Genomic DNA, 72,089 nt, shown 5'->3' with positions numbered 1-72,089 from the left:
TAAATGTGGGCCATAGAGTACAAATCCCCCAAAAAGAGAAAATCATTGATGTTCTTTTTTCCTTACAAAAAAGTGAAAACAAAAAAATAGTATGAAAGGTTGTTAAATTCGATCTGTTTTCCACTGAGCTGCTGCTCAGACCTTGCAGGTTGGCACAGAGCCGAAAAAGTTAGACTTGGAGAGCAAGAGGATAGAATAACTTAACCACAACAACAGTTGCCGTTTATTGTGATAGTTTGTGATCCAGAGCCTTGTATGTGTATAATGGAAAAGGCTTGTTTGACTTGTTTGGAGCGATAGAGAAATCAAAGAGAGAACATATGCACTGCATTAGACGCACAGCAACATTGCTGCTTGGGTTAGTCTTGTAAAAATACAGCTGCTCCCGGCATTCATCTTACCCTCCCCGTAACATTGTGAACACCTTCTCAAGACCAAGAAGGGTCTCATGTATTTTCAATATGACACTGATTTCCTTTTTTTAAACATTTTCTCCAAGGAAATCAGTCATTGCTTGCAAGTGGCCAAGTTCAAGAAAAGGGAAGAAATATTTTCTGGAAATTTCTTTTGATATGATTGTTTCCTGGAAAAGTCATTGAGAATATGGACAATCACTTAAAGGCTGCCTAATATTTTCAGGACCTGTTGTTAAATTCCTATCTCTCCCCATCCATGAAATGATTCGGAGGGTTACTTATTAGATATGAGTACTACCAAAGAGATGGTTTTAGTAACCTAAAATTAAATTTTTTTAGGGCTGATTTTACTTCCAATTTTAATTATTGGGAATGTAATTGCTTTGTTCAAATCAAATGTGAGAATTATATGAACTATTTATTGTATATCACATATTTTATTGGCAGTATAATCTGTTATTACTGTATGCTTGCTATACAGGCAGTCCCCAGGTTACGTAGAAGATAGGTTCCATAGGTTTGTTCTTAAGTTGAATTTGCATGTAAGTTGAAACTTTATTTTTTATAATTGTAGTTTCACCCAATTTTTTTTGCCTCAGTGACAATTGGAGTTTCAAAATTTTTGTCTGCAATGGGCTTCATTACAGGCACCTTACAGATGAACATTGGAGTCTGGGACTATAGTAAAGCATCCAGAGAGCTTCATAAGAGGTTTCAGTGGGCAGAGAGCTTGCGGTGGCAGCTGAGGTTCCTTAGCAGGAGACAGTCTTGTGGTCAGGTTCAGGCACAAGGTCAGGGCGAATGGCAGAGATGCAACGTCAAGTCCAATCTGAGGTCAGCAATGGGAGGTCCAGGCAGATGGGAACGGGAACACAGGCACACGGGACACAGGACAGGGGAGCTCAGGAGCAGGAACACAGGAACGCAGGAGACACAGGAACACAGGAGACACAGGAATGCAGGATAATTACTAGGGAGATTTTTCTATGGCTGTGAGGTACAAAGATCTGGCAGGGGACACAGGAAGGGGCTGGAATTGAAGCAGTATGGTGGGCCGGCCAGCGCCAATTATCGGCTGGAGTCATCGCTGGATCCTGGGGAGCCGGAGGAGGCACTTGCCATGAGAAGTGGTTCAGGATGACTGGTTTCAAGTGAAAGAAGTGGAAGGAATTCGGGATGCACATGGAGGGAGGAAGGTGCAGCTTGTACGCCACAGGATTGAGGCGCTTGAGTACCTCAATTGGACCCAGCAAACAAGGACCAAGCTTATAGCTGGGTATCTTCAAATGGACATACCTGGAAGCCCGCCATACTTTGTCCCCTGGAGAGAAGACTGGAGGACATCCTTGACCAGATCCAGCCACCAGTAGAAATGGGAAATGAGGGCGACAGAGCGTTGCACCCCAGGGTGCCCAACCACACGAGAACAATGCCCCCAAGTCAGTATCCTTTTCAGAAGGGCAGGTCGGACATAAGTCTTACCAGGAGGAGGCTGCCAAATGTCCACTGGAGCAGGAAAAACTAGCTGTTCAGGAGGAACGATATGTCTAGGAGCAGGATCCTCCTCAACAACATCCGAGGCACGAGAGAGAGAGCATGGGCCTTAATATTATTCTCTGCAGGACAGAAATATATTAGGAAATCGAATCGAGAGAAGAAGAGAGACCAACAAGCCTGTCTTGGATTGAGACACTGGGCAGTCTGAAGTTACAGGAGGTTTTTGTGATCAGTATAGATACTGACTGGATGACGAGCTCCCTCCAGAAGATAACGCCATTCCTACAAAGCAAGCTTAATAGCCAGAAGCTCCTGATCACAAATAGAGTAGTTTCTTTCTGCGGCAGAAAAGGTCTTGGAGAAGAATCCTCAAGTGAAAGTTCGGCCTTTGGGCCCCTTCTGGGTGAGAATGGCTCCCGCACCAATGGATGATGCATCAACCTCTAGCAGGAACGGTTTCTCAGTATCAGGCCGGGTGAGAACGGGAGCAGACGAAAAAGCCGCCGGAGGCCATAGTTTAGGATTGGCGTTCTTATTGGTCAGAGCCTCAATGGGAGACACCTGAGAGGAGAAATGCCGGTACTAATTTTGCGAAGCCCAGGAATCTCCGGATAGCTTGAAGCCCCACTGGACGTGGCCACTGAAGCACTGCAGACAACTTTGCAGGATCCATCTGTAGTCCCTTGTCCGAGATAATATAGCCTAGGAATGGGAAACTCCTCTGATGGAACTGGCACTTCTGCGGCTTGGCATACAAACGATTGGCCCTTAAGCAATATAAAATTGTAAAGCTGTAAAAAAAAAAAAAATTAAGGGGTTAACTTTAAATATAAAGTTGGGAACATCCTGTACATTTTAGGCAAATATCAGAAGTTCTACAATCTGTACAGTGAAGATGTAAGAGGTTGAAATAGAATAAGGCCTCTCTGGGCTTCATTCAGAGAGGTGAATATGGGCTGTAAACTGTAATAAATGACATATCAGGGAAACTGAAGAACCCTAAAACTGTAGGTAAGCCTTAACATATGCAAAAAGTTTACATAGTCTCACTAGTCTCACTTCCAGCCACAGGTCTCCAGCTAACACTATCTACTTTCCAAACTGCTCTTAAACACAGCATCTGGTGGTGTCCCAGTGCTGCACTGGGTGACATCCCCACCCTTTTAGATTTCACCATACAAACAAATGACTTGTCAATGATACTAGTGTTTTCATTTTAGCAATGCCCTTCCCCTCACAAAAATGTGCAAGGCAAGTTCAAGGACTAAGGTTTATACTCTGCTGGGGACATATAAAAAGAATTATATATTAATTTTATCTCAACAATGTGTTGTTCTGGGTTCCATTAGAAATAGCTCACATGCTCCATTTCCCAGTCTTCATATTCTGGAGGATTTATAGTATATATGTGCACATGGAGATTTCTTAAGAGTGCAGTTACCTTGTGAAATCTACGGACACACATTACAGTATAACATCTACGTGGTTATAGTAGAAATCTTAAAGGACCATTCACTTGTATCTGATTTATGTTTTTTTGCAGAACTATTGCCAATATCTTTTAGGCAATACTGTAGTCAGAAGAATAATGGAAGAATAATGTTAGTTGGAAATCAACATTTCTGTCTTAATGAAATCATAAATTTACAAATTGTTTAGCAGGAACAAGTACAAAATGCTGATCGACAACATTTTGATCAATGCTTATAATGATGATAACATAATAAAGATAGCTTTTAACCTTTAACACTACAATTTTACTCAGTTTTATAGCTGTTTAGCTACTATCACTCCCTAGGCTGGTCAAATTCCAGAGTGTGGGCGGGGACTCTCTAAGCAGACACAGAATGATCCATCTAGTTCTGTGAGCTGACAATACAGTTAGATTATCAGGGTACAAGGTATATACATTTTCATTTACTTTCTGAACACTCTTCTAGTATCTGACATATTTAAAAAGAGAGATGAGACAGATCAGAGATGATGAGATCCATGAGATGCCTATTACACACAATGACACAGGCAGCTCTCCTACATCTGATGTGTCAAGCATAAGAATATTTTTAACACTCTAGAAAGAGAAAAGGTTCTCACTTACCTCTTATATGGCTAAGTTCACATTATGACTGTCCATGGTCACTCGAAACATCTGCCGATTATCAGATTTTCATAGGAGCAAAGAAAACAAAAAAGTTTTTGTCCTGAAAATCTTCATATTTTATTGGTTACCAAATATTCTTAAAATCCACATTCATAAAATTCATTGACATAACTATTCTTGACAAAAGACTATTGATTTGAAAATTCCAAACATGTCACGAGTACGCTTCTGTTCCCATATGAAATATCGCCATGTCTTTATGCCCATACAATGAATTTTATGGATTTTAAGAATATTTTGTAACCAATAAAATATGTATATTTTCCGGCGCTGGTACTTTTTTTTATCTTCTTTGCTATACAATATGTCAAACAGTAATGTGGGGAAGTCATCCAAGCACTCCTTTAGGTATGTTGCCAAGTGATGTTTTTATTTATAAGAAAATCGATTGAGATCAGTGATGTTTTGGCCTATCACAGGCCTTTGTCAAACACTACAAAGAAATGATATTTACAAACGTGAGACACATTCAGAGCCTATATTGATGTATAGTATCTCAGATTGTAAGTAGCCAAATAATAGCTATCCATTCTGACAGAACGGTTGTAAAGAGTAAATATAATACAATGCAAGGTGCACACATGTCTGGAATAGATAAGCAGTGACATAACATCTTAAGTGAAATAACAGTCTAGTGAAAATCATAATATGATAAACAATGTATTAGGGATATACCCTTCACAGACAGCCATCAGGAGCCACTGTCCTCTGTCTAAGGTTGTTGGGACAGGTCGCTCAGCAACAAAAGCAAGAGCCTGCATAAACCTGGTAATAAAAAGTAAAAGGGAGATAATTACCAATCATATCCGGAAGAAATGTGTGGTTGGGAGGTAAGGCGAGCATCAGGTATGGACAGCGTGTCTCAGGAAAGCATGCTGCTGTCTGAGGAAGTTCCGGCAAGAGAGAGAGAGACTTTTTTATTCATTTCTTTTTTACATTTTATTTACCCATAAGTAGGGTTGAGTGGACCTGAACTGCAATGTCCATGCTGAACATTCAGGTATCCTGAAACCAAACTCAGACTTGTGACAAACTTTCAGGTTCAGCATTAGCACTCACTTCCACTGGTAACAACCAGCACCAGAACAGATTGCAGATGTTAACCCTTTAAATGCTTGCAAATTAATACCTTTAATCAGTGCCAGCACCGGGTGGGTGTTCACATTCCGGTTTGTGTACCCGCAACAAACTTTAAATAAAAGCTTGGCTGAACTTGGCCACCCCAAACCCGAACTTGTCCACTCATCACTTCCCATAAGATCTGCAATTTTTGAAAAAATATTGCTAATTCTCCTTTACTGTGTCAATGGGGCACATTTACTTACCCGTCCCGTCACGATCCCCGCCGTGTTTTCTGAGGTCCACCGGAGTTTAACTTCTTCTTCTTCCCGGTGCATGTGAGTGCTGATCTTGTGACACAATTTGCTTTTTAAATTCCTTGATTTGTCCTAATCAAATCAAGGAATCAAGCAATCTAATTGCAAAACCTGACGAAAATGCGGCGTTCGGACCCTTAGTAAATGTGCCCCTATGTGTTTTATGACATTTACAAACATGTCCGCAGAGCTCATGCATACATAGCACAACTAGATGTTTTAAGATAGGCGATCAACAAGTTGTTAGCAATAATTATGTTTGGTAATAATCCTATAAACAATTTTTTTTACTATATAGAAGGAACATAATAATGCATAATCAGGTATACAATTAGATAACTTGTTTAATATACAAACTTGCTCTACTCAACTTAACTATTTTTGTTATTTTTGAAAATCCACCATAGGATCTGATAACCAAAGTTACATAAAGCCTTTTAAGATTCTTTAATTCATTTATGTTTTTCTATATTTTATTCTTTTTTTACAGCGCATATATTACATTTACATGTTATTGTACCAAATCTATTAATATTAATTATAGGCAGTCTCCTACTGAAGAACACCCGACTTATAGACGACCAATAGTTACAAATAGACCTCTGGATGTTGGTAATTTACTGTACTTTAGCCTTAGGCTACAATAAACAACTGTAACAGTTACCAAATGTGTCTGCAATTAAGCTTTATTGTTAATCCTGGTTCTTATGACAACCCAAAATTTTTAAAATCTAAAACAATTTTGACTGGGGTTAAAATTATAAAATATACAGCTCTGACTTGCATACAAATTCAAGAACAAACCTACAGAATCGATCTTGTACGTTATCTGGCGTCTGCCTGTATCAATGCGCTTGTTGAAAAAAAAAATAAAGATTAAATCAAATTTTATTTAATCTTCTATCTGAATTAGTCTTCAAATCCAGAAAGTCATAACATCAACACGTTACTGTTGACCTTGTATTAATTTTAATATGGCCTTTTGATTTCAGCTCTCACCGGCGCCTGATCGGATGAATTTGATATGATACCTTCCATCTTCATAATACAGAACATTTATACTGATGGTGGCGCCTAAGCTAAATATCTATATACCCACATGTAATGGACTGCACTTCTAATTTACCCTCATCTTAGAGAAAGTGTCAGAGTGTGTACTAGTGTCTTCCATTGAAGTCAATGGCAGGATTCAGCAGAAGGAGCTCTAACCTTTGCTGTGCCTTTACTCCATTACTAAACAAACTTCAAGCACATTAACAGTGTCTGCAAATCACTCAACATTAAGTCAAATACGGATATTTCCTGAATCAGATAGGAGTCTACTGGTTGTGACAGAGAGATGGTTTGTGTTCACTTCCTAAGAGAAATAACTTCAAACACGCAAAATAAAATTGACACTGGAAATAGGAAATGTAACAAATATGAATAAACTGTAGAGAAACGAGTGTAGCAAATGGCGCATAAGACTACAATACAGAAGAGCCTCATTGGTTATCATGTATAAGTTACAGCTGTGAATTTTACTCCAAAAAGAAAACAAATCTTCCAGGACAGAGAAGTGACATAATTGTTCTTTTTCTCCAGCTAATTAGAAATACATTGTGTGGGTATAAATTTTATTACTTGTCCTTATAAGGCGACTGAACATTCACCAAGGTCTCATAAATATTCAACCGGATCTGACTCTCTCATCGTATTTTCATTCTCAAAGGAGAAATAGATCAGCAGAAATACTTTAATAAATCGCTCTGCTTCATTTGAGCAATAAACCACAAGAATCTTTAACCCCATAAGGATGAATTGCAGGGTATGAGAACTGTGCCTATGCAATCGGCTGATAAGGTGCCGAATGGTCCTGTCTGTGACTGTTTTGGAAGGTTTTGATTTTTTTGTAAAGGAAATTTTATAAAAAGAACTAAAGCGAGCTTTTTCAGATTATGATATAGAGATAAATAGGGGATCATGTCCATTTGCATGGCCATTGGCAAATGTGATTTCTGAGACTTATAAGGCAAATTTTAGGATTTTTAAAATAGTTTGATATTAGATTGGTCGCTGTTGGACTCTTGACACCTGCAGCTATCAGCTATAAGAGCCTTTTAAACAACTGCTGTGGCCTCTTTGCAAGCTACCTAGCAAAGAAGCATTCACTAATTGAAATGTATTATTAGTGAGATATAATATAATTGTGTCCGGTTTACATTCTTATTGCTCCAGTTCCGAGGCATAAAAGCCATGCCATGCCATGTGCCATGTCACATGACCTTATCACGAGATCATGTGACCATGCCGTATCACATGGCAGCGTGATCACGTGAGCGGAATCCAAGGAAACGGATCAACAACTCAGCAAGAAGGTCCTGCAATGGAGGAGATCAGTCGGCGTCGCAGAGGAGATCCAAAGTGAGGAATCATTGTAGCATTGGGCGATCACATAGAACCTCCAGATAACATACCCTCCTCATAGAAACGTGGGGATCTGCAAAACGTAGCCAAAATGACTCTCCCGGGTTGCATGGAGGAATTGTATATGTAATACAGAGTAGAAAGTATGGAAGTAAAAACAGCATTGCAAATATAAAATAAAAAATTAACATGATAGCAATATATCAGTAAGCCAATAAGTCATGGGAAAGAAAAATTAGTATTCATAATAAATTGTAAGATACAAAATAATTTGAAAAAGGAAGAAGGAAGGAAATTCGCCCTAATAATGGTACATTAATTCCTTCTTCAAATTCAGTCCCCGGGGAAAGCAAGTTTCCAAAGTGAAATTCTAATAAGCTTCCCTGTTGGCCAGTTGGACTCCAGTGTTACCATCTCTGATATTTTTGCAAATTTTTTTCTATGGCATACGTGCTTAAAGAGCTAACATCGCCTCTATGGATCTGTACAAAATGCTTAGATCCACCAGAAGGATTACGTCACAATGGATTAGAAATGTCATACAAATGCTCAGTGAATCTGACTTTAAACTTACGGATAGTTTATGATGTGCAATGTATAACATATAAGACATTGTTGGAATGACAGTTTTGATTGGAAAATTCTTAAGGCCATTGCTACTTGAAAAGAAGTTTTTCTAGTTGCATGTCGTACATCTTGAAGCTCTGCATTTGTAAAATCCCTGAGTAAATAACCATGTCTGTTTTTGTTGTGTGGTATACAGAGAAGGAGATAATAAATTACCCAAACTCTGTCCTCTCATAGATACAATTCTACATCCCTTGGTGAGAATCTGTTCCAGAATGGGGTCAGATTTAAGCAAAGGGGTGTGTTGTTGCACAATGTCCGATATGGCTTTAAATTGTGAACTGTACTGTAATACCAATGTGGGGATAGGACTAGAATTAGAAACATTTGCTTATTACTGTTGTGGATGGACAAGTTTGTGTCTGTTTCTATTCTGAACCCTATTATAGGCCCTTTCCAAGGCCCATTCTGAAGAGCCTCTTTTTCTTGGTCTGGTACAAGCATTGAGGGCTTCTCAGCAGAAGATGTCATCCGTATTGCAGTTTCTTCTAATACGTGTTAATTCGCAACCAATTTACATCTCACTTCAAAGTTGATTTTCTGAAAGATGCCACCAAACTGGTCCATGAAAAAACAAGATCTGGAAAGAGTTAATCTACTAGACTGCATATGGGAAGTGGTTTCTTAGATAATTTCCATTTGACAGGTTTAATTTCGTAAAATAATTTCTTTTCTTTTCCTTTAGCATTCATCAGTCGTACAAATAAATCCTCTCATACTTTTCCTTTTATCTAGATGTATCTAGACAGAGTAAGAAAGTATAATAAGAGGGTATATATCCACAATTTGTACATGTATAATATTATAATATTAACTTCAGTGTAAGTTGAAACTACTGGTCCCTGTTGCAAAATTGGTAACATGTGTCTCTAACTACTGAATACTAGTAGTTGAAATGCAGGACCTGACAAAGAGAAAATCTCAAATCCAGATTTCTTTTTTCTAGAGTCCTTATCTTCTGGCCAAGGTGCAAGGTCTGTCCAATCAAATGACATGTCAAATACAAGTGGTGCAGCTTTACAACTGGATATTACAGAAACACTGCTTTCCTTCTCCTTCACCTTCTGTGATACTAAAGATTGTTGTTCCTGAGGTCAAACAAGGCCAAGGTTTGTGCTACTGTTCAATCTGCAATTGATGTTGTAAGAACACATGTTTCACATGTGGCAGAAGATAGAAGGAACTCCATACTGACAGAACAGAACAATTATCCAACAATCTTGGAATTTTGCTCACCTTGACTTCTTTCAGGGTCTGCACAACCAATAATGTATTTTGTGAGCAGAGCATGTCTGAATACCGAACAAGATAGCAAAAGAGGTGTGTCCCATTCTGGAAAGCTTATTTGCAGATTACACTTAATGATGGCTGTCACTCTTTAGCGTATGAATAATACCTATCCGGGAGGAAGTTCCAAGTATATGGTAGTGTAGTTGCTTAAAGGCCCTGCATTGGCGTAAGCTTATTACCACTGCTTGAAAGTTAGCTAATGAATGTTAGCAGAATTTGCACATCAAGGAATGGTAGACTTGGGTTTCTAGTTGTCCACCATGTGAGAGGACCTTCACATGTATCAGTTGTTTACATCTTTTTTCATCCTGATGCAACTAATCTGAACAAACACTTATTGGTAGTTATAGATAAGCAAATCATCCAAGATTCCATTCATACAGGTATATTCCCAGCCAATTTTTTCTAAAAATTTGACTCAGGACTGAACAAAATCAGTCTAACAAGATGTTGCTCCAATTTACTGGAAATTGGTTTTTATACCCCTCTTCTTCTTTAAAACAAAGATTTTTTTGTGTATGTTTTTTTTTCATTATCACTTGCCTGTCTACCTTCTCTAATCTCAGGGATAAATTACTTTATTTAGCTAGCTGCCACTTTGAAAGATTTTCTGAAGCAAATCAAACTCAAGATGCCTACTAAATCTAGATTCTAGAAGAGTAGACATTCGTAAAACTTTATCAACAAATTACATTAAAAGTTTGGCAGAGAGAGGTTTAGTCAGAAATGTTGGAGCTAGTTCCCCTGACTGAGGATTTAACTTGGGTGTAATCCTCTGCAAGAGGCTGGTTGATTGACAGGTAAACAGCCCCTTTAAGAAGGAATATGCTTGCACACAGTTTTATGTGAGTGCCAGAGTGCTGCACATATCACCTTCTGCGGCGGGATCTGGTCACTCAATATGCATGCCTGCTACAGAGTTTGTCTTTCAAGCTATTTTGAGTTATTTTGCAGTTTTTTTCTTTGATCCTGACTTTTTGCCTGAACCTTGACTATTCTTCTGCCTTAACTGCAATTTTGGTTTTGACCCAGTTTGTCTTGTGTCTGTCTGTTTCTCTTTCTGTACAGTATGTGCACTTATCTAGGATAGTGATGGCTGCCCAGTAGTCGCTTGTGATTAACTGCAGCCTTAGAAATGAACGCACTTCTGGCCGGTCTTGACAGTCCTCATGGAAGTGACGTCGATGGTTCCTTTCATAACAGCTTAATTGAAGACTAAGTAGGCTTCTCAAATCTTTTTGATTTTCTGCAACTTTTGGTTGCTAATTTTGCTGTCACTTTTATTTCATTGGATTATTTAATACATTTAGAGTTTTTAATCCAGCAACATCATTGAACAAACTTCTTTTCTCGAAAGCCATGATGGGTTCACACAAATATACTACCATAGATCAAGGGGAAAGCAACAGCAGATTACTTTTAGTTCCTCTTTTCCATCACCATTGTACTTTTTTCAACCTTGAAACAGTAGTTAAACAGTCAGGCTGCTAGAAAGGAAATAAAAGAAATGTAATGCTTAAGGCAACGATGGTAGAACATTTTGCGTCGTCTTAATCATTGCATTATATATCTGAACTCTTTTTATGTTCTCAAAGCTGATAGATGTGGAAAGATTGTACATTGAGAATATGTTTGTCCCTTTTCAGCAGACTGTATTTTCTTGAAAGACAAGGTGAATGTTGGCTTGAGAGAATAAAGGGAAGAAAAAAATAAATGCAAATTATAGACACGACTTTGATTTTAAAAGGGCGGCTAATGAACTGTTGACATGGGAGCTATGAAGCAAATCAAAGTGAATGTTTTATAACACCTAATGTAGTTACCTTTGTAGAAAGGACAACGATAGAGAAGTTTTTTTTTTCAATCTTTGTTAATATTTATTAAAAGGTAAATAAGAATACACCGTAATATATTCAGTCTTCTACTTTTATTGATGTTTTATTTCCAATGACAGTGTCTAATTTAAAGGGAAGGACATTAATATATCATCCTGTGGAGAATGTTTTTACAGGCTTATTTTGCATCGAAAAGAAAGACTGTCTACAGATAGGAATCTTTGCTATCTGATGAAGATATACTGGTTTGGCTCATATCTCAAATAATGTTATAAGGTTTCTTGAAAGTTGAGTTTTATTTTTACAGATATCCTCCAAAAGGTGGCACCAAAGACAAGGTTTTTCTTTCTTCATTCAGGTAAACTAAATTGCACATACTTTCCCAGATCTCCTGGCAAAGAGTCCGTGGCTTTTATACTACTCACATCTGCAAATGGAATATATTATACATCCTGACCCATGTTCATGGCCTGTAAAAACTTTACAAGACCCTGGCATACTGGCATTTCTGATGCACATTGCCAGGAAATTGCAACTTTTCCAACCCTTTACCACATGCCACATTTAGAAAAGTGGGTTTAGTTGGGGCATGGCACATGTTGGGTCTTGGGTGAGACTGCCTTGGCAACTAAATGTACTATAGCCTGCACCAGGATTTCATTTATATGTAAGCATTACAAAGAGGCAGAAAAGTCTTATGATTAGTTGTGCACCATTGTGGGGTCTTAAACATGTATCTAATAAGGTTTTAAATGTAAAAATAGCTAGTACCTTCAGTATTTTTTTAGAGCCATTTCACCGCCAGTCCCCCCTCATTGTTTCTTAAAGGAAAGCTACCATTTGTTTTCATACATTGTGAGCCACACATACCTTGAGAATGCTGTAGTGGTACTGATGCAGAAGCATATCTTGTTTCATCCCTGATTCGAGGGGTTTTGCTTCCAAAACAATTTTAAAATTATGAAAATGAGGCTCTGTCACTCCTTTGCCTTGCTCAGCGCTTCTCCTCACCCTATTTATGCACTGCTCCAGAGAATTATGTATTCACTGTGTTGTCCCTGTGTTGACTGTGTGAGCATTCACCTCATGGCCCCCAACTTTCAGTCTTGTTCACTTGAAAAGGGGGTACATGGCGACCCTGAAACGTGTTGTGCCCTTGAGACATTTCCAATTAATTAAAGTCTTAAAATCATCACGTTGTTGTTGGAAACCACCTCTACTTCCATTTCTACTAACACAATTCGTGTGGAAACTAAGATCTGAACACAATTGGAAATGCTGTACCATCTAGTGCTACAAAGAGGCTTTTGCTTAGAATTGTGCCTATTCAATAGCACGACTTTTTCTGGTGATCCTCTTTTCAGTTCTTCTTACAATATATATGTGATCTACAGAACCTTCTACTCTGAGTGCTTATGCCCCCTTTCTTCCCTTTCCCCTCTCCCTGCCTTTTAGAAAATGCGTTTCTTTGTAGTATGTGATTTCTTCTCTGACTATCTATCATATTTACACAGTGTGCTCTGACTAAATGTGTTTGTGCAGTTTTTAGCCCTTGATGTTATCTACAAGGAAGATGTATCATTTGGCTTGATGCAGAAAACTATACTTAAGAGCCAATGGCCAAAAACACAGGTGTGTAACTTTGCAGTGTAGGGATGATATCCAATAGACTCAAGTCCCAGTTCTCATCCTCCATTATTAATCACTTCATATTTTTTAAAGCAATGCTTACAGTCAGGGCCGATTCTAGCATATTTGCTGCCTGAGGCGAATATTAAAATGCTGCCCCCCCTCCGCTCCCTGTTCAGTAAATGCTGAAAACTGTGTGACTGGCTACAGGTTCTTGGAGTCATTAGTGGCATCTAGTACCTTATAGATGACAATCTCTTCTATCAGGAGGACTTTATTCCGGGTTCTTCCATTCATGACGTATCAGTGCTGAATTCACTAGCAGATATCTTCAGCTCCGTGCAGCATCTCCGCCCGGCGTCCCTAAAAATACCACAGTCACTTATAGCATGAAGTCTCCTGGATAACAACACTGTGCTCCTAAATAATATATACCCCTGACTGCACAACTGACCGCACTCTCCCCACATATAACACATCCCTTCATTATATATATATATATATATATATATATATTCTACTGGAATTATAGCCTGCACAGCACTCCAATACAGACCCCCCAACCCCAACATTTGGTCTACATGATGCAAAGTAATCTATTGTATCCTATAACTAATATATCCCACCCTGTTATGTTACATGTGATTTTATATTCAGTGCTACCCTGACCAATGTAAATATACAGCCCCCCACCCCCAGTATAAGAATAATGTGCCCCCATATAAATGTACACAGCCCCCCACCCCCAGTATAAGAATAATGTGCCCCATATAAATGTATAGAGCCCCCCCCGCCCCCAGTATAAGAATAATGTGCCCCCATATAAATGTATACAGCCCCCCCACCCCCAGTATAAGAATAATGTGCCCCCATATAAATGTATACAGCACCCCCACCCCCAGTATAAGAATAATGTGCCCCATATAAATGTATACAGCACCCCCCACCCCCAGTATAAGAATAATGTGCCCCCATATAAATGTATACAGCCCCCCACCCCCAGTATAAGAATAATGTGCCCCCATATAAATGTATACAGCCCCCCACCCCCAGTATAAGAATAATGTGCCCCATATAAATGTATACAGCCCCCCCACCCCCAGTATAAGAATAATGTGCCCCATATAAATGTATACAGCACCCCCCACCCCCAGTATAAGAATAATGTGCCCCCATATAAATGTATACAGCCCCCCACCCCCAGTATAAGAATAATGTGCCCCATATAAATGTATACAGCACCCCCCACCCCCAGTATAAGAATAATGTGCCCCCATATAAATGTATACAGCCCCCCCACCCCCAGTATAAGAATAATGTGCCCCCATATAAATGTATACAGCACCCCCCACCCCCAGTATAAGAATAATGTGCCCCATATAAATGTATACAGCCCCCCCACCCCCAGTATAAGAATAATGTGCCCCCATATAAATGTATACAGCCCCCCACCCCCAGTATAAGAATAATGTGCCCCATATAAATGTATACAGCACCCCCCACCCCCAGTATAAGAATAATGTGCCCCTGTATAAATGTATACATCCCCCCTCCCCCAGTATAAGAATAATGTGCCCCCATATAAATGTATACAGCCTCCCCCACCCCATTATATAAGTATTAGCCACTTATATCTATTTAATTAAAAAGTGTATATGAAAATAATAAAACTTATACTTACCTCGGCAGGCTGCTCCCACAGCGCGGGTCCCGTCTACACGCAGCTCCCGTCAGCTCAGAGACACAGGCGGCGTGACGTCATCATCCGCCGCCTGTGTCCCTGCATGGTACGGAGCGACGCCAGCAGCCTTAAAGGCGCTGCGTCGCTCCGAATGTAAATCGCACCTGTGTCTTAAAGAGACAGGTGCGATTTACCTGGTGGGCGATTCGGGCGCCAACAGGCGCCCGAATCGTCCACATTAGAGCGGCAAAATGCCGCTTTTGAAGGGATCCGCATTCTGCCGCCCGAGGCGAGATTTTCATCTCGCCTCATGGCAGATGCGGCCCTGCTTACAGTATATGATTAAGTCATTTGTGGTATAGTATTTTTGGTACGGCTTGATTACAACCAACAATGGATCATTGTAATAGACCATGAGGATTACAGTAAACAAAGGGGAATTATACATTTTTAGCTTCTCCTAGGCCAAAAGTCATGCACTTTATAATATCGTTGACAGAGCCCATAGATGTTGACAATAAATGGCAATTGGCCATTCGTGACTCTCTTCGCATATGTTGGGAATAAGTATTGGGGAGATTCAACCTCTGAAGAAACTTCTGTAATTAGTTAAAAAAAATGGCCTTCTAAACATATGACACTCATCTGAACAAGCAATTCAGCCTGTTATTAGGACTTACCCTGCAACTTTTTTATGTGAGCAGGTGCAGTTTGGTCAAATGTATATATAAGAAGTCCCACAAGAACCATAAATAAAAACTTTTTTTGTATGTATTCAATGGCAAAGCTATATGGAACCCATAACTGCCTCCCAAAACGTTAGCCTATGGATATGTTATCTCCAAGACAGATTTATAGATATTTTGAGGAGGAGAAAATTGGGCAAAAAAATCATATTGGGACCTGTGATCCTAATTTTTAACACCATTGAAACAAACCTGTGTTCTGGTGTTGCACTGATAAGGATAAGTGGTGCAAGAATTTGCACTGGAGTTTGATACCTATATTGTACTTTTCCACAGGGATCTTGCCATGCCCCACATATCTAATTGTTATACTTGCCTATAAGTGTCAATGGTGCTGCTTTTACTTAACGTTTGCTTTAAAGGTTTTATGAATCAAGTACAGTATTTAGAGCTTTAACCAACTACAAAGGGGTTCCAATACTTGGTAATAAGAGTTTCTGCCCAATGTACAGTACAGGGAGGAAGAAAAGGGTCCTGTAAAACTTATCTAAGGCTAGTTTTGTAATACCAGCAACATATAATACAGGACAATTTGTAAACCAAGTGCATCTATTGGTCAAAAGTCACAGGATGAGTTGGAGATGCAGCCAGGGAAAGGTTTTCGTTTGTCTCTTTGCTATGTGATTGTACTGGGACTGAGTACTGCTTTACTAAAAATAGGATTAAGGTTGACAGCTGATGGCAGCACAAAAGGAGATTCGTAACCAGGAATTTCAGCAGTTGACGGGCGGTGGATCAGTTTTACTTTGTAATGCACTGAATCACTGGTGAGCAGGAGAGTTTATAAACCATTGTAATAGAGTCCTTAGGAACTTACGTGAAACTAGACAAGTCACCAGGATGTGTACCACACCACAAATAGTGTATTATCACAGTAGGTTATAGAAAAGCTGTAAGAAGGTGTAATCATACAATCTGAAATTGGGGCATTGCTGCACATCAGCATGGTGCTTTATAACAGACCTGGTCTTGTTTAATGTAACAACTTCTGACTTGTTTGAAAGTACCACAATTGATAGTATAGGGTAGTGGATGAAACAGGGATTGATGGAACAAGTGTTCATATGTAATGCAGGGAAGATGTTTTGGTTACACCTTTGGTAGTCAAATGCATTTGAAGGTGTATTCCCATGAAGACAAGTTTCTTAACCCCTTATCACCGACACTAGTTTTCAGCTCAATGACCAGACTTGATTTTTCAAATCTGACATGTCTCACGATAATTGGTTATGACTTCGGAACGCTTTAACATATCCCGGTGATTTTGAGACTGTTTTCTCGTGACACATTGTACTTCATGTTAGTTACAAAATTTAAGTGATACGTTTTGCGTTTAGTTCTTAAAAAAAGTGAAAATTTGGCAAAAGTTTGAAATGTTCTGCTTTACAGACAGGAAGTAAAACTACCCCAAAAGCTTGAAAATTAACATTTATGGAATGTCTGCTTTATGCTGAGATGATATTTTATGCGTCCTCTCATGACCTCTGCATGAGGTGCAGAACTTTAGGTGCTATTTTTCTCAGTTTCATGAAAATTGCCAAAACTCACATTTTAAGGGACAACTCATCTTCCGAGTGACTTTGAAAGGACTAAATAATAGTAAAACCCCATAAATTACCCCACTATAATAACTTCACCCCTCAACGTGTGTAAAACAAATTCTATTAAGTCTATTAACCCTTTAAGTGTTTCAAATGGGTTAAAACAATATGGACCTGCGATTTAGAAACTTTCGGATTTTTTGGGAAAATACATTCATTTAGGCCAAAACTGACAGTTTCAGAATAAATTAAATGATGAAACGCACTGCGACGTTTGATGCCCAATTCCTTCCGAGTGTACTGATACCCCATATGTGGTGGTAAACTGCTGTAGGGAGGCGCCCTTCACAGCAGATTTGTATTGTCACATTGTACAATGTATAAATTTGCATTTTTTTGGGTAATGCGAACATATGAGGGCTTTTTTTTTTTTACGGGATGAGATACAATGTATAGATAATTCATTTTGGGAGTCTATAGCTTATTCATGAGATTTTATTAACTATTTCAAGGGGGACACAAACAAAATCATCAATTTTTATTTTGGATTTTTAGCATTCTTTTTTCCCCGCTCACCGTAATGTAAAAATAATATTTTATGTTTATTCTCTGGTTCACTACGATTGCGGTGATACCTCATTTATATAGTTTTTCTTATCTTTGCTCAATTTTCCTGAGCAAAACCAATATTGGAGAAAATCGCATTGTTTTTACTATTGACAACTTTTTAGGGCCATAACTTCTGTATTTTTCTGTTGTCAGACCTGGTTGAGGGCTTATTTTTTGCGAAAAGAGTTGTTCTTTTCAGTCGTATTGTATTAGGGAACGTAACTTTTTTTGATCACTTTTTAGAACATTTTTAATGTTTAGTGTTTGATGAAAAATTTTATATTACGGGAAGTTTTTCAAGTTTTTTTTACGTTGTTCACCGAGCGGGTTCAATATTGATTTAGATTTATTGTACAGATTAATACGGACGCGGTGATACCAAATATGTACGTGTTTTTGTGTTTTATATACTTTATTTGCATTTTATGTGTAACTGGGGAGATTATGGGAATATTATTTTATTTAATTATATTCTAAAATGACTAAATCTTTTTTTTTTTTTTTAACTTTTTTACATTTTCTACTTCTTGGCTTGATCAAGCGATCATCCGATCGCTTGTTCAAGCCTTTACACTGCAATACACATGTATTGCAGTGTATAGTGTTAGTAACTGAGCATGCTGAGCATGCTCAGTTACAAACAGCCGGGTCCTGTCAGAAGGCGGAACCCGGCACAGAGAGGAGCCGACAGCCTCGGGTCACTCGTCAGAACCCGGGGCTGAGGCAGGAGGGATCGGATCCCTCGGTAAGCACACGGGGGGGGGGGGGGTCCGATCCACGGGGACACACTTGCCTGACACCGGTACTTGCAGGAACCGATGTCCCAAAATCTTCTTCTGACGCGCCGCAGTAGACAATGAGCTGAGCTTCTCTCTGTTCTATGCTCTCTGCTCTCTCCTTCTAGCCCCTATCCTTGCATTCCAGGATCGGTGGATGGGGAGGGAGTTATATAGCAGAACTGTGTGTGTTATAGGTGAGTTAGCAGAGCTGAAAGTGACATTGTGTGTTATATCCATTTCATGGATCTCATCATCTCATCTCTGATCTCTTTTTCCAAGTGCCAGATACTAGTACAATGTTCTGAAGCTAAATGGAAGTGTATATAAACCATGTACCCCGATAATGCAACCACATTGCCAGCACACAGAACTAGAGGGATCATGAAGTGTCTGCTTAGAGAGTCTCGCTCACACTCTTTCACTCTTTTAAATTTTACTCAGCACATCACTGAGTGATAGGAACAGCAATAAAACTGAGTAAAAATGATCTTTATTTTGTAAACAACACTAGGGAATTGAAATTTGAGAATCTTTTTCATGGGAAACCCCTTTAAGCCTGGGTGAACCTAAACTCTCTACTGCCTGAGACGAGTTCTAGCACTCCCTCTACCCCAATTAGTAGTTTTATAACAGGTTATTTTTTAGCAAGTGGTTTCTCTACTGACGTCAGACATGAAGAGACACTATTTAAGTGTCAGGTCCTGCTTTGTAGCAAATGACTGCACCCCCTCAATTTTGCAGGTTATGCTGCCTGAGGCAAGACTGTAACTACAATTATAAAATATACAGTTTCGACTTACATACAAATTCAACTTAAGAACAAACCTGTGGAACCCATTTTGTACGTAATTGTTTGTATATGGGCACTTTTACATTGAAATGTTGGTAAATGTAGTAATAAACAATTGTTGACCAGAAGTCACTATATCCCTGCTATCCTGAAAGAAAATATTCCCAGGTTTCTATAATCATCCCGGACATATGTTCCCATACACTTTTGAGATCTGATATTTGCAATGAAACTTACTTTCTTACAGTAAAATCTGAACTTCATTACTTTGAAATAAACTTCATGACATAAACCTGCCCTGGAGATGTTCTCCATTCTTGACCCAGCAAATTAAGCAGACAAGAACACTTTACAGCAGAGCGCGGAAACAATCAGCCTGTCAGCCTCTATCTGTGCGATGGAGTCTGCGTGTCTTCAGTGCCACTTCTTTGTCCACTTGACAGGTTATGTTTTCTAACTGCATGAATGTGGAACTCCACATTACACCAGATATTAGGAAATTACATACAATAAATGAAGCCTGTATTCTTATCCTGTATTCTTCCGACAGCGTTAGTCGAAGGATATTTTCATCAGAGGCTAATTCTTTACCTACCTACAATACTGTATATTTTACTGCAATCTACTCACTGTTCTGTTTTCAAGGCTTTTGCAATCTGTATTCAATTTCTTACAGAATGAGCTTCATTTATGCTTAGTCAGCATATACATTTGTTTACATAGTTTTACTGCCATGTGATGTATACACTGATATAAATAATGGACAAAAGCAAAATAAATAGTTAAATGTACACTGCATGCTAAGAGACAGAACTGGAACATAACAAGAATATCACTACTACCAGGGTTGTGGACATACAATGGGCAGTCTGTTAGAATAATATACAGTCTATGTACAGTACATGACAAATTACATGGTGAAAGCTTATGTATAGGAAAGTGTAAAATAATATGTAATATGCAATAAATGTTATATGTGATTCGACCATTTAGCAAAGTGATATAAGACTCAACTGCCAGGGTCAAGTAAATATATGTTGACATAAATATAAACAAGAAAAAGTATGTACACCCTGTAAACGTTTCTAGGATTATTATACTGATAAATTAATGTGATCTTATAGTTATCTTGGTCACTTATGCAGAAACATGATTTACCGTATTTTTCGGACTATAAGGTGCACAAAAAATCCTCTGATTTTCTCAGAAATCAAAGGTGCGCCTTATAGTCCAGTGTGCCTTATATACGAACCTTACTTACAGACAACAGCTGCCTTGAACTGTGCACAGGTCTGCCACCTGCTGGTCATTCATCCTTATAATCAGGTGCGCCTTATAGTCCAGTGTGCCTTATATATGAACCTAGACATTTTAGCAGGCATTTATTGATGGTGCGCCTTATACTCCAGTGCGCCTTATAGTCCGAAAAATACTGTAACTCAAAACAAAGGGAGGGGGGAATTCATTAAGACTCCTGTTTGGGATGCCATTCTTAACATTTCCTCTGGCGGTCACCAAAAGGTTCCAGACTCTTAGTGAATATGAGTGCAAACTACACCAGTGTTCCACCGTTTTGCATTCCGCTCGCCCGCCCCACCTACTAACCAACCCCACCTTTTGCCCTGCCCCTGGAAAGTGTTCAGCTACTTTAAAAAATACCATTGTTGCTTTACTAATTCCCTCTGTAATTCTCTTCAGCGAGTCACACACAGCCAGCGTCTCTCATTTCTGAGGGATGGGGGAATGAAGCAGCAGAGTCTTAATAATAATAATTTATTATGCCCTAAAATTTGTTTGAAGGAATTAAACATTAAAACAAATATACACAATTACATAATTTACATTTATAAAAGAAACAAAAACATACTAAAAACACATAACATAAAAACAAGAGAAAAACAAGTGTTTCAGCAGTCCCTTGTTATCTTGTAAGTTCAAAGTTTGCAAATTTAACCACACTGGGCACATAGGACCTCAAAAATCAGTCCTATATGGTGGCTGGATGTACTGACTACTAAATGTACTCTGTATTCCTGAATAAACTGAATATAGAGGGTGTTCAAAATTGGCATAAATACCGTGTAATTTCCTCAACATTCGTTGATGCAAGATTTCCTCCCAACCCTTAGGGTGATGGCACACGTGGCGTTTTGAATGCGTTTTTGGACCGGTTTTAAGCAGTCCATCAAAAAACAGGTTTGACAGGTTTGAGGACTCAAAACAGTCCTTCATGTTGTAAGGTGACTTTCTAATTACCCTTTATAGCCAAAAATGGCTCCCCGGTACCGGGACAAGAGCACACACTAAGACACACCAGTCTCTTAGAAAATGCAGAATCTCATCATTATTAATGCGCATCCATACATATAAAAAACATAAAATCATCTGCATAGGGGTGTGAGAAGGTGATAGAATACTGCAATGCTATTGGCCGTAATGATTATATCAGGACATCCTCTAAGACATTCTTCCAAAGGTGGTTTAATTATGCTCTGTTTTCTCCGAGGCCTTGTTCTAATATAAACAGAATGTTTATACTAATTGTCCTTTTGTTAGCTCTGTATAAGTCACAACATGGCCTTCAAGCAAAGAAGCTGCAGAAAAGATAAGGTAAACAATAGGAAGCCACAGTAATTTCTTAACAGTTCACACAAAATGCAGTTCACTTTCCAAAATGGCTTCCGTTGAATCCAAAATGGCTTCTGTAGAGGAATATTTCTCTTACAACCATCAACAAGTGGTGCTTGGACCTGACCTTCTCCAAAAACTGATGATAACTTCATGGGTCTTTTTAAGGATAAGTCTCTGTCCGTTCTGCCCGCACCAAGTTGGACAGTCCTCTGAGGTACACCAACCTTACTCACCACTTCCCTGGACAGTATTTCTCCCATTCACACTCTGTGGTCTGTCAGTTTGGTATCTCCTGATCCAAATAACAAGAGCTTTATCCATTTGCATCTTTAAAATTTGTCACACAGTAATAAACAGATAATACTACTAAAATTCCAGAATGTAAGCCGCACAGCAGTACCTTGTGCAAAAGATGCATCAGTGCATCGCCCACACTGGAAATTGAAGTGCGACTTGACAAATGTTTTAGCATTATATGCTCAAATGCCTTCATACCAAGAGAAGTCAGAGTTATACGTCTGAAATCATTTAATTCCACAGGTCTCTGTTTTTTCTTAAAGGAAACAATAAGGTGGGTCTTCCACAACCTCAGAACTGTCTTGAGAGGAAAACTATGATTACAGAAATTAGCAAGCACATTGCACAACTGATCTCTGCATACGGATAGGATTCTTGAGCCCAATCTGTCTGGACCCAAAGCCTTTCTAGCTTTAATCCTCCTAAACTCCTTGGCGTTGTCCCAAGGACTCACATGCACAGTCGTTATCATCTACCGGTCTGGAGTAAAGGTGATTTCACATTGTCGTTTATTTCACATCAGTGACTTTTCATGGAACCCATTTTGGCTTATGGACACATACAGATTGAAGCGGGTAAGAGAGAAAATCAGTGAACTGATGTGCGAAAAAGCCCATTGAAAAGAATGGTTCAGTAAGGAATCAGCAAAAAAATCACTGAAGCCAGGAAGAGAAAACCAATCTGTATGAGTTCATAGGCCAAAACGGGTTCAGTAAAAAATCATTGATGTGAAACAAAACGCCAATGTGAAACCAGTCCTACAAATAAAATCCCCCTCTTGTTCAATTTCAAACGTATACCCAAACCGTTTAAATCATTTAACGGAACAGTCAGGAAGTTGGTGTTGTGGTTACAGTGGAAGAGCATGAAAAGACTCAGTTCAAAGGAAATATGATAATCAGACTCAATCGGTGACATTTGCATATATGGTGAGTTAGCATTACAAATGGATTTTGCAACTTAAAAGTCATGGGGAGGAACAATATAAGGATAGTTGTACTGCTGTATTATTTGCAGTTTTCAAAAATATGTTTAGTTGGTGTGGATTAGTTTAACTGACAGATGCCTTTAGTTTATGGCTTGACAAATTTTGTGCATACTATATGAAGAAGATTTAGTTCCGTCACTAGGCAATGGCATGTGAACATAACATGCAGTCCTGAAATAGGTGACAGTGAACTTAGCGGTCATCAAAAGATGAAGACCCTATCAACTTGTTTCTGTTTTCCACTAAAAGGACATTTCAGAAGATTTTCACAAGACCAATGCTAAGGGACATTGTAGTATGGATACATAAGACGAGAAATCTTTTAGAGCAAATGCCCAACATCAGAGGGAAATATAATACTACTTACCAATCATTTACTGGGAGGTCTGTGTCAATATTGGTTACATTTTTCATTTATTTTCTGCAGATATGAATTTAATAGCATTTATATCTACGCTTAAAGCTTGTTCGATGCAGTAATGGTGAGCGGTAATTAGTTTTCACCAGTGGCAAGGTCGGACAATGTGGTTTCTATATTTGCTTTACTGTGATTATCAAAATTGCAATGTAAACATGTCTTTTTCTGGCTGTGGGAAGTGCCAGTAATAACACCCTAATCCTAAAGGCTTAAACACATCCTTGGAAAATTGCAGCCTATGAAGCAGTAGCCACATGATGGGTGCAGGCTTGTAGGCACTAAGTCATCTGGATTAAAAAAAACTCCAGGAAATACCAAAATATTGGTAATAAAATCTGCCAAAGGAAACTGGTTTAAAATGTTCGTGTACTTGGGTAATTTCATATAACTAGATCTATAATTTATTGCATTGTCTAAGTGACATATAGCATGAATGTTATGTTTCAATGCTAGCATAATCTTTCTATATGAATAAGTAAAGTGTACTGGTGTATAGGCATATTATGTGAGAGGAGTAGTTGCTGACCTGCCATATTTTGTAGCCTTGCCCGGTTATGAGCTATGGTTATTCACCTCTCTCTATATTGGACAGAATACCGATTGACCCTGTTGAGCTGTTTAAATCTGCCTTTCTTTCTGATTGAATGCAGTCATTTTCTGTTTGTATTCCACAACATCCATCTCCTGCGCTTCTAAAGCAATAGTTAACTACTTCTTTGGTCTCTTCCCTGTTTCTCCTGGCATCTTCTACGAAACAATCTTAGTTAAGTCACTTATTCATTGACTGGAAGTCTACATACAGATCGATGTGTTTGAATGGAGCAGCTTGCCTCAAAGCACGTTGTTCTACTCTTATTCTTTGTCATCTTTGATTTGGATAATTCTTTGTACTTGTACTGTAGTATTGCTCTGTTCCACACTGACCATTTTTGACCATGTTTCTACTTGATGCTATGTCTGGGTCCCAAACTTCTCTAGTGCTAACCCTTAGTTGCTTTCTAGAATCAGCCCCTTTATTTGATACGTTTCTATCCTGGTTCTGTGACCCTGTCCCAGGCCTGTCCTGGTGGGTTTTTCCTATCCTGTCACTGAAGCATTGTGTTGCTTTTATATTGTCAATGTTGTGATCACTGCAACCTTGAAATTGTCTGGCGGCAGTCAGTTCTTACATGCTGGTGTTGAAAATGAAAACTAGGATATTCTTTACCCTCTTTACCATGAATCAGTGTAAGGTTACATTCACACACATGTATGGGGGACGTATATACGGCCGATATACGTCCCCCATACACTTCTGTGGGCTCACAGCACCGTACATATCCTATCTTTCTACATGATACGGTGCCGTACACCATGTATCTATGTGGAGAGGGGCAGGGGTGAGCTGCGCTCATCCTCTGCTCCTCTCTGCAGCGCCGATCTATGCCCGCCGTACTAGATCGTCTGAATGTAGCCTTACTGTGTGTTGTAATCTACCGGATGCACATTCTATCATAAATAAAGGAATATTTACCCTTCATGACTTATATGTTTGCTGGTCGTGGAGACAGAAACACCTGTCGGCAACTGCCCCAGCACCTAACAGGTCTGTTGCTTGGTGCCGCCATCTTTAAATGCCAGTGGGCACCCTTTGTGACATCATCAGAGGGCGCCGATGAGAACTGGGAGCCTATTAAAGGCTCTCATAGCTGTCTTTAGGATTTCTACAGTATAATCTTAGACGCGCCGTAATATAGAATCAGTATTCAGGCAGTCCCTGGGTTACATACAAGATAGGGTCCGGAGTTTTGTTCTTAAGTTGAATTTGTATGTAAGTCGAAACTGTATATTTTATAAATGAAATTCTAGACACATTTTTTTCTTTTGTCCCAGTGACAACTGGAGTTTCAAAAATTTTGCTGTAATTGGACCAAGGATGATCAATAAATCTTCATTACAGACACTTTACAGCTGATCATTGCAGTCTGGGACTATAGTATCCAGAGAGCTTCACCAGAGGTCACAGTGGGCAGAGGGGTCCGTCTGTAACTATGGGTTGTCTGTAAGTCGGGTGTCCTTAAGTAGGGGACCGCCTGTATCTACAATATATTGAAATAAAGTCGTATTGCAGTATATTGTATAAGTGATCAGACCATCCAGGGTTAAAGTACCCTTGGTGTGGCTTGAATAGTAAAAAAAAATGAAAATCACACCCCTTTTCCTAGAACACATATAAAAAAAATCATAAACATATTAGGCATTGCTGTATCCCAAAATCTATTGAAATATAAAAACAATTATTCCATGTGGTGAACTTTGTTACAGAAAATACCCTAATGTCCAAATTTTTTAGCCATTTTGCCTGCAATAAAAAAGTGATCAAAAGATTGTACAATTAAGAAAATGGTATCAACTAAAATCTCATCCTATTTTGCTAACAATGACACCTTAAACAGGTCCGTACACTGAAGTATATAAATAATAAAGGTTTCAGAATATGGGGATGCAAAACATTTTTGTAAGATTTTTGTATTTTTTTAAAGGTATTGAAACATAGCTATAAATTTGGTATCCTACTGATCGCAAGAATAAAAGTGATTATTATCTCGCCCACATATTGAAAGCTATAACAATAAAGCCCATCAGAATATGGGGCAACTGTGATTTTTTTGCCAATTAGACCACATGTGAATTTTTTTTCCAGCTTCCTACTACACGGGACAGAATATTAAATGGTTCCATTAGAAAATAAAATGTATCTTGCATATAAAAAGCCTTCATACAGCTTTGTAAACAAAAAATTTAAAAGTTACGGCTTGTGGAGGGAGAGGAGTGAAAAATAGAAATGCAACAATATGGTCTTAAAGGGTTAAATAAACATTCACTTCCCTTTTTATCTAGGGCCGGGTCATGTAGTATATATATATATATATATATATATATATATAAACACAAATGTTTTCCACAAATATTTTTTATTAACCTAAATATATTTTTATACTTTGTATAAATCTGTAGCAGAAGTAACTACAAGAAACATTGTAAATGAGTCAGGGCGCTTTCACTCGATGCATTGCATTGCGTTTTTTGATGTGTTTTTGACACATTCCAAAGGCTACAGCCTTGATCACATTACATTTAGCAAACCCAATGTAACCTCAGCAAGTGTTCCAGGCTGAAGCCTTTGGAATGCATCAAAAATGCATCAAAAAATGTGATGCAACGCATTGGGGGGGATTTACTAATTCTGGCACAAGCACGACTGTCGGCATCGGAGATACCCGATGTATAAAAATGTCATAGTCCATGTAAGATTTTGGCGCACATCTCATTGATGTCGGCATTTTTATGGCGCACGACTGATTAGTTCCATCTACCCATTAATTACTTACAGCCGTGCGCCATAAAAATGCCGATATCAATGACATGTGCGCCAAAATCTTACATGGACTGTGCCTTAATTTTGCTCTCTGACCATTTTTTTCCTGGTCTATTGTGCACCATAAACTGTGCCTAAAAATGCAGACAAAATACACATAAATGTGACAGATAATGTGGAAAAGTTAGGCCACGCCCACTTGCGCCAAAAAAATAGGAGGAGTAGGAATAGTCGAAAACATCTGTTCTTTCTGGCACAAACTCACTATAAATGATCCACAACAGTTCTGCGCCCAAAAAAACCTAAAGATTCCGGCATTTTTTAGGCGCAGAGACGATAATACATCTGTCCCATTGTGTGAAGCGCCCAGAGCTTACATCTCTACTTACTTTGTTTATTATGCTTTTTCCATCCCCAACTCTGCTTTTGGTGTTGTCAATTAGTATATTAGTATATTGAGGCTGGCAGTGTCATCCTGATCACAGATCTACATCTGCTAAAGTATTCATTTTGGGCAGTAGCAGACGTGTAGCTGTACTTTGGACATTGCAGCTAAATGGGAGAGTGGAGAGAGGTGAGTAAATGCTATTTTTTATTTTTAAATAGCATGTATAAAAAATGTTTATATCTGGAGAACCCTTTTAAGTCAGAGGAGAAGGGTTGGTGTCCAGTAAATAACAAATATCATTAGACAATACACACAGAGGCTACAGAGACGAGAGCTGAGGAAAATGAAGATTACAAGCCACACATTGGCCAGATCTGATACTACTTATATACACACACTGCATTTACTGTAAATTTTCTTAAAAGGTGAGTATGCTTTACACAAAGGTTCTTCCCACCATCATCTTCCTTGTGGCAGCCAAGACTTTAATATTTGGTGGTGAGTATATGCGTTACTTCCAGTGAAATTACATCTTCCGTTGCTTCGGAAGTTTGTAAGACGACCTGATTTTGGAAGAAATCCTAATGAACAATAATAATGAGAATATCCAGATCTATGAAAAGGCATTTTATTACATTCATCCAATATGCAATCATGCAATATGTATTTTTTTTTTTTTAGAGGAATCGGTTCTAGGAAAATGATTGGGACAAATAATGGATTGGGCTGATTGGTTTTGCAGAAAAAAACAAGGCTCTGATGTGAAATTTCTGGTGTTACAGTTTGGATTTCAATAGGGATGAAGAGCTTTCCAAAAGTTCCTTTAGTGGTAGAGCCAAGTTAGAATGAGCACCTTCCAAATAAAGTCTAATCAAGTCAACTCCTATGAATATCTTTATGAATCTTTTATTGCTCATCAAATTGCTATGTATAGAGATGTCTAAGGTGTAGGTGGTGGTTAAAATTTCTCTAACAATTTACTGGAAAATTTTGGTTTTAAAATGTGTAACTTCTGAGAAATAGTCAGAAGAACGTAGGATATTTATACATGTGATGAGCTCATTAACCTGTTGCCGTTGTATGTAATGACCAATATTTATATTCAAACAATGTTTTTCTCTTCAACATTTTTTTCTTTCTTTTTCTTTTTTCAAAATATTCTTAAATTATGATAAAATTTTTTGTATTAAAAAATAAAATTTTGTGCACTTTTTGAAATGACTTCAGAACAATTTTCCCTACCTTGAGCATGGCAAACACATTGGAGGGAATTAATTATGATGGAAATATTCCCCCTTCACCAATCATTAGAAGTTCGGGGCCGGATTTGGGTCATCAATGACGATGATCAGTGCAGGGCACCACTATCTTGGTGAGGATCATCACTGCCAGATGACAGAATCAGAAGCAACGACCTTCCTAAAATGGTGTAGAGCAGCACTAGCACACGGACGGCCAGAGACTATTTAATTGCCGCCGGCATCTTTGCCAGTGACATTTTAAACAACTAACACCCGCAATCGGTGCCAGAACTCAGGCGCACACAAATATCAACGGGTCCACTTATCACTAGCCTTGTCTGCCAGGAAACTGTCCACAAAGGTATGGTAAATACCCTCCATAAAATATATGCCTCCCACATTGATTTGAATGACTGGCTTTCTAATTTGATAAGGTTTCCTGGCTGTGTTTTGATACCAACTTTCATGAGGAAGAAGATTTGTTTTTGGTTGGGGCAGTGGGTTAAGTTCAATGTACAATTGCTCTATGGAAGATACGCCACCAGAACAGTTTGCCAGCTGTTTCCTCCCTTCTACCACTTTTCTCAGTCAGGTGTATGGTGATAATGGAAAAGATAGCTGCAAGACAAAAGAGTATCCCATGTTACATAGATACATAGTTTATACGCTTGAAAAAAGACACATGTCCATCGAGTTCAACCAAGGAAGGGAAGGGATTGGATGAGGAACTATTTTATAAAATAAAACCGCCAATGTTATTGACCCTTCTTGAAGCTCTCTGATGTCTCTGCTGTTCCTGCTGTGACCAGCGCCTGAGGCAGGCTATTTCATAGATTGACAGTTCTCATAGTAAAAAAGCCCTTTCACCTCTGGTGAAAGGACAGATTGAGATACTATGTTAAAGTGACTATATTTGTCTTTTTATGAGGCATGGATAAACAAGATACCTGCCATTTTATTCTGGATTCCTGTAGTGATTTAATCTCTTTGTGACTGTTAGGTTTCTCAACATATTAACACAGAGCAGAAATGAGCCCACCAGGTATGTAGATTACTTGTGCTCGTAGGGTGTCAAAATTACTGGAGTTGCATACCAGCAAAACCAGGAACAAAGGTTAAACCACTTGACACAGAAAACAGACCCATTATTGTAATATTAGTTGTCTTCCTAAAGCCACATCTACAATAATCCCTTGCTTCAAGGTTCATATAAAAATAACAATTTTGTGTCACAACCGTTTATGTTCAATTGATCCATCTCAAGCAGCAATGTACTATGCCAAGAAACCTGATCGTGCAGGCACTTCAAGCTGCTGAAATGCTGACCATGGTCATCTCTGTGGAACTGCCCAGCAGGATGCACCTTTGTGGATTCCACTTCCTCACAGAGTATATCATGAGTGACATGTAAAAGCATTATGAGAGACACCAGGTCAGGGGTCACTGCAACAATACTCATCAGGATTTGCACAAAAGGTCACAAGAAGTTGAAACATTTTTCCATAGGTTTCGTCCTTCCTTGGAAAGTGTTGAAATGTGAATTTATTCATCATGGAGAGAAATTATCTTAGTTCTTGCTGTTCATTGGTGAACCAGTTGTGGGACGGGGTAGTCAGAGTCTGATGGCTCCCAATAGATGTTCCTTTGCCCATATTTTTACACCACTACAAGTCTGTATAACATGTTGCTGAATTGTTGTAGGCTACTGCTGATACAGTACATCATTGTCAGCAGGAAAAGGTCAATAGAGTGACAGTGATGGATACGTTTAGGGTAACCTTTTCTCCAAGCTTAGTCAAAGCAGAATTAAGAGGCCAAAGGACAACATAAAAATAACTTATTTTTTGTTCTGTACCCCTCAATGTTGATGCATTTCTTTCCTGGAGACTTTTTTTTAATTAAAGGGGTATCCCGGGAATATGAACGTCTGATACAAAAACCCATAATGCTATAAATAAATGAATGTAACAAAACTTAATGCCATTAGTCACAAAATGGAGCTTAATTAGTTTGATTTTATGATTCACAAAAGTTTATGGCCTCTCTAAAGTTATCACCAAGATGGCTGCCACTCCAAAGTACAAGTCCCAAGATCCTTTAGTTCTCAGTAACTCCTCCTACCTCTTATGCTCTGCTCCCAGTGATGATCTATGATGATCTAACAGGTTTTCTTGCCCTGTTACCATAGTAACAGCAGAACATGTGATGTGGACATGTGACTAGCGGCCATCTTCTGTCCTGTGTCTGCTCTGCAACGGACCGCACGGAGGAAATTAACGGACTGATTAAAGGGCCAGTAGCATTTAATTCTTCATTACAGTCTATGTCATCAGCATTTTCTGCTAACTGGAGCAAAATTTTAAATAACAACTAATTACATACATATATATATATAATTAAATTATATTTTAAGGACCCATTTGTATATGAATTATGATGATTCCTGGAATACCCCTTTAAGCTAGAGTAACTGTTAAGAATATTTTTCAAAATTCACAGTACTTGTAAACTGTTGCTGTACATAAATATGCTATACCAAGGTCCTGACATGTCATTATTATTTCTTTGAGTTGTCTTTCTCCTGAAGCTGGTCATACATGAAAATTTACCACATAAAAAAATGTATTGCTGGGATCAGCAGATCTACAGATTTGGTATGGCAAAGCAATGTGCCTAAAGCTCCCTGCTCTGTGATCATTTTCATCTGTATTGGCAAGCGGACGAGATAGGTATGTGTCCCACTGATGTTTGGGACCCCAAGTAATTCCTTGTTTTGCTTCATGGTAAAATCTTCCCTGCCTACACCATAATATTTGTGAGAAAATACAGACTTTCTGTCAAACCTGCCTCCCATACAATGCTGCCCTCATCCCGCAAGTCTTCTGAGTGGGGTGAAGGCTCTAAAGAACTGTGATGTAATCTTATAGTATTTGCCAAAATGAAACGTAGCCCATTCTTTCATCTTCTAAAAGTGTATTTTTTGGTCTCTTTTATAAGTTTCTAAATGTCTGTTTTCAGTCCACAGGTTAGACTATTAATAAGTGATTAGTAAGGGTGTGCCCCTGACACCCCCACAGATCAGATGTTTTGCTTTACGGATGGAGACAAAAGGCCATAGTTTAAAAACGTTTATCGAGGTGATGGTGATTGGTGTGCTGGATGTTGTAACCTTACCAATAATTACCTATATCATGGAAAGTCAATAATAGTTTTGGATTTGCTAAACCCATTATATCATGTTTTTTTATGTCTACTCAAAAGAGACACCAGAGTATGTGTGCAGTGGTACTGATGAGAATAACGTGAGATGGTATTATATTTATCATTTTGATGCCAGGCTTTAGTGCCCCATCTTGCTTTGTCAATGTTTCTGTAGCATATGGCAACCATGAATAGCTGTTCTTTCTTTCCCCATAGTATTAGCTTGTCAAGTACATGGTCGGCATTTATTCCTAATCTGCTGGTGCAGCATTGTTACATATAAATGCATTGTAATCAGATTGACTTGATTAGTAATAGAGAACAGCTGTCCCCACAAACAATCTACAGTAATAGTGAATTAAACTCATTGTGTGAACACTAAGTTTCAAAAGGTATTTTCCATACAGTGTCACAACAATGTCATTTTATGAATAATTATACTCCATGCATTCAAAAATTCATGGAAATAGATCCCCGTACTGGGAACGAGTCCAGCTGCGCCCCGATCCGCCATACTTTTGATGGAAGGGCCTGATTATAAATGCACATGAACTACTTTATTCCTCCAAGACAATATTATTTAAGACTTTGCAAGAAAAAAATCAGTGTGACACAAAATTGAGACGTAACAAGAAACGACTACTGCAGTGTAAGCAATGTAGTCACGTGTCATAGTTTGGCCACTAAGTATATGAAGGATCATGAAAATGTATTCAAACAATGGGCGCTGTAACAATATTGACTCTGTTCTATTATTTTCATATGTAGAGAATAAATTCCTTTAACACAATGAGGGATTTCCTATTGTAAGGCTAACCACCAATGTAATTCTTAAATACTTTCTTTAAGAAGACCCCCATCCATAATAATTTTTTACGGTGACTTCTGTGCTTAGCTTATCTAGGGGTAGTGTATAGGGGGCAATGATCGCAATTCTTTGCAGTTTGCAAGGGATTACAATTATTTCAGGCCTTGTATAAAAAAAAAGAGGCGTACGAGTCCTGATAAATTCCCCCCAGTGAATTGGACAAGTGTAATCTGTAATGGAAGTAGTCATCGGCCTCTAAATTAAAAACTGCCACAGTATTCACTAAGTCATTCACAATGCCAATGTGTTGTGTACTTTTACTGTTGAAACTCTACTAAGAGACTGTAACCAAAGATTTTTTGATTTATACATCAACATATTGTCTAATTATGCAAGGTTATACAGTTTTTAAAATATACATAAAATTACTAGATACATATGTCCAAATAACAATCCCCCAAAATCATGTTGTATAATTTAAAAAAAAAAATTCATTATATTGCATGAACTTAGTATTTGATCCCCTACCAGCCAGCAAGAATTATGGCTTCCCACACTAAATCCATCACCTCTCCAGCATGGATAAGAACAAAGAACTTTCTAAAGACAAAATTGTAGCCATGCACAAGTTTTGGAAAGGCTACAGAACAATAGGCAAGCAGCTCAGTGAGAAGAGAACTTTTGGCACACTTATAAGAAAATGGAAGAAACAGTAAAGATTTTCCACAATCTGGGGCTTCATGCAAGATCTCAGCTCATGGGGTAAGGATGATTACGGTCAGGAATCATCCCAGAACTACACATGAGGACCTAGTCAATGACCTTAAGCCAGCTAGGAACACAGTCTAAAAGATTACTATTAGAAACACACTTTGCATGGCTTGCCAAGTCCCACTGCTCATGTCAGCACATGTCCAGGTCCAGGTTCATTTAAAATTCCCCACTGACCATCTCGTGATCAAGAGGAGTTATGGGTCACATGCGACCAAAATAGAACATTTTAGTATCAATTCTAGTTTCTAGATTTGGAAGAAGAAAAAGCAAACGACCCAAATAACGCCATCACAAATGTGAAGCATGGGGGTGGAAACATCATACTTTCAGGGTGGTTTTATGCAAAGGGTACAGGACAACTGCATTTTGAAGGGAGGATAGATGGAGCCATGTATCACAGGATTTTGGTCAAAAACTTCCTCCTCTCAGTAAGAGGCTTGGGTCATTGTTGGGTTTTTCAGTTTGACATTGACCCAAAACACACAGTCATGGCAACAAGAGAGCTGATTCATATGAAGCATTTTAAGGTCCTGTAGTGGACTAGCCAGTCTCAAGACCTGAACCCAGAAATCTTTGTAGGGAGCTGAAATAGCGACAGCCTTGAAATCTGAAAAATCTGGAGAAGATCTCTGTGGAGGACTGGACCAAAATTACTGCTGCAGTGTGTGAAAACTTGATCAAATCTACAGGAAACATTTAACCTCTGTAACTTGTTTCTATACCAAATATTACATTCTGTTTTTTCTTAGTACCAAATACTTATTTCGTGCAATAAAATGATTATCATTTTTTTTTTAAATCATACAATGTGATTTTCTAGATTTTTTTTTTTTAGACTCTGTCTTAAAGTGACCTGCAATAAAAATTAAAGACCTCTTTGTAGGTGGGAAAACTTGCAAAATCAGCCTGAGATCAAATATTTATTTCCCCTACTGTATAGTAGGGGAAATAAATATTTGATCTCAGGCTGATTTTGCAAGTTTTCCCACCTACAAAGAGGTCTTTAATTTAGGCCCACCCCCATTTTAATACACATGGCTCAACATAATTAAATAAAAAACTGTGATAGGGCCTTGGAAGGCAGTACCACTAGAACTGCCTTGACGGTAGCCCTTGCTTCACATGTTAAAAGATATTTTCGTAATATGTTATTTCATTGTGTTATATATCCTAAGCATGTATTTGATTTCACAATAAATTTGAATACTTAAATAACCCCTTCTTATGACAAATTTATGCATTCTCTAATACCGGTGACACACTTGGACAATTGGCACTTTGGTCGTGTTTCTGCTGTGTTTTTAAACACGGAACGCTTTATGTGCATTAATTGCATTCAGCTTTGTCTCTTGGAATTTGTAAAAACACAGTGAGTAGTGATCTTCTTCTCCCTGCTGTTTTTGCAGGTAATGGCATGCATTTCTAAACGCAGGCAACAAACACATGCGTTTTCAAAAATGCGATTGGGCGGCGGCCCGCCCCGGTGGGTGCGGCTTGGTCTGCGTTTGCAAATGCAGACCAAATGGCAAGTCTGACATCACCCTTAAAAACGCAGACAAAAAACACAGAAAACGCAGGGGACAAAAACGCCAAGTTAAGACACTATAACCAAAAACCCATTAAAAAAGCCAATATGCAAATATGATGCTTTTCTCAAGAATGTAAAAACGCAATGAAAAAAAACTAAACAAAAACACCATGTGTGACACCGGCCTAAGGGACTGCCAGACACAGCTGAGTTCAGTCCTCAGCTATCACAAGCAGTGTAATAGGGAATGACCCACTGCTCCATATATTAGGGGAAACAGTCCCCCATTATATTGATCAGTAGGGGTCCCAAGGGTTGGAGCCTGAGCAATCAGAATGTTATCCTCTATACTGTGTCTGTATGTTAACATTAAATATTAAGTATAGACACATTTGTAAATTGTATTTTTTTGGGTTAGGATTAAATGGCTCCTAAAAAGTTTTATTTGGCAGTATATGTGCTGGGGGGACCCTTGCTGATCACATTTGTCTTTGAACAATTTTTCTTAGCCCTCTTTTGTTGTTTTGGTCAGTGCAAACTATAGATATATCCATAAAGTACATACTTTTGAAAGAGCAGCCTGCTACGCCACTGCTTATCCTTTGTAGTTGTGTTGAAACATCATGGTGGCAAACCAATGAACAGGTGCCAGGGGTGGAACTCATCCTATCTGTCCCAGAACAAAGTTAGCCACACAGGCTCAGGCCTTTTGCAGTCCCAGGCAGGCCAGGAAGTGCTGAACACAATTTTAAAGCAACACCTGAGCTGTTACCAGAATTGCAGGAGAGCAATAAGTAGTTACTTAAATTGCGGTTCTGGCACTATGCAATAAATAAGTGGGTCTATGGTTGCAGTTTGGGCACTCGGTCTCTAAAAGGTTCAACATCACTGCTCTATACCATCCAACAAAATAACATGTCACCCTTAATGGAGCTAACATGGGATTAAGGGCTCCAATTTCTCATGATATTTAACAAAATTTTTAAAATAAAGTCAATTTTCCTGTTGTTTCTTCTGCACCTCACTATAAATAAATCCATCAGTGTGGATCAGGTGATAATTCTGCCACAGTTCAGGTTAATTTGGAGAGTAGCTCCAGAATTATTGTTGGATTATATACGTATGGGATACAATGTAAGGTCTTTGTTTGTATTTTGGGGCCATGCCTAGTTTACTTTGTGTTGTCTAGTTATGTTGTGGTTTATTTTAGTATGCTCCTTGCTTCTCAGTCTTGTAATCTGTTGTTTCTTTTTTGCACTTGTTTAATTATCTTAAGGGTCCCGGTGCCCTCTCTTTGTTGTGTTATGATCAGTTCTTTGGGGAGTTAGTGTGATTTTTAGGGGAAGACATAATGAAAGAACCATGTCACATACTGGTGTGGGTATTGTTGGCCTGATTTGCGGCATAGCCACTAAGCTTCCTATGGTGAAGAGAGGGAGTGTGAATGTAGCCTTAGTATGATTTCCATTGGCCTGGACTAATTGACCTAAGCTAGCAAGGTAACAATGCATATACTTGGCAATCACGAGCAAATGGTTCAGTTTACATAATGTGTATGTATATACTATTTTAATGTATATAGCAGGAGCCCCTCTGAATGCAGCAGACAGTAGGACCGGCATATGTGATTTTGGCATGTCCAATATTTTGTTGTCCTTATGGTTAGCCATTTTCCAATATGAAATGTAGACTTTTTGGAATCCTACACAACATGGGTCACTTATTAGGATTTATCTCACTCTTCATATTGAAATGGACAAGTACGTGGCTCCATCTGAGTAAATAGAAGGGGAAGTTTTTTTTCTACTTATATTTTTCCTATCATGCTGTTATTGGAGTTGATGCACTGACCTATAAATGCTTTTCTGGCAGATCCCAAAGTGACATTTAAGTTTAATGGGGGTTATTGATACTTTTTGTTAACACAATGTATAAGCTGTCACTTTTGTACAGATGGCTATTCCAGACCTTTCTAAATTTATGAATGCTTCTTTCACCTTGTCTAAGATTAGCAAAGTTATGTGGGATTATTTTCATAAAAGCATTCGGTCTTCACTGAGGAAATACTGGATTCATTTCTGCTTCTCCCAGTGGTCCTGTATATGTGTATACCTGGCATTATTATTACCCAACAAGTCAACTGGAGAAATATGGCGAGGATTCAGGAGCTGATTCTGAGCTACATGCGGCGGGTGCCGGCTATATAATACAGCTGACACTTTGTAGTAGTGTCTTTCATTAGTTTTGCTAAAATTTAGCAATTATGTATTGAATTCTATTAAAAGTTGGCGCCGTTATCTAGTTTTGAGCAAAGGGGATAATTTTGTATTAATTTCTGAGGGTCCTGTTTCGATTGTGTGCCAACTTCAATGTATTATTCTCTGCTCCAAATCAGATATACAGAATCACACACAGACACTGGGGGATATTTATCATACAGCCGGAGCGTGATGATAGTCCCGCCACTGGATCAATTGATGTATCGGGCAGGGTCCTGCGAAGCGTTTGCCTGGTGTAGAAATAAACGCAGCCGACGACATAACACATGTGAAAAGTCGCCGACTGCAGCCCTCCACTCGGCCGGCCGGCCACCCACCCTCGCCTTCACGCCCCCACCCTTTCACGCCCCCACCCTTTCACGCCGCCTTCCCTTCTGAGTTGGACACAAACCTGGACCTGAACCTTTGCAGAAGTTCTTGGTCAGATCCAGGGGACCCCAAATGCTGAAGTTCAGCATGGATTCAAATCAGCATGGATTCAAACCTTGCGGTTCGGGTCTAGTCAACACTATAAATAATCAATGATGGCCAAGTAAACAAGACCAGTAGGGACCATTGGATTTGTGTTGAAGTTGTTGGGCAATAAACAGGTGAGTTATTTTTATATTAACATATTCATTGCTTTTAATAATTGTTCGTGAAAAACCTGATTGAACCTTCATTTATACTTTTGTTAGCATTCTTTAGTGTAATTGCATCTACATGTCATGACAAATGTAACTAAATGGAATTCTGGAAATTAGAATAAATGAAGAATTTTTTTTCCCCTCGTATTTACATTTAAAATATGCAACATCCATAACAGATGTTTTATGGGTGAATATCAAAGTGTGCAGTAACTTTACGGTACTTGGAAACAATCTACATAATGCAAGACCCTTCCTCCACAAAGTCTCTTCAACTCTAATTGAACTGCTTTCTGTAGATAAGCAAACATTTAGCGCGCTGTATACTTGATGAATTGTGCAATGTAAGGACGTTAATGGCGCTTTCCAGATATGAGGCAACATTGAAGAGGATATTTACAGCTTCGGAAGGGTCCAGCTCTTTCTAGTAATCACTGCAGGAGTATAGGTAGTGGCCCTTAAGCCAAAACTTCAAACAAAGCAAGAACCAAAGCTATACATGAGCGTATATTACAGTCTATGAGTTATTTATTCTATGCAGCTGTTGTTCTTTCTCAAGTTCCAAAAGGGATTAGTATACACAGGAGATGTGTGGTGCACAGGGTATAGTGCCGAGTATCAGAGGTTATGAAGTAGGATGCAAGCAGTGTGGTTTTCTTACATAAATCCTTTATGTTATACTATTAATACTATGTAGAATAAGAATAATCTAAATAATAATGAAAAATTGTAATTGTATGTACAACAATTCATGGTTTATTAATGTGTATTTTAGTACTATGTAAATTAACTGTAGAGACTACTGGGACGTGTAGTAGCCTGGCCGGGCACTGGGAGATAAAGCTACTCCACTCCCCAGTAGCCTCTGCAGTTTAGTTACATATTACTAAAATAAAGGTTTTTTTTTAAGAAGTTAGGTTAAAATGATAAAACGATTTTTAAATGACAGACAAAAGGCAGGCAGGAGGAATCTACCATTTACTTCTGATGGTAGATTCCTCCTGGTAGGTTTCCACGAAGACAAGTTTCTTAAATGTACTCAGGATAACAAAATAACACATTCTCTAATTCACTGTTATTAACAAAATTGCAGCATTTCAAAGATATAAGTCCAACCTGTCTTTATCAGTCCTGGTGTACACAATTTCAGTTGCCCCTAGACAGAACCCTGTAACTTCTTGTGACTTTAGGGTTGGGCCGCCATCTTGGATTTTGCCATGCTTGCTGAGTTTCTGTCTCTCTCTGCTGTGTAAATGTAGCTACGCCCCCTGCACGGAGCTCAGAGACACTCACTGATTCAGCTGATGTGTTATATAGTGTGTTATAGGCATCTCATTGATCTCATGCATCTCTGATCTGTCTCATCTCTCTCTCTATGTGTCAGTGTGTTAGTACAATGTCAGAAGCCAGATGAAAGTGTATATACACCTGTATCCTGATAATCTAACCACATTGCCCCCCCCACAGAACTAGATGGATTATAATGTGTCTGCTGAGAGAGGCCATGCCCACTCCCTGGGATTTTGCACTGAGCAGCCTAGTGAGTGATAGGAGCTAAAACAGCAATAAAACTGAGTAACATTGTAGAGTAAGGGGTTAAAATGATCTTTATTGTGTTAACATCACTAGGGGATAAAAAATGTGAGAATTTTCTTTTGTGTTAAAAAAAACCCTTAAGCACAACTGTAACTTATCTCTGTTTTGGCTAGTTTTTGCCTGTTGTGTTTAAGTCTGCTTATTTGGTAATTTATCAATCTCACTTTTTCCTTGTGTTAAATGGGGGACTCTCTTTTTGAGACATTTGTTAAAAATGACGCACAAGTGTCGCAAGTAACTTCTTTCCATTTTCTAATTTTCCTTAAGTATGGTCTAGTCTGGAGTATTTTTGTGACAAAAAATGTTAGATGTTTCAGACAATTTGAAATGGTAACTGCCATTTCCCTGTATGGGGCATGTCCCTGCAGTAGGGTCAGCAAGTTTAAGCACATCTGGAATAAAAGATAAATGTGTCTTACTGACGAAAAACAAACGTCATTTCAAAATGTCGTGCAAAAATTGCAATGCGCCCAAAAATTTCTCAAGACAGAAAAACGGGAAGAAAACTAAAGATAAAATAGCCCCAAGTGTGCTAGCAGACTGGCTTAGTTAAAGGACACCTGTCATCAGGTCTGTGTCACTAGTCCTGTCACCTCTACCTGTTGGAGCAGCTCACAAGGATCCCATCCCAGCCTTTATCTAGTTATTTCATACATTATTCATTGTAAAATCATCTATTCTTTATTATGTAAATGAGGCTGGTCACATGGTCAGAGGCAGTGATGTCACTCTTGTTACCCCTCCCCTCCCCCTGCTCATGTCTGTGTGTAATGTATAGTAAAGCATAGTTAGTGCATCTGCTGACATGCTTCATCCTCCTAATATACAGGTTAGAGACACAGACATCAGCTACACATGAATCTGACATGTTCTGCTATAACATGGCTGCATGGAGCTGCTGTATCTCTCCTATACACACACGCAGGCTGCAGGGGGCGTGGCCACCAGCACCAGGAAGCACATCATTATACAGCCTCACATCATTATACAGTGTCATTCACTGGGGGTGTGGCTGTACCTCCCACTCATGAATAGAGTGGACAGCTTGAATATGCTAATGCTTCATTGGACATTTCACAGGTCATTTGCATACAGCTTTAGGACCTCATTGCTTAGGTTTACAGGCATGTAGAGGGACAATGAAGGGATAGAAGCAATGCTCTCTAATGGCAGTTTATGAAAATATATTTAGTTTAGGGGGGTTATTTTGCATGACGGGTTCTCTTTAAAGACAATTGCTCATGAGTGAGTTTAATCTAACTTGCTCCATGTGCTTGTGGGGTTTATTAGACTGACTCTAGAATCACTGAACTGAAGGGGTATGTTGAGTTCAGTGATCCTTGGTTCCGCCCATTAAGTCCTCCAAGCACATGGAGCTAGTTTGTCAGAATAAACTTGCAAGGCTGTAATGCTAACCACTGAGCCACCGTGCTACCCAACGGCCATTGTTGGTCCATGAACCCCGGTTCCTGAAGAGTTCTGTGGCACACAATTTCGCTGCTGGGGACTGAATTCCATGCATATTATTGCTTTCTTGTTTCCCTGTTACACAGCTTTATTACATAGCTTTTTTGTTTCCCCGTTAGGTAGCAGATCCGCTGCAAATCGGGGAAACAAGAACTCCGGTAATCAAATATTGATATTATGCATGGAGTTCAGTCCCTAGCAGAGTGAACAGTCCCTCATACAGCACTTTTTTGATGTTCTGTGACGGACTAATCTTGTACAATGTGAATCCAGCATAAGGCTGACTGATAAGCCAATGGTCTCTTGCTGTAGTATTGCATTGGTTGAAGAAGTTACCCTGGGTTAAGATCGATTAGTCAAGCAAGGCAGGAGACCTACTGTAGTACACGGCAGATTTTTAGGCATTTTACTCTCTGCTTAATATCAGATTTTCCCTGTTCAGGACATCACAGGCAATACTTAAAAGATCTTCATCTGACCAGATCCATTGGGAACATGTGTAACAGGGTTAACCGGCAGCGTAGATTTTATGATGATTGGAATGGATTATGGGATTCATTCCCCAACTAAAAGTTGATTTAACATTTCTTTGGTTTTGATGAAAATTTATGAGCAGAGCACAGAATAAATGTGTCTGTAGCACTGGGATTTAATGTGACAACAGTGCTGCTTTTTGTTTTGTGCATCTTGGCCATCTTGTTTTCATTACAGCGTTGTGTATGATGAAGACTCCTTAACCATTTGGTCTCAAACAAAAATGAATGACATCATAATTCACCCAGGTCTATGATGAGGACGTTTTGTAAGCATTTACCCTTAGATAAGCCAATGCATCATTTCTACAGTGCAATGTTTGGAAGTGCAACAATTTCCTTTGAAGGTGTAAATGTTTTCCAGTGGACCATCAAACACTCCTCGCTCACATACCTCAAGAATATCAAAGCCACATTTCAGTGTATACCAGATCATCTATTTGTCTTTATGCTTATGATGTTGTCAAGACCCCAAAAATCATATTTCATGCACCATAGACTAATATTAGCGAGCAGTATTTCATGTTGGAGGAACTGCAAAACTATATGTAGAAACAAGGTCATTAGGAGGAAATTTAGTTCTGTTAACTCAAGGTAAAGGATGAATTGGTAGTAGGAAGGCTTTTTCATATCTAGATAATCAATGTGACCCAGTGGGTTCATGTAATGTGCGTTATTACTGCATTTTCCCAGAGATTAAATTACTGTGATATTTTTAGATTCACAAACTTTTCATTTAAACTCTACAATGGGTAATAAGCCACTTATGCTGAAAACATAACCATTTTGGTTTCAAAGATATTTGGGCAAATTTATCAAAAGTGTCTGATACTGGATGATAAATCTTTTAAAAACTATCTAGTTATATTGTGTACCTCCAATTAGTTGGCCTAGCTTACAGCAGAAAAAATTTGCAATGAATTTCTGGCCCATTAGAGTAATTTTGGCCGCAGAGTCAGTCATGCCCCATTTTTGAAGTCATTTTTGTAGTACTGGTTGTAGAAGGGTCTAGAAACTGCTAAACCTAAATTTTTCAATTTGATGACAGAAAATCACTCAGGACACTGTCCAATGATGTAAAAGAAAAGGCAGATTTATTCAGAAATTGTATTATTGTTATAACATATAGCAGTGATGGCAAACCTTTCAGACACCAAGTGCCCAATCTACAACCTAAACCCACGTATTTTTCGCAAAGTGCCAATGCAACAATTCATGCAGTAACTTATTACTGCCATGTCACAGGTTTAAATTGTATTGGCACTTGAGGACCCCAATACAGGTGAAAGATTGAGGAAAAGTTTGGATTATCATTGTAGCTACCTTCTAGGGTCCTGGGCTGCCTGGGACTGCAAGAGGCCTTGAGTCCTGTCTGGCGCACCCTGCCCTGGGGTGATGGCGAGGGTGCCCATATAGAGGGCTCTGAGTGCCACCTCTGGCACCCGTGCCATAGGTTCGCCACCACTGACATATAGCATATTTCAGCATGTATTTTCAGTCCCTGTGCAAGAATATATTTGCCTCTGCACTTCCTGTCACTCTGAGAGAGTTTTTCAACAAAGCTTTATTAACAATATGAAAATATAGACAAGCACATGCATCCAATATACAAATAAGTAGTTGATGTATTAATTACAGAAATTGATATTACTCAAACACAATTGACTCCATTTCTTGTTCCTTCAATTATATTTCTTTCAAGAGAATGTTCCTTGGACTTGGACTTCAGGATAACTTGTAGAAGATACTGCAAAATCAAAGATGGGTGGTGCACATGTGAGATTTTTACTCCAGCTCTACAGATTGACAAGCATGGCACACACCGAGTAGATAGCTTTTCTTTTTTTACTTTATTTTGATTAACATTCAAAGTATATAGCCTTCACCACAATATATGCATAATTTTGTGGATTATGTGTAAAACAGATCAACAGAGCACGATACTTCGGTCATCCTGAACTTTATCAAGTTAGATCTTATTTGCATGTTAAGGCATACTTAAGGAGAAGTGTTCATTCAATTTGATTTTTTTAAGAAAATTTTTCTTGGACTTGGCCTCCAGGACACCTTAACTTATGAATAGCTTGAAAAAAAACAGCGATTAGAAGAGCACGGAAGCCAAAGTCTGGAAAGCACAGCGACATATTGTAAATCATTCAAGTTTCCTTTACCGAATTTTTGCAGAAGATTCGGTTCAGGTCTGAATCGAATCAGTCCAAAGCAATGTTGTTCTGTATGTTGTGGAAACATACAGATTTTACACATAAGGTCCCTTTTTGTTTTGTTTATTTTCTAATATGGTACTTTATAAACCCTTATGGGTCCTCATTCTGTGGACAGGATCTGTTGACCTCTTTGTGGAATTTGTGGCCCACCTAAACATCAATGATCCGGGTCTCTTTTTCAGAGATAATATTTCTGGACATCAAGATCTTTGCAACAGACTCTGGGAACCTTGAGATACGGCTCTTGAGGAAACCTACGGCCTCGAATATCCTCTTGAGGTACCCCTCAAGAAAATAATTCAAAAGACCAGTACCTAAGAGTAAGGAGGAGTTGATCCACAGTGAGCGATTACCTTGAAGCATCCAAAGATCTTCAGAGATGCTTCCTTTATAATGGGGGCACACCAACATGAGCTCGATCAAAGGAGACATGAGCTACTGGTTCCTAGAAAAAAGCATATGATGGAAGAACGCAAGATGAGGATTATAGGGACCTTTGACAGATGTCATTTTGAAGTGCAGAAAATACTGGGGGACAATTGGAATATCCTAAGAATGAACAAAGACATTGCGGATGTCATTGATGAATACCCGGCCATCAGATATAGGTTAAAATATAGGGGACAATATCGTCCATAGTCATTTGAAACCTTTGACCGGACGGGGTACCCGACTTCCCAAAACAGCAATAGGGACCTTCAGATGTGGTGGGTATAAATTATGTGATTACATCTGTACTGGAAACAGATTCCAGAGTACGGTAACAGGAAGGATCTTTAACATGAAACCGTTTTCTGACTGTAGGACAATGAGAGTAATTTATTTACTTACCTGTATTTGTAATATCCAATATGTGGGATAAACGACCCGGGATGTGAGGAGACATCAAAATCAATGATGATACAACGGTGTGCAGACACGTGTGGCAACAGCATCAGGGAGACCACAAAACCCTGCGCTTTCAAATTATTGTAGTTATACTTGTAAATATTGAAGTAGTAGAGCCATCACCCAGAGGAGGAGACTATAAAAGAAAGCTGTCCTAACATGAATCCAGATGGATTTTTGATTCAAGCACACTACAGCCTGATGGGTTGAATCAGCATATTCTATAAAATTCTATAAAAATTCTTTAAGACACTGTCCGTAATATATCTTCGTCTCCACATTCTAGGCATCTGTCTTCTTTTGGTTCCTATAAGTAAAAATTGGATTTCTTCTGCATACTGATTCAGTTAGAGGGTCCAGGTGCTCTGGAGAGGGTCCCAACCCCGTATCATGTAGAGAAGTATGGGACTCCAGTCACACTGTTTAGTTGCAAGTTAGGATTATTTATTTCACAAACTTCAAATGTGACGTTTCGGTCTACATTAGACCTTCATCAGACTCTGTGGGTACAGTAAGTGCCTATTATAACATGTACAAAATATCAAAATGTACAAATATTTATATATATACAAATTGTTCAGAAAACACTCTGATATTCACATCATCTCAGTGCATAATCATAATCTAAAGATAACATTGTTTAAAGCCATCATATCAATCCAGGATCGCAAGATACAGAACAAAATGACATGATATATGTGCATATTATAGAAGATATGGTGTCACACAAAAGGTAGATTGGCCCAGTCTTGTCATGGGGTAATACAGCATCATGAGAGCCAAAATATATACTGAAGTCCTTCAGCCCTGGGGTACACATGATTCATACAGTCAGGATAACGTGATCTGAAAGATAAAAGGCAGCTTACCAGTTTGTAAGTTGTAATGGGGCTTGAGGTATTGCATATAGCAATGGAGGCACCGTGGAACGGGAATGGCGGTAGTAGCCGCTCTGGAGAGAAGGTGCTGCTGTCCTCATGGTGCTGGCGGGTTTAAAACCCTATGTAGAAGTGATGGGAGGGAACTTCCGATTTTGGACCGGAGTACTTCCGGTTGCCGACCGGAAGTTGTAGTTTATGCATTCCAGGGCTGGAACGCATGTGCGCGCATGCGCATTCGGGAATCGGGCCGTGACAGATGGGGGTGGAGATAAAGACATCACAGCGGCAATGTGATGCAACAGTATGCTAAGTATATGGGGATGCTGGCCGAGTATAGGTGTAGAGGGATCGCCAATGCAAAGAGGAGGGCTAGGTAGGCAAGGTAGTAGTAAAAACGGGGAAATTGGCCAAAATGGAGGAATTGGCAAAAATGTGTAAAATAAAGGACAAGGATAAAAGGGAGGCAGAATAAAAAATTAAGGAATTAGGAAATAAAGAGGGATGAACAGGAAGACATCGGGATTAGAATGGTTTTCCATTCTAATATAAGTAATAATAAAGGGAAGTACAATACAGGGATTAGGGGAAGGCTGCACATGGGGAATAGGGTTATTACCCATCCTCGGACGTGCTGTTCAGGTATTCACATCTTGGTTGTTCTATCGTCTCTGTGGAGAATAAATTTGTTAGGTATTGCACCAGTGGAATGTATATTCAACAAAAACTTTGTATGTTGTAGTCCCGGTTAAGTCCATCCGATTGCAAGGTTTGCAATGTGTGAATCCAATATGATTCACGTTTTTTAAGGAGGGCAACTCGATCCCCTCCTCTCCTAGGTGTCTTGATCTGTTCAATGATCTGGAATGTAAGTTGATTAATGGAGTGTCTGGCCTCGGAGAAGTGAGCTGGAACAGGGAGTAATATTTTGTCCAGGCGAATGGTGGACTTATGTTTAGATATCCTGTCGCGTATTTTTTGTGTAGTTTCGCCTATGTAGCCAAGGCCACATAGGCACTTGATGAAGTAGATACAGTAATCCGTATCACAGGTGTAGTATCCCCTAATTGGGTATCGTCTACCTGACAATGGATATGTGAATGAGTCGCCTCTGCGTACATTCGTGCATTGGACACAGTGTCGGCCCGGGTAGGTGCCCTTTCTAGGTGTTTGTAAGAAGGTCTGTCGGGATATTCTGGTCGTTGTGCCTAAGTCAGCCTTAACCAGTTTGTCCTTCAGATTGGGGATGTCCCTTATTAAGGATAGGCCAATGTTTCCTAATAGATTGGTGGATTTTATATGCAAATGGATGGTACGAATGTACAAAAGGAATGCGTGGTGGTTTGTTCTGTTGTGGGCGTGGTTGTCGTGATCTATGTAGATCTAAGGTGTTAGTGGGATAGCCCCTGTTGGTAAATCTTCTTTTGGTTCCTGAGATATCCCATCTCTTAAAATCATGACCAGTTATACCTAAGAATGTGATACATGACATCCATCAGCTTATATTATCTTGCTGGTGGTGTCAACTGCATACTGCTCCTATTCACTATAGGCTATTTCTGCTGATTAAATAATGTACTAATGGAATTAGTATCTGGATACAACTGAGATGTTATGGATCCTGAAACAGGGAATACCGTTGATTTCCTATATACTGGCAAGACAGAACCTATGGAAGCGGAGCAACTACAGTCTCTGTTAGTTAGTGTCCCCCTGCCAACTCGCTTCGCTTGGCAAAGATTGGCCCTGCTCCCCTCACCGTAATCACTGAGGGTCATGGCTTTGCTGCTATGAAAGTCGGTTAATGACATGGACACAGGCTTAATGAAAAAAGGTTGCTTTTATTAGAAATTAATTTTTGTATCATTTGATCAATAAATTCTTTACGTTCACAACACCATTGCTTGTATGTTGTCATTCTTTTACATAACACATATGGGTCATAGCCCTCAAACTTATACCAATCATGTACATAAATATTACTTGTTATCCATATAACTTTACTCACAAATTCAATATACCTGCCCTTAACTGGAACTTTCAAAGGGTAACGGTTGCAAATACGCAACATTTCATCATACTTCACCCACCCATAAAAATCATCAATAACAACTTCTTCACCAGTATAACCATCCCACCAATTCCCCTTGGCTTAAAATAAGTCTTTTCAGCTCCGCCTTCAAAAGCATGTCTTATCTCCCCACAGCCATGGCGCCCCACTAGAACATGAACTTCAGTCTTCCAATCATGTGGCTTAACCAATTTACATGTCTGGACATAGTCACGTAAGCCACACCCAATGGCTTGTGGTTTAAACGGCCAAAATTGATGTAGCCTTGTAAATGCGGAGTGCCGTTCTCGCCAACTTCTTTGCCCACTATACAATAGGCTACTTGTTCCGCAAGATTCTTCACCAAACCGTGTTCCTCATCGGTATAGTAATTCAGTGTAAAATACCATCTCTGAATTCTATCTGCTCGCTTATTCTCCTTGCCTGGCGCCTTTGCAAAGTGGAAATAACATTGAATTCCGAGTCAAAAAAAAAAATACCTCCGGTACCTCTAGCTATCTAAAGCAACTTATTTTCCTACAAATAGTGAAACAATGTTTTTTGATAAAGTATCGCTAGGCAGCAATCTATGGAAGGTGTGGCCCATGACAATGGAGGGGCGGCTCCACTGTCATGCTCCCTACCACCTGGTATGAGCTTGGTGTGGTGCCATATTGGGCAACCTATGTCAGACTCAAGGGAGTCTCCGATGACGTGTAACGCTCCAGGGCTCCACCTCTCCCGGGGTGGTGCTTAATCTTTAAATAGTCTCGGAAGCTATCAAAACAAGCTGAAATACCAGTGCCGGAGTGTGTTATCACAATAGCGTAGGCAATCTCTAAGTTAACTAGCTAGCTATCAACAAAGCAATATAAGAATAGCTAAGAGAGTTAGCTGTTCGCTTGTGTCAATACTTGTGTTACCACATTAGCGTGAGTGATTTATAATCTAACTTGGCTAGCAGGCTATTATCCAAGCAATGTTTTGATAGCTAAGAAAGTTAACCCCTCACTTGTGTCATTAGGGTACCTCTGATAAACCACTAAAGAAAATCCTAGCTGGGAAACGCGTCAGGTGTCTACCTGACTAGGTGGTCACAACCGGTGCTTGTTTCTCTGTTTTAATCAAAAGTTGTAGACAGTGGATGGAGAACTATTATAGTTTAATAGGTGTAAGGACTGTAGATAGGATGAATATTGCAAGAGGGCATTATGTGTCAAATGGGTGGAGTGACAGTACAATAAACTGAGGCCAATGTTAACCCCCATCACACAGTCCCTCCAATCCCTAGAGTTATCTGAACCTAGCATGTTTTGTGTGTCCTATGGGTTTGGCTATATGAATTGGCAGCCCTAACTTTTTAAAGATTTATGGATAAAGTGTATTTGGTTTTTATTGTCCTTTAACACAGGCAGTTTTTAAACCCTTACAGTAAGCCTAATTATAACCCTAATAAAAAAAATGAGTATAACGTGAACAAAACAAGAAAAGGACCATTTTATTACACATATTTTTAGAGGACTAGATGGAATTATATACCAATTTCCAAGACACTGAATCAGATTCAATTCAGCTCGGACTCCCACCCATCATGAGAATGGGTCTCCTGGACAGTTAGGAGTGCAGGGCAAATGCTCAGCCTGCAGCTCCGCCCATTAGTTAGAACGGGCTCTCCATTCTAATTGCTTGGGGTAGATATTCTCATGATAGGTGATAGGATAAGTTATCCAATCTCCTGTGATAAATTTATTAGATAGTAACTGGCTTACAGCATTCCTATAAAAAAATTAGAGCCATGTATGTAAAACCACATTTACACTTACTGTGAAGACAAATATTGAGGGTATATTGCATGATACCAGGACAACTATAGATGTATAACACAATGGGTTTCCTTCAAGATTCTGATAAGGATGTCTTATGACATTGATTAGACTGCAACCTCTGCACCCTACAGTTATCCTTCGATATCTGTATGAGAATAAATTCCCAACTACTAAAACGTTCTAAGGCCCCCTGCACACAAACGTGTGCCCACCGTGCATGTAACACGTCAGCGCACAGGAGATGAGGAGTGGGTGAGCGCTGCTTGCCCCTGCCCCTCTCCATAGAAAATAATAGCCACATGGCCGTAGACGTTTGTTGCGCTCACCATACTGACACATTGGCTGTCTTTGGGGGGCGTATGTAGGGACGCAAGCTTGCAGCCGTACATACGTTGCCCCGATGGTCATGTGCATGGGGCCTAAACCTTAAAGGGAAAATCCTTTGCATTGATTTTGCCTATGGCATAGTGGGTTAATGTTTTCCATACTGTATATCTACATAGAGAATTAGAAATTCCGCTGAAAACTTTGGAAGAACATAGTATAGACACTTCTTATGACACCTCATAAAATCCCATTGTTTCTTTTCATGAAATCCATTCTACAAAATTTAAAAATGTAGATGCTTCTTAACCTCAAAGTCATACAAAGTCCATTTTCTCATTCTCTAGTTGGGAACAATTTACCAGAGACTGTCAAATAATTCATCTCCTTAAGACCCTTCCAAGCATCTGCTTTCTCCTATTTTAAACATTTCTACAAATGTAAATAAAAGGTTTTAGGCCTGATCTATATTTGTATCCTAAAGTATGTACCTACATTGAATTCATATACAGTACATACGGTTCCATCGTCTTATATAGTCTATTATGGTTTAAACATATTTAACTTTTGTATTTGTTTTAATAGTTCTCATGACTTATAGAAGTTCTAAATTTCAAAGCAATAGAGTTCCTGAACTCCTAACCATAGTTCACCAAGATAGCCTTCATAATGTCATCCAGATATGGAGTAAGAATTTTATATTGATGTCTACAGAGAATATAGTGAACATATAGAACAGCAATTCATATACTTATGGTTTTGGTGTTTATATTTATTTATGCCTGCCATGATCATCTCCAGGTTTCAGTAGGCCTCTGGTTGACAGAGCCTCAGTGGGCCCCTTTGCAGTGAACTCACGTGGCGGCATTAAAGATTAAGAAACTAAAATCGTTTGCTCATTGCTAAAATGTTCCCTAGTTTATCATACCAAACCGCTTCCTCATGGTTATGTTATATAAAGACCCCCGCACCCCCTATGGCTTCATTAGATACAGCCCCCTCACCCGATGTATTCCTTATGTATAGCCTTATATAGGCCCCCCAGGAGCTATGGGCCTGGGTACTTGCCCAGGTATGCCCAGTGCTGGTGCTGGCCATGTTCTTGAACATACCTACTATAGGCCAGTGATGGTGAACCTATGGCTCGGGTGCCAGAGGTGGCACTGAGAGCCATTTCTATGGGCACTCAGGTTATCCCCCCAAGACACCAGAAAAGAACAAATCCACCAAATCTTTCTGCAGTCCTAGGCAACTTTAGAGATGCTGCTCTCAGCGCTATTTTTAAGTGCCACTTCATTGGCTGTTTGGAACTGCGGGAAAAGTGAGAAGGTGTAGACAGGGCTGCAGTATCTTTTTGAGGTCCGCCTGCTGGACCCTTCATTCTTCCTCTAGATAGAGACCCTGGAGAGAAGCTTCAATGAGAGTCTGAATTTGCACTCTTTCTTTCAACTGTATTGGTGTCCTTGGGGGGGCCAATACGATTGAAAGATGTCGAAGAACAGGTACGTTACTGCTTAAAATGCCATGTTGGCACTTCACATTAAATAAGTGGATTTTGGGAGTAGCTTGGGCACTCAGTCTCTAAAAGGATCGCCATAACTGTTATAGGCTAAGAAACTTTGTCATCAACAGCTGTCTGTAGTGGCCTACGGTAGGTTTTATTATTCTATTAGCCATATAAGATTACATATCCTTGGCCTTTTATTTTATTTTTGGGCCCAATGTCTTTTATTTATTGTATGTATTTATAAAAGTCACATTCTGCACCCTGCAACTATTCCTTTTTTTTCAGACACATCTTATATATTGTTTTATTTTAACATTGATATGATTGTGGCAATCTTCTAAACATGCGCCATTCACCATGGCCCCATAATTGAATTGCTGCTGTCCATATATTGACAACCTACAGTTACATTCTTGTCAGTCATATATTATCATCTGTTTATTCCATGCTATATAGTGTTAAGCACTGCGATGTTACAAGCAGTGACAAAAGGTAAACACTGTGATACAAATGGTGCTCAGGGTCCGACTCCTGGGAGATAACATTTCAGAGGATTCACATGTGAACTGGTTGGAAAGTAAACAAGAGACCACCAAGAGCAATAAAGGCCATGCAGACCTCTAATGTTGATGGCAGATAATGGCCAACTGCCCATTATTTCTGCCTATTTCACTTATTAATGGGTCCCTGGCAGGAGAAGCCTCATGTTGATCCCAAACATGTTTACACTCGTGGAGTAAATAGTCGTTCCGCATAATTATAAAACAAACATCTGAACAATTCCGATGACCTGAACTTAAAACTAGGTAAGGCAATAGAAATTAAATAATGTTTCATATTTTTCCTAACATAAGTCTATTGGATAACATCACTATTTCTAGTTAATTCTCTATATGCACTCATTGTCCCCAATAACAAAGAAATGATAAAAATAACCTACATAAAATATGTATCTCCCACTGACAGTAATTTTATATTGGTGAACAAGAAATAATTCTAACTCATGGAGTTATATATAAATTCTTCCTTTCGAGTCAAAAATATTTGAGTCAAATATTGACCAATATTTAAAGGGGTTGGCAACATTCCCTTGAAATGTACATGTAATTGTGGGGGGAACAATATTAGGTAATTTTCCAATATACATCTATTAAAAGTTCTGCACCTCTTTCTTGTGAAGTGAAGTCTCTTCTCTTTTACTTCATCGGCCAGACATTCCTGTCAATAAAATGGCCGCAGATGGAGGGTCAAGTAATGTCTAACTGTCCATGAGCAATCGCCCTGCCAGGACCCTTGATATTCATGAATACATTCATAATTTCCTGGCAGGGCGATTGTTCATGGCCTCAATCTGTGGCCATTTTTTAGTTACGAATTCCTGGCTGATAAGGATAAAGACAGAAGGCTTCTGTAACATCCTTGCCTAAATGTCCCTCTATCCACAGTTGGCAGGTTTTGTTTGTGTTTCTTGTGTGTGAACTGTGGCTTAGGCCATGATCACACGTTTTGCTAGCGTTGCGTTCATAACATGATGCTAGGGCACATTGTCCATTGTTTAAATGCAACACACCAGAGCCTGGTTATCGATCACATGCATTTGGAAACGCATATGCGATCGGGCCGAGGTCCACCCCTCGTGCGCTAGCGTTGCATTATGAATGCAACGCTTGCGGAACGTGTAACCGCTTCCTTAGGTTTCTCTGTGTTTGGATTGCTTGTGCCATACCCTGCTTTTGCAGTTCATTCCTGCCTGGCAAGGGTTACTAGCCTGATGGACAGCATGTCCAGGAACTACCTTATATACCTGTCTTCTCCCATCAGACCTTGCTGGTTATTCAGTCTCTTATTGAGTTCTCTTGAGCTCTTGCTATTGTGTTGTTTGCTATTCTGTGTATTTGACTTTTGCTTTGCCTATGACCATTCCATTTGCTATATGATTCTGTACCTTTGCCGCCATCTTGGTTTTGTCCGACTCTGCTTGTCCGTCTGCATCTGTTGTTTGTCCCTCAGTCGTGTATCTCCCGGTGTGATCCAACTTTCCCTGTCTAAGACTTGTGTTGGTTTTCTGTGTACCAGTGTGAACGCTGGTCTATATACAAATTCCTGTTACCTCTCCACTCCACCATCCAGCAGCTGCCAGACAAAGTAAGTCTTCCCTGTCATCTTGTAGGGTCACTTAGGGACCGTAAGTTAGGTTCCTGATAGCAGGTTCATCCTTGTCAGGATGGCTTATCTGCTGCAGGTAGAGCCATAGCCCACAGGGACATTACAGGGTGAGTTCTCCACCATTTACCCAGTCTGACAGCTGGCACCGAGTCTGGTTGTGGTTGTGCTGTTGCTGAACAGGTTCATTACAGCTTCTCTTTACAAATCAACAAAGCGATTCTGAACTATTAATAGATGTACTTTGGTAAATTATCTAATATCCTTCTACCCACACACACATTACAAAAAACATGAGGTAAAGTGGCCAAGCCCTTTGGGAATCCAGGTGCCATTGGATGGGTATTGTAGATGTTGTGACTCTCTCCTGACATGTTACGGCCCCATGCACACAAACATGTAAAGAACGTATTAAAACGGCTGTGCATATGGCCCCATGCATTTTAATGGGCAATACGGCCATCCATGTACACGGCCGTATTATCCACTGTACTATACCATACCTTACCATGAGCGGGACATGTAAAAATATAGAGCATGTCCTATTTTCCACCATATTTCCGTTCCGTGTGGCCCATAGATGTCAATGGGAACGTATAAAATATGGGCTAAATACGTGCTAAATAAATGCTGCATACGGCTTTGCACCATATGCTGCTGTATCAATAACCAGTGGGAGGTGCTTTCTGCCATTCAGCCAATTGTCAGCCATCCATCCTTTGCCAGCCCACTGTATTTTATATGGATACGGTGCATTACATTGCCATACTGTTACAATACGGTCCGAATATACGGCCAGAATACTCCCATATATACAGAACAGAAAAGACCATACGGTCGTGTGCATGAGGCCTAAGTTTTAAATAAAGGATTCATTTGTTAGAAAAGCTCACTAATCGGGGTGTCTGGCAGTAGCTTAAAGGGGTACGTGACATCAGATTGTTGGAATCCAACACCCATCAACCGCGCCGTTCATGAGGCCCTTGTACTTTACATGCAGGCAAATAATTGATAACATTTCTCATTAAATGTTGTAGTTACTCTGCTCCTCCACTCATAAGCCTTTACGATGGGGCAGTGAAATAAGTGAATAAGGGCATCTACCAACAGGATGAAGGACTGTATGCAAATTAGCCTGAGGGGCTCCAGGCTTCATTAACACCTATGGAGCCTGGAGCCCCTCAGGCTAATTTGCATACAGCCCTTCATCCTGGTGGTAGATGTCCTTTAAGGATTAATGTAGCAATGTGAAAACTGCATCCTTCTTTAAATGTCACCTTTATTGTCCATATTATACAATCGCCTGCATTATCTTCCTGACATGGGAACATTGTTAATACTGCTTGAAGAAGACATTTATGTCTTAGATTTATTGCTACTTTAACTTCACTGAAATTTTAACTTCACTGAAATTTATACCTTTTACCTTATGTGAATATTCATCCATCCCTGTTCAGGCAGAGATGTAACATGGAGCAATTAATATAAGAGTGGAGAAATATTTTACTGATGTTCTGCTGTTTTTCAGGTATTAATATAATAAGATAAAAAGTTTTTAAATTTTTTTTTTACACTGACATTTTTTTGTATTAAAACATATAGCAAGAGCACCACACAGGACCATGGGTATCATTATATACAAATTTAATACAGCCAAAGAAAACAAGGATGAATGTAGTAGAATTAAACTACAGTACAAGCAGTCCCCGGGTTACATACAAGATAGGGTCTGTAGGTTTGTTCTTAAGTTGAATTTGTATGTAAGTCGGAACTGTATATTTTATCATTGTAATCCCAGCCAGAACTTTTTTGGTCTCTGTGACAATTGGATTTTAAAAATGTTGGGTTGTCATAAGAATCAGGATTAACACTAAAGCTTCATTACAGACACCTCTGATAAATGTTACAGCTGATCAGTGTAGCCTAGGACTAAAGTACAATAAATTACCAACATCCAGAGGTCCGTTTGTAACTAGGGGTCGTATGTAAGTCGAGTGTTCTTAAGTAGGGGACCGCCTGTATATATAATGGGCCAAAAAAGCCCTGGCAAACAATTATTGCACCACAAGGAAAACACTGCGACACACGCAATGGCTCACATTCAGTAAAGCCCCTGCAACAGTTTTTGTCTGACTTTGCATGTTCTTTTCAGCGCAAACTGCCTGCACATGTACTTATAAAGCTTCTGCACTATACTCAATGCGACCCAAAAATTCTGCACTGAAAGGAGGGTTCCGGTGCACAGTGAGACCATGTGACACATTTCTCATACATTGGGGCAAATTTACTTACCCGGTCCTGTCGCGATCCCCAATCCAGACTGTCCGACGAAGATTATGTCCAGCGCAATTCAAGAAGCTTGTGCGCCCGAGTTCCTGCATCCGTTGCTTCCCCAGCCGCGGTCTGCCGGAGATCACCTTCTTCTTCACGGTGCTTGTGAGTGCGTGTCTTGCAAAACAATTTGAAATGTTAAATCCCGCCCCCGATTTGTGTCGCGTGCAAGCCGTCACCGATGCACCAAAATCCAATAGCGTGCGCCAAAATCCCCTGTTAAATGCGACGCAAAACGGAAATCGCTGGGAAACCCGATGAAAATGCAGTCCGCGTACCCTTAGTAAATGTGCCCCATTGTCTCACAGAATTGTGTCACACTCAATGTTTAAGGTGTACAAAAAAAATTTGGTGCACTCTGTTGGAGCAGTGCAGGGGGTGCCAGATTCATGAAGGACGTGCACCACAATTCATAAATAGGGCACCCTCTGCACTATACACAGGCACATTGCACCTGATGCAGTATGCACTGTTTTTGATTAATGTGGGCCAGTAAGAAAGGATGTCAGAAAAAGTTGATCGAGAGGAATGAGAAGGAAAAGAAGATGGACGGGGGGTTATTTCCACATGGCTGTATCAGATAAGGTGATTATTAGCAATTTTATGGAGCAGCAATGCCTCCCAACGCCATTTGCAGAGATTATGCTCTGTTACAGAATGAACAGAATTGAAGTTGATGATCCACAGGCGTTTAGCTTTATGGCAAGACAACCATGGAGGGGGGGCGGTTAACAAAGGTGGTATGACTGTTTTCTGGTGTACAGCCAGGAATTGTGACTATTTCCTACGTTGTGACACCTCCATGCCAAGTGGCAGTAGAAGGGTGTGAATGGGGAGTGGCACTAGCTGGCTATAGCATGAGTTGCAAATTGGCAAGGCCTGGTGTAGAACTGGCCGGTCACACACTGGCCCTCCCCTTATGTGTACCATATCACCCGCCACAATGAAGCATCAAACAGTATGGAGAGTACCCCTCCAATACATGCACCGAATACCAGTGCATTCAGACTTTCATTCCCAAAAATAATTTTAGTAGAATCACTTTTACACGTGGTCTTCCGTATTTTTACCCAGGGACATAAAGGAGTGGGGCTTAAGTCTGTCTTAAGGGTGTGGCCGTGGGATTTAGTTTAGTGTAGTAATGTGTTTATTGTGTTTGTTAGTATATATAAATAAAATGTTTTTTTAAATATATATATATATATATATATATATAATGTGTGGGATATGATGACATCTGTGTGAGGTGGTCTGTTATTAGAGGGTGTGGGTGTGTTTGTGTTTGTTCATATATGTGGGTGTGGCTTGTCTTTGGGTTTAGTTTAGTATGTGATAATCGGTTGGGGCGGGGGTTGTGGTATGAAGTGTTTAATCATTTTGGTGTATGTTAACCATTTGGTTTGGTTTAATCATTTTGGTTGTATGGACCAGCAGGTGAGTTATTCTAAATATTTTGTATATATTGTATACTATGTTTGGTTGATGATATGTGTATATATATATATATATATATATATATATATATATATATATATATTAATAAAAGATCTACAGGAGTGGAGCTCAAGTCTGCCTCCCATTTATTGAAATGAGTTAGAAATGTTGTGCTGTCATGGTACAAGGATTATCAGTAAAGGTTCATTACAGACACATTACAGCTGATCATTGCAGTCTGGGACTATAGTAAAGCATCCAGAGAGGAACAGTGGTCAGAGAGGTCCATCTGTAACTAGGGGTCATCTGTAAGTCAGGTGTCCTTAAGTCGGAGACTGTTTAGTTAAACATAACACATTTCCTTCATAAGTTTATAAATGTAAGTAAAGGTCTATAAAGGTCATCAATGTTAAAGGGGATATCTGAGCCATAGATATTGGCCATGTCAGATTGGTGGAAGTCAATGTGCACGAAATTAAACAGCATGCAGACAGACCTGATCTCTATGTAGCGGCCAATATTTTTAGCTCGGTAAAAACATCTATAGTCCCTCCCAAAAAAACATGAACTACATTAACAGATTAAAACAGTAGCCAAACATTACATTGCCACCAAAGTCAATACAAGAAAGAATACTTTAAACCAGTGTTCTCCAGATCTGTAGGTTGCTTGAAGTTGTAGTTTTGGTCTGCTATACAGTGTTGGAAACGCCTTACCATATGAGTACAGTAGTAATGATGGATTGAATAGCTGTTTATGTTATGACTAATGGCACTGAGAGTTACAATTAAGGTGGTTGAAGAATGGTTTGTATGATCAAGAGAAGTTATTCAACTGAAAAATGGGGTCAAGAAAGATTCCTAGAGTAAAATGGCTTCAATGACCCTGAGGGTTGTTTTGGCTTCTGCAGGATCAAATATCCCATGCATGTCCAAGGGCAGACTGTATATTGTTTCATCTTGTATGTCAATGTAGTCCATCTCCTTTTATATACAAATCTAAAAGGTAAAAAATTGGTATTTTCAACAGTGTCTGCAGTGATCCTTCAACACAAGACATTGGCCTGCTATGACTGGAAACCTTAGATTACATTGTAGTTGCTATATTTTTGCAATTGTGATCATACAGGATACAAAAAAAAAATATGACAAAATCTTCATCTATTTTGCATCTTCATAATTGCAGAATATGATAGTAATGAACTGTATGCTTATTACGGTATATCATATAGCTCAGAATTCTTCCTTCCTGTGTAACCGAATGTAGTACATCAATGCATTGGCCGTATAGGTCTCCACACCATGTACACCTGACCCGTGATTCATCTTATGTATTTTGGGAGGACATTTTCATTGATGTTAATGGAACATTACTCTGAAATATTAGCTGTTTTAATAATATTATGTGTTTTAGGATGTTATCATGTCTGATGGATAAGGTGTTAAAGATGTAAAACATCCAGAAAAGATCCTTTTAAGGATCATCGTTTTGTTCTTTATTATGTGTGGTGTATCATTAGTTCATGTTGTTTCTATATCTAATTTATTTTACTAGATTTCCCTTTTTATAGATGTGTACAATTTGTAGTAGGTGGTCCAGTTGTATTTAATTAGTTATGTCTTTTTTTCAGTACAATCCCTAAAATCACCTCAAGAAAAAATTCCAATAATATTCCACACACACAATCTTCAAATTTTAATATTATAAACTTCCTTGGAGGAAAAGGTCTAAATGAATATTTCCAATAATATTTCACACACACAATCTTCAAATTTTAATATTATAAACTTCCTTGGAGGAAAAGGTCTAAATGAATATTGTAAAGGCTACATGTGTTTTTACATGGCCCACATCCCCTGTTTGCACGTTTATAAGTTGTTAGTACAGTGTATGGGATGGTGTGCATATTGTCATTATTGAGCCTCTAGTTAGGAATGCAAGGAAGGCAAATGGTCATCTCACCAGTCCTGATGAAAACCTCTTCCATGGTGGAAACATGCTGTCCATTTAGAATGAAATCTTATATTCCTTCCACTAGCAATCTTCTGTTGTGGAAAAAGGGCCAGCAGGATAAATCCCAGTGCGAAACACATGGAATCTTAAACCCTGGTCTTTAGAGGCCACCAGGCACTGCTTTATTTTTCCTTTCCTGGATTTCCTCCCTGTTTTACAATCCAGGTTTTGAAGGAACCAGAATGCAAGTGCAAATAGTTAAAGTTAAATTAGTTACTATATGAACAACGGACTACTCGGTTGTCTTAAAATGTTGAGGTGACCTTTAGTAACTTGCAAGTACAGGCAGTCCCCTAGTTAAGGACACCCGACTTACAGACAACCCATAGTTACAGACGGACCCCTCTGCCCACTGTGACCTCTGGTGAAGCTCTCTGGATGCTTTAAAATAGTCCCAGATTGCAATAATCAGCTTAAAATTGTCTGCAATGAAGCTTTATTGATAATTCTTGGTCCTATTACAGCAAAAAAATTTGAAACTCCAATTGTCACTGGGGCAAAAAAAAAAAATTGTCGGGAACTACAATGATAAAATATACAGTTTCGACTTACATACAAATTCAACTTAAGAACAAACCTACAGTCCCTATCTTGTATGTAACCCGGGGACTGCCTGTAGTTACAAAGCACTTCATCAACTTGTTGTGGTGAAGCGCGCCATATCCTAACCTAACACAATTTGTATTGATTTTGCTTCATATGAAACAAGTACTGGGGGGGGGGGGCATTTATCGGGGATTTGACACCACTTTTCTGGCATACAAGCCCTGAAATAACTGCATTGCTTAGCGAACCGGCTAACCAGGCATTAGAGTTATTCTCCCCCTTACACCATTTCCATGACAAGTGAAGGTGGAACAGTCACTGGAAATAGCACAATTCTAGTATTGTGTGCGAACGTACACTTATGTCCATGTCATATTTCAGTTTTTCTTGTTTAATAACTTAGCAAAATTATCTACTTTTCAGTTTTTTTGTCAAGATGGGGGAAGAGTGTCCATAACTGAGCAAAAAGATCTCTTTTGATCTTACCAATTGGCTGCAAAGAAACAAAGATTGAAAATGTAAAGGGCTCTGAATACTTTCTGTACCCACTGCAGTACTGCTCCTTCTATTTAATAGGACAGTCATAAGACAAAGGTAAGTATTGTCTTTGAATATATGCATGCTTTGAGGTCTGGCCACATGTCAACCATAAAAATTAGAAGCTACACTTGACCAACAGCAATCTCTGCCACTGCCCCATTGAATGCTGAATCCAAATGGGATGTCTTTCTTTCCTCTGACTGCAGACACCAAGGGATTGTCAGGTTTTCTACAATCTATATTGTAGCGTGAGCTCATTTGAATGAAATCAACAACTTTTTCTGGCTTTGACCCAATGTGCATGTCGAGCTTCAGAAGTCTTTTGACATACAGAACACATTTGCAAGGCAGTATAGCAAACTAATACAGAGAAATGGAACTTCACATGAATTGACTCAGTTAATTGAACTTTTTAAGTTTCATTCCCATTCATTCCTCACATTGCACTGAACCCATTCAGTAATGATCACACTTTTATCACAAGTGTCCTAATGAGACGGAGTAATGTGAAGGATGCACCATACAGACACCAGCTAAATATAAGTGTCTTGTTATAAGACTGATTGTGGCTTTGAGAAATACCAAGTAGAAGATGAGTCACTGAAGTTAATGTATTAACTAAATTATCCCCATATGTTGTCAGAAGGTATTGCTGACACATGGAACCCGGACTTCCATCTGGAATGCCAGAGAAAAACGTACCCTGCCTTAACTAGATTTTGCTACATCAACTTTATTAGATTTTAGTGCTTTATGTGTATATGTCTGGTAGTTGAGGACCTTGCCTTGTACATACCTGTGTAACACATGCCAGCCCTCGCGTTTTAAGGGGATGATTGTGTCACTGCGTGTGAGCAGCAGGATATTAATATTTTGCTTTCAAACTTCTGTGTTGTCATAGTGGGGAAACAGGTGCAGCTTCACTCCTGCAGCCAAGAATGTCCCCGGGATAAAGCAGACGCTGGCACTTGCTGCATAACTGAAGTGTGAGAGCTGCCGGGCCGACGTAAGTGATTATAGGGTGGACGCTGCCACACAAAGGCTTCACAAAACCGCACAGACAACTTGCTTGTGGTTAAGGCTTGGAGAAAAGATGAAAGGGATATGTGCAGTCCATATAAGGGAAGTGCATGCCTTCGTAAGATTGTACATATATTTAGATATTGGTATACATGCCGGAAAATTAGCTCTTTATTATAAGATAATTTAAGAAAAAAAATCTTAGAAATGAAAATAATTTGGGTCGATTTGGACTGGGAGGTAGTAAACATTACCCATTTAACTCCACATTAAGGCACTTTAGTAAAGATGCATAATCCTACCCGTAACATTAACCCCATAAACCATTTATAACTAAACATAACTAAGAAATGATGACACGAGGCTTCCTGTTGGGCAGAAAAGGTCACAGCTATTTATTGCTGATAAACACAATTATTATTATTTTAATATTCTCAAAATCAACCACAATCTCTGTTCGTTTCTTTGGAACTCATAGCTGCCGAAGTGGTTTGTTCATCCGGACTCCCGAACCACCACTTCGACCTCCGAAAAAATCCACATCAATTCTCTTTTCCGCCAGCTGTGACTTGAGATGATCACCGAAAACCATTATTACTTTAATACTCAAAATTAACCACAATCTCCGTCCGTCTCTTTGTATACCATAGCTGCCCGAAGCGGTTTGCTCAACCGGACTCCCGAATTAGCACTTCGACTTCCGAGCAAATTCCACATCAATTCTCATATTCCTTCAGCTGTGACTTGAGATGATCTCCGAAAACAATTATTACTTAATACTTTTAAAAAATTAACCACAATTTTCATCCATCTCTTTTTGTAAACCATAGCTGCCTGAAGCGGTTTGCTCAACCGGACTCCCGAATCAGCACTTCGACTTCCGGGCAAAATCCACATCAATTCTCATTTTCCTTCAGCTGTGACTTGAGATGATCACTGAAAACCGAAAACATCAAAAAACAAAAACCAAGTAACAGTAGGGAGGGAGGGAGGGACAGCTTGAAGATGGCAAGAGGAAGTGCAGGCCCAGTGCCTGCCCTATAAAGGCTCAGCTAAGGGAGGGACTGAGCAGCAGCAGGGAGGAGAAAGGAAGCAAATACCACCCCTATTTAAAGTGCAAACATCCCATGTAATAAATTGCAACACTAGGACACCCCCAGTCAGTGGGCGCCCTCCTTATACAGTCGGGGGCACCCTTCAGGAGAGAGATCTTTGCAGAAAAGATGGGTTCACACAGTATGGGGAAGATTTATCAGAAGTATCTGAGAGCTGAACTGTTTCAGTTGCCCAATCAGAGCTCAGCTTTCATTTTCCAATAGCTGTTAATAAAATTACACATGAGCTCTTCTGATACATCTCCCCCATCTCTCTGTCTGCGGGCAAAACTGGCTTTGGTGCTTATGGCAACCAATATGAACTCAGCTTTCATCATTATAAACAACTGCAGCGGGAACATAAAAGCTGAGCTTTGATTGGTTGCCATGAGGAACTAGAACAGTTTTGCTATCAGGCGGTTTTCATAAATGAGGCCGTATGGACCCATGTGTGAGCCACTTGCTAAGCCACAGATTATGGAGCAGGTCCTATTCCTGTCAGAGTTACAGGTTCAAGCTGTCTTTTTTTATTGCCATTGACATGTGAGAAGAGTTCACCTGCCAATGATACTTGGGCCTGTGAACCTTTGTTTGTGGCCTGTGAAAAGGACACATTTCTATGCACATAAGCGAATACAGTGGCAGCAGGCAAGTATCCAAAACGAATCGCTGGAGATCCAGTTGACTGAATTTTATGGCCCCATTGTGACTTTGCAGAAGTGAACAAGTAGAGTTATCAACAATTAAGAGCCCTGGGACATGTGATCGGCACACGGGCTGTGTCTTTTGACTCAAATCTCCCCAAAGGGGTTTACAATATACACATTGTGAGTTTGGACTGTGTTTATCAGAAGTGTCTGAGTGCAGAACTGTTCCAGTTGCTCATGGCAACCAATCAGAGCTCTGCTTTCATTTTTCCATGACTGTTAGAACAGTTCTGCTTTGATAAATCTCCCCCATTGCCTTTTTTTGGAAAGTGCAAGAAAATTCATAATGTTTTTGTGTGTAGAAATGACTGGTGTAAAACTATGAAGTGATGATGAATTCTTTCACTTCTAAACTACTGTAAGCTGGACGTAATGGTCATCTTAAATCCACTCCACACTACACTCACACTTCTATAACCTTTCTCTTGCGGTAACTGTACGTACCAGCATATTAGGCTAAATTAGTACATTAAACAGGCTCTGCAGATATTTTTATGTAGATTTGAAGTTAGAAGACAATTTTATATGACATAAACATTTTTGATACAATCGTTCTGTACATTCAAGGGAGAAGTGGTGAACATGTTTAATACACAATTAGGAGAATTTCAATATTTCTAATGATGAATTTGCCCTAAGAACTAAAAATGCCTTCTGACACATCCACAAAAGGCTTTTAGACCATTTATTGGCCCTTTCTGACTTGACACAGGACTGGGCCTTGTGACAGGGTGGTTTTAGAGAAAAGGGAATGGTCATATAGAAGTCCATGCGCCAAAAAATTAAGGCGGGTGCACCAAAATGTGGCGCACAGTTTAGATCTGCTAAAAGAAGGTCTAAAAGTAGAACTTGACAGTCTTCTGTTGCTACAGTTTCATTATCACAATGATGAATCTGGTGCAGCACAAGATTAGTGGGGACGAGTTATTCCCTGTCGGAGTCTTACTCATTAATGAATTTAAAGTACAATGTTTCTCCTCACCTATATACAAAGAAAACAGTACCTCATCCCAATAGTTTTGATAAAAAGAGGAAACATCAGGTTACTAATGAAGCCCGCTTCTTCTAATGCCTATCGATGCCCACCACAGTGCTGAGTGTGTCACCAGCCAGCCAGTCCTCCGGGAACAACGTATATTCAACTGTTGTTTCTCATCACACAGCAACCTGCTCAAACTTGCATTCCACCGGGGGAAGAAAATAGGGGAGCAAACACTAGTGCGCCACCTTTAAAGTTCACAGTAGGTATGTATTTGTTATAGTCACAATGGGTAGTTTAAAAAAAGGCCTTTAAAAACAAATTTGTAAGTCTTGAGGTAATGCCTAAAAATCTCTCAGCCCAACTCGAGTTTCGCCAGTCAGTACAGCTTCATCAGGGGCTTGGATGGAATGCAGGTCTGAGCAGGTTGCCGTGTGATGAGGAACAATAGTTGATTATACCTTGTTTCTGGAGGACCGGCTGCCTGGGGATATACTCAGCATTGTAGTGGACATAGACAGGGATTAGAAGAAGCAGCCTTCATGAGTAATGTGATGTTTCCTCTTTTTATTTGAATGAGGTCCTGTTTTCTTATATATATATGAAGAGGAGCAAGTCGTTGCAGCGGAGAGACATTGGGGGTCATTTATTAAGGGCCCGATTCGCGTTTTCCCGACGTGTTACCCGAATATTTCCGTTTTGCGCCGCTTGTACTTAAATTGCCCCGGGATTTTGGCGCACGCGATCGGATTGTGGCGCATCGGCGCTGGCATGCGCGCGACGGAAATCGGGGGGCGTGGCCGAACGAAAACCCGACGTATTCGGAAAAACCGCCGCATTTAAAAACCGAAAATGTGTCGCATAAGGACCGCTTACCTTCACCTGGTCCAGCTCGGTGCATTCCGGCGCGATGAGTTTACTTTCAGCGCAGCAGCGCCACCTGGTGGACGGCGGAAGAACTACCTTATTAAATCCCGGCCGGACCCGAATCCAGAGCGGAGAAGCCGCCGCTGGAACGCGAATGGACCGGGTAAGTAAATTTGCCCCATTGTATTTTGTTGTAAAAAAAGTTGCATTCTGAGACCCTTTTTTTTTTCTCCAGCTCTGGCTAAGCACTGCAAGTCCTCTTAGCATGCAGGGGTAACTTCTCATTTTCACATTAATGAATTCTCCCCAAAGTGTTCATTCTATTCTATTTTGTATTAGAACTCTTTTTCTAAACACAATGCAAGTGCAGCGTGTGACCATACCCTGGGGAAACCAGAACCTGCAAGGAAGGGGTGAACAAGCATTCGAGGGCATCAAAGAACAGCCAAAATGGTGAAACCAATGATCACCTCTAGGAAGATCACTGAAGATCTGAACTGCTACAATCAGAAAGTGATCATCAGAAAAATCTGCCAAAGAATGCATTGGCTGGTACAAAGATGGAGAACATTTTGTAGAGTGATGAAAGCAAAATTGTTCTGTTTGGGTCAGATTGTGGAAGAAAGTATATGAAAGAGAAGCCCCAAAACTGAAAACTAATAAGCCTGTAATGCAATATGTTCCAGGTTATGCTGTGGGAATGTTTTTTATCACACATGAAGGATCACGGATCAGTTTTAATATATTAATATATTGATAATATCATGTTGCCATATGCCAATGAAAAAAGACCCTAAATAACACCAGTAAGTGAACAATCAGGACAGAAATAATGGAGTAGCTAGCCCAATCCCTGTACTCAATCACATACAGAAGATCTATGTGACGCAGTCCAATCTTCCATTATTCCCGGGATACCCGTTCTGAGGTGCCAAAGTTGGTGAACTCCATGTCAAGCAACTCGGATGTTAAATAGTTCCCATAAACATTGGTTATTCCTGTGTGGCTCAGAGGTAGTGGATCCTCTAAACCACTGCGGACGATGACACAAGCCACTACCTGGGTCCGGAGTACACCCGGTTTTCACCAGAGTCCGCTGCAAAGCAGGTTGGACTTACTGCTGCGTGGTACCACCAGGTCGTTCCACAGGAGTGACTTGTTCGCAGTGGCATCCAAGGTCGAGGTACAGAAAAGGCAGGCAATCTCGTAGTCGGGGACAGGCAGGAGGTCAGGACGGGCAGCACAGGTTTAAAGTCGGAGACGTAGCAACAGGTCATGGCAGGCGGCAAAGGAGCAAAGTCAGAAACGGGTCACAACGGGAAATCACAGAAATAGCGCAAGGCATCAAACTCAGCTTTCTCTAAGGCTCAAGGCACGAAAATCCGTCAGGTTACACAGGAAGAGGCAGGCTTAATAGTTTTCCTAAAAATGACCAGCAGCAATTAACAGCGCACTGGCCCTTTAAATCTAGAGAAGCCGGCATACACGCCCTAAGGACCAGGAATGCGCGCCCATGACGAAGGGAGTCGTAGCAGGAGCCAGGAGAGGTGAGATGCGCCCAACGCGCTTGCAGCGGCAGAGGGACACGGGTGAGCCTGCGATGTGGAACCACCCGTGACAATTCCACTAAATATGAGCTTAGAACAATAGTTGTTATTGAATTGAATGTATAGTATGTCCTGTGCATTTACACAAATAAAAGTTACAATGATTTGGTGCTTTATTTGCTTTCTAAACTCACTGCTTCTTATTAACAGGACTGTAACACATTTGGATTTTGCAGGAGATTCCTGATAAATTTTCTATATCTGTACCCTTAGACCTCCTGCACTGGTGTACACCTGATCCACAGAAAATCTGCAAGTTTTGTTGCCTTTGTAAAACTAAGTCATGTCAATTCCAATGTGGAAACACTTTACACCATGTGTACAGTAACTTTAAAATCTCATTGATTTCACTGTCGCTCGAACAGATTTTATGTGTAATTTAGAAAATTGCTGATAATAGAGGCATCCCAGCAAATATTTCTCAAGATATTGGTGCTACCTTTTAACATGTTCCGGAACAGTTTTGCCTGAAAAGTTGTTTTTTAACTGAGACAGACTTTACATAAGCCATGTGAATGTACAGTTTGCGGTGCATAAATTAAAAAAAGGAGCAGAAACACAGCCCCTGGGGCCCAATCTTTACCAGGTTATAATGTATTGTTTATAATACTGATCTCCTTATATGGGGAAAATAAGTCAAGGACCACCTGGGCTGCCTTTAACCGTCTATAATACACCCCAGAAGTGAGTCTGACATAGAGTTTATCAATATGTCAGCCGTCACATGATATGTGCTCAGGGATGCAGGTCTCAGGGAGGAAAAACTTCCTATTTCCTCAAGTCGAGATTTGAAGAGAAACTGAGCTGTCAATCAAAAGAAGGAGGTTTTTTTCACTGGAAGCCCAGAGAAAACTTGACTTATCTTCAGAAGTTGACTCATGTCTACTCTTTTGCGTATCGTAAAAACGTTTGTACTTAAGGTACAGTGCCTCAGTGGCAGATAATTTTAGGTGAGGACTTTTAACCCTTTACAAGCAGGTATTAATTACTGGTGTGAGGGGTAAAAGTCAGGTGACAGGTCTTCCTTAACCCTTTCACTACCCGTGACGTAATAGCACGTCACCGGTTGGCTGCGGGTGCATGGAGAGGGCTCATGGGCTGATCGAACCCCCGTGACCGCACCGACCCAAAGAATAAAGTAGACATGTAATTTGGGGCGCACAGTGAAAGCTGTAAATTCAAAGCTCACAAGAAAACACCGTAAATGCGTTTTTTCACCAATTTTACTGCATTCTGAATATTTTTCCCACTTCCCAGTAGACGGCATGGAATATTAACCGGTTAAGGGCCCTTTCCTGTTTTTTCATGTCCATTTTTCACTCCCCACCTTCAAAAATCTATAACTTTTTTATTTTTACACGTAAAGAGCTGTGTGACGGCTTGTTTTCTGCGTAACAAATTGCACTTTATAGTGATGGTATTAAATATTCCATGCCATGTACTCGGAAGCGGGAAAAAAATTCCAAATGCAGTGAAAATGGTGAAAAAAAGCATTTGCGCCATTTTCTTGTGGGCTTGGATATTATGGCTTTCACTGTGCGCCCCAAATGACATGTCTACTTTATTCTTTGGGTTGGTACGATTAAGGGTATACTTAGGTTTTATAATGTTTTCATATATTTACAAAAATTAAAACCTCCTGTACAAAAATAATTTTTTTGATTTTGCCATCTTCTGGCGCTAATAACTTTTTTATACTTTGGTGTACGGAGCTGTGGGTGGTGTCATTTTTTGCGACATTTGATAATTTCAATGATATCATTTTTAGGACTGTACGACCTTTTGATCACTTTTTTTATATTTTTAAAAATGGCGCTATTTTACGTTAAGGGGTTAAACGCATTGAAAAACCGTTAATATATTTCGATCGGGCATTTTCGGACACGTCAATACCTAATGTGTTTATAATTTTTACTGTTTATTTATATTTATGTCAGCTCTAGGGAAAGGGGGGTGATTTGAATTTTTAGGTTTTTTTAGTATAATTTTTTTTTTTTTACTATTTTTCAGCCCCTCTGGGGTACTTTAACCCTAGGTTGTCTGATCGATTGTATGGCAGTATATGGGGATTTTCCTCCTCATTCATTACAATCTGCTATCAGCACATTGTAATGAAGGGGTTAAAACAAAACCCGAGACCCGCAGACCCGAGGCTACCATGGAGACGGATTGCCGCACCCCGATGACGTCACGGGGAGCGACGATCCCAGGCAAGATGGCGGCGACCATGCTATCTTTTTGAGGCTGCCGGCAGCCTTGACGGCAGCCATCGCTGTGATAACACCCACGATCGGTGCTAGCACCGATTGCGGGTGTTACCGGTAAGTCTTTGCTGCAATATGCAGCATGGAGAGGGCTCAGCATGTGTAAAAAATAAAAGTTATAGATTTTGGATTGTGGGGAGTGAAAAATGAAATGAGAAAACAAAAAAGGCTAGGTCCTTAAAGGTTTAAGCCACTGTCCTAAAATTAATAAAATAATAAGTTATCATTGATTATTAGCCATTTAAGTTTGCATTATAAATTAGACTGTTACCAGTAGTACAATATAAAGAACTAATAATAAATTATAATCTAGCTTTAGCTTTATTAGACGTACAAGTAAAGCAATACAGAACAGCAACATAACTATGACATATAGAAGATACTTGATGCTCATTATAGTAGTTAAAGTTATACAAAAAACAAATTTGAGCTGTTATGGAGATAAAATAAAAGGGGTTTTCAAAAAAGAGAAGATTTAGGGCGCCAGAGGTCATTATCTGCTGTTGGGGTTTTTGCTGTAATGCAGAGTATCTGCATATGGTCATCAGGGAACCAGACACAGGGGCTCCTGCCAAATCTTTAATTAAGAAGTCCCTATCAGACAATGGTATGCGGTGCGAGGACAAGCAGCTTCATACATGACTAATGGGCCTTCTTTGAACCTTTGAGGTTTTAGATATCAAAGCCTCACAGCTGAGCAACGTACAGAAAAAAATTGTTTCAGATTTGCAATGAAAAATCAGAAGGTATTAAATATAATTCATTAAGCGTCAATTCTGAGGTTGTAATGAGACTGTTACATGGGAGAAACTTTCATTGCTATTTCGGCAGCTGTGGGGACGGCTACAAACCGGCTCTCTGAAAGGCAGTGAAACTAAATCTTGGTGCAGAGAATTAACATGACTGCGAATGACACAACTTCCAAACATAGACATCCTGGACCATATCAAGGTCACGAGAAGACGAGATTCTGTAGAAAAGCTGCAAGAACTGCCTGCAAAACACAAAAATCTAGAAGGATTGTTCTTCATACAGTCATAGGCTGTGTTGAAAGTATAGTATAGGTTTAACATAAAGACTAACATTAATGAATATGCGACCAATAAATGGGACCAATAAATTCCTTGAAGCTGTACCGCAACATTTGTTATATCAAGTCCATGTCGTGTTACAGCATTTCCCCTTTCAGCCCCAAGGCTTCCTTCACACAGCCTTTTTGGGGAGCTCGTAAAAGACACTGTAAGTTTCATACATTGTTTTTTATGCAATGATTTTTTTATGACTTTTTTGTTCACATGATTTTGTAATGAGGTTGTTATTTAGAAAGCAAAGTCTTTGCGGGGAAAAAAAAAAAGTTATTTTCCAATAATAGAAAAGCAAAACACTCAGAAACGGTATTGCATGATATATCCAGCAGCTTCTTTGTTATCTTCTTTAGTTAACTGGTCACAGCTAAATCCAGATCTACAAACTCTGTGTTGATAATCTCTGGGACTCTGTAGATTGTTTACGTAAAAGATACAGGACAATTAGCAAAGATGGCAGGAGATGCTGCTCCGCACACTCGAGAGAGGTGAGATTTATGTGATGCTGTTCTTTATGTATCTAGCAGGAGAGCCCAGTTTCTGTGCCGTTTTGTGGTGGAAGAGGCTTCCTGTAGATACTAGTGGTGGCAAGGGGTTGCGCCACCAAAGTCTGTGATTCTACACAAATTTCTTTGTCTACCTCAAGCTGTATCATAGACTCCTCTCTCCCCTGCAGCCCCTGTTCTATGGGCACTATCTTTGCAGCATATAAGCTGTTAACACCTGGTACTTACACACAGCACGGACTACATGTTGTGTAACTATTTCACAGCTGACTTCTACTACTTATTCCATGTGATATAAGCTGCAATGCTAGTCACAATATAGATCCTGTATGTACAGACAATGAAGAGCCCATTAGATTGTTTTGTTGCGATCTCATTAGATTTGCTGCTGTGAACCTTAATGAAAGAACACTAGGTGTCAAAGGAAGTAGTGTGCATGAGATGCAATAGACTCAGTTCTAGGACAAACATAGGAAGAGAATTGACTCTGCCCACATCTTGGCTGTCGAGGAAGATTTGTTTCTTATAATAGGAAAAATGCCGTAACCCTAAAAAAACAACCACTGGATCACTGTGTTTAGGAATCTGTATCACATGCTTCCTAAAAGGCTCCTTCTACACTCACAGTGTGATGCGATGAACTCAAATCACGCTCGCAACACATGCTGCCCGGATCGCATGTCTGACCACTGCAAACTGGAACGGAACTGACATGCTGAGTTCTGTTCCGGTTTGCAGCGTTCGGACTATCCAATCCGGGCAGCATGCGTTGCGAGTGTGATGTGAGTTCATCGCATCACACTCGCGAGTGTAGAAGGGTCCTAAAAGGCATTGGATGCTTGATGACTCCCTGTTATAATGGATAACAACATATGTTGCCTGAAGTCAAAAGGTATTGTAAATCTTTCTTAAAGGGAACCTGTCACCGCTGTTTCAAAAAAATGTATTTTTAATTCCCATAGAGCCCTTTAGTCCTAAGGGCACCCCATTTTCAACTAACACTATTGATGCTTAGAAAAGCAGATAATCAAATTCTGTACCTGGAAACCAGTGAGAACCTAGCATGTCAGTCAGCGCACGCCTCCATCTTTCCTACATCGCACGGCCCCCTGGCCGAGTTCCCACACATGCGCACTGGCCGCTCTCAGTTGTCATTGCTAATCATTGAGCAGGATGCCAGGGGGCCACGTGACGTAGGAATGATAGAGGGGTGCGCTGGCTGATGTGCACAGAGGAGAGCAAGGACTCGAGCCGTGGTGATCCGCTCCACTGGGTTCTCCCTGGTTACCAGGTACAGAATAAAACTTGATTATCTACTTTTCTAAGCATCTATAGTGTTAGTTGAAAAAGGGGAGCCCTTAGGACTAAAGAGCTCTATAGGAACCTGTCTTAGATTCATTTTTGACAGGTTCCCTTTAAGTGCCCACTGTGTTCAAGCTCCAGTTAAGCAGAAAGAGTGGTGCAAAAGACCCAAAACCCTATGCATTATGCACATAGTAGTTCCCACTACGCTTCATTTTCATTTCTATGGACTGATGCTATTAATACCATCTGAAGTGTGAAGGTTCTGGGTTCTTTTGCACCACTCCTTGTCCTGCTGTATCATTATGCTTTTTATACAATGAAATTAATTTCTTCATTTTACGTTTTGGAATTCATGATTTCTGAAGTGAATTCAATTCTTTCGCTAATTGATTATTATAGGTTTCATATTCCTGG

At 39.6% G+C, this 72,089-nt stretch overlaps 1 long non-coding RNA gene across 1 annotated transcript; it reads right to left on the bottom strand.

Annotated features, from left to right (window-relative positions):
• Positions 1-27,815: 27,815 nt before the first annotated feature.
• Positions 27,816-30,858, bottom strand: LOC140106653 (uncharacterized). Its single transcript, XR_011850830.1, has 3 exons — positions 30,826-30,858; positions 29,247-29,322; positions 27,816-28,044 (listed from the first exon to the last, which is right to left on the bottom strand). It is a non-coding gene; the product is annotated as an uncharacterized lncRNA (long non-coding RNA).
• Between the last annotated feature and the right edge of the window lie 41,231 nt (positions 30,859-72,089).

This window comes from Engystomops pustulosus, chromosome 11 (genome assembly GCF_040894005.1).
Source record: "Engystomops pustulosus chromosome 11, aEngPut4.maternal, whole genome shotgun sequence".
Classification (NCBI taxonomy): Eukaryota; Metazoa; Chordata; class Amphibia; order Anura; family Leptodactylidae; genus Engystomops; species Engystomops pustulosus.
This window is presented reverse-complemented; position numbering and strand designations above follow the sequence as displayed.